The following is a 72089-nucleotide window of genomic DNA, read 5'->3' as shown; positions in this document are numbered from 1 at the left end:
AAAATGATTGCCAAGCCAGGAAAGCCTGCTCACGAGTTAAGCTCCTATAGGCCAATCAGTCTGCTATCTGGTCTCTCCAAAATCTTCGAGCTGCTGATATTTCGAAGATTAATGGATGTGCAGGCATTTAGTGAGTCAATACCTGACCATCAGTTTGGTTTCAGAAGTGAACACTCCACGGAACAGCAGCTGGGTCGTGTCACCAAATTCCTACTGGAAGCCTATGAAGACGGTAATTACTGCTCGGCGATATATCTGGATATCTCTGAGGCATTCGATCGCGTCTGGCATGCTGGGCTGCAATACAAATTAAAAAATTACTGCCCAAGGCACTTTTCAACATAATTTTCAGCTACTTATCCAATCGTTTGTTCCTCGTTGAATGCTCAGATTATGCCCAATCTAGCGTCAAACGGTTTGCCGCTGGTGTTCCTCAAGGTAGTGTACTAGCACCTATACTGTACACTATCTACACTGCTGACATCCCGCTGCCAAGGGTTAGTACATCTCGTTATGGTAGTCGTATGATGCTTGGCACTTACGCTGACGATACAGCCATATTATCGTCCAGCATCTGTCCAGTGCATTCCATTCTACTAATCAATCAATACCTTGGCTCCCTAGATGAATGGACCAAGAAGTGGTGTATATCTATAAATTACACTAAAACAATACATGTCCTGCACTCCCTGCGACGTGTCCAAGTTGACGATCGGCAGGCTGTCATCACGTGTGCAGGCAATAGAATTGCAAGTAAATCAAGTCATCGCTATTTGGGTGTGCAACTAGATGACAGGTTGCACTTACACACCCACATCACAACGCTGATTGGCAAGCTTCGAACAAGAAGCAAGCAATTAAACTGGCTGTTGAACGCAAACAGTAAACTGCCATTAAAAATTAAAATTATGTTTTACAAGCAATTAATTGCCCCAATATGGCAATATGCGTTGCCTGTCTGGGGCTCTCTGGTGACAGATCGCAGTTTCAGTCGCATTCAGGTCGCTCAAAACAAGATCCTCCGCTCCATTGCGGGAGCGCCATGGTACGTCAGTAATGACAATCTCCATTCTGATCTAAAAGTCAACTCAGTTGATTCCATATATGAAGTGATGTGTGCCAATTATGTGCGCCGGCTTCTTAACCACTCAAATTTGGCAGCACGGCAAATTGCCTCCGAGCCATTTGTGCCACAGCGTCTGCAGAGACAGCGATATACCTCAATGATCAATACTCACCTAAGCTCCATCGTTGCGAACGCAAGAAGAGAGCAAATATGGGCCAGAATCCGCTCGCAAAGAAACGCGGTTGGCTTCTCTAGAGATTGTGCGATTGCAAGTGCAAAATCTAGGGACATTGCGTTAGCCGCTGCGAAAATAAAAGCAAATGTTATCACTGAAGAAAACTTGGAAGCGAGTACTTGTATAACTATTGACTTAACTGATGACAACAGCTCTGGTTTCAGCCCTGATGCCGCCTCTCGTTGCATAGATGGTGCCACTGCTCCTACCACAACAGATGTCCATGCTGGTGCCCGTTCTGACTCAGTATCGGATGCCGTTGTTCACTGTGATGCCAACAGTGATGCTGATGTCATCATTATTGTTGATTCTGATTCCAACGCGGAAGAATCAGATGATGCTAATCCTGTGGCCTACACCGCTGCAATCAATACGTCTGCTAATGGTGCCAGCTCGATTGACGCGCTGCGCTGATTCCACCACCCCAGACGCCCCTGATGAAGATGTCGATGTCCATATCCATTGCAGTTGTGGATGCAACTGCAGTCAATGCAGCAGCTGGTGCTGGCCACCCAAGTGCCAGTGCTGTTGCTGATTACATGGCTGGTTCCACTGCCAGTCTCACTTTTAAAATTCCAGTTGATGCTGCAAGTAAACAACAGAATTAGAGTTGTACACACAATTGCTACTCTAAATATATACTCACCTGATGAATCCACTCCTACTACTTACCTGTACTCCTTGGATGTCCCGCTGGATGTCGCCACTGATCTGCTGCATCACTCCTTGAATGCCAGCCTCTGATGTTCGTGTTCGTCCCCCCTCCACCGGTCGAGCAGCCATCACATGAAAAACAACCTGTAAATATAGTACAACACATACACACACACACAAATATTAGTAGTATTATTAGTCAGTTTCTTTTCATTAGCAGTATTTTAGTATAGTTAGTATTTAGTTTAATTTAATTAATCACTATTAATGTTAATTCGCTCATTTTTTGATTGTAGCTATTAGTTTTTTGATTTTTCGCGCAACGCAATTTCTTGTAGATTTACACATTCATTCACTCACTCATACACACACACACACTTGTACATACACACTTTACATTCGCATTTATGTTAAGTAGTTTAATTAGATATGGCAGCCCTGCGCGGCTGTTAATATCATTGTTTAGCCAGTTGAGCCCTGTTAGATAACATTCTCTTAATTTTGGGCGCCAATTCATTCCATTCAAAATACTAGGTATAATAATGGGATAGATATGGATTCTAGCGACTGTCTAGCGCCTACCCATTCGGCCATCTACCGGCTGTTGCTGGTGAGATTCTCGCCATCACAGTCGGTGGACAATTGATTTGCTCAAAGCTTTTCCCCGTCTCCGGTTCCATTTCCATTTCCATTTCCAATTGGAATTGGAATTGGGATCGGGGATTGGAACTGCTTTGAGTAAATCGGCCGAATCGGTACTCAAAAATCTGGTGGAGGCGCTGGGCAGTCCAGTTTCCCTGGAGTCGTCCGAGTGAGCGGCAGCGAGTGCGCACCGAGCCGAGTGTCGATCCGACTTAGAGTTTCGTGCGTGTGCGGCAGTGGAGCCCCCGGCAGACGCCGCCATCCGGGCCGTCTAGAGATCAATCTAGACATACGGACAAAAATCTGAAAATATAAAAGTCAATAATTACATGAATAAATCGCAGCCAATAATTAAAAGTGAAAATCTAGTGTTTTTTCTTTTTGTTTTTGTGAATTATTCAAAACTGCTATTAATCCGAGACAGAGACTCCAACAACTATTACTGCTAAATTTAGTGGATATTTCTACTAGTGACATCTAACAATCTAATAACTGTCGGCGTACGTGTGTCCAGTGGCCTAATCAAACGATCATGTACAACGCACTCTCGGGCAGTCTCGCCGACCATGACGAGACTGGCGCTGACGAGGAGTTGTTTGTGGATGATCTGGATGAGGAGGAGGTGGATGATGATGATGACGACGTTGATGTTGATTCCCTTGACGATTATCTACTGGCTGGAATTGGCTTGCACGAGGCGAGTGGGCCAAATCAGGTTGGTGGCAATATCAATTGTAATAATGGTCAGGAGGCCAAAGAGAATGCTGCCACTGTGCTGGCGCGTGCGATGCACGCAATGCTGGCCCAGGAGCAGCAAATGCACAAGCAGCAGAGGCAGCAGGATGAGCAGCAGCAGCTGCTACAAAAACTCGAGATGCACAATGAGGCGCTAATCTCGAACAAGAGGCCAGCTAGTAATCAGGGAAATAGCCCTAAATCAAAGACATTAAAATCAAATTCGAAATCTAATAAGAAAATGGCGGCAAAAAAGGACGCCAACTTCGGCAATAGCTTTCAGCTACTATCGGAAGCTGATTGCTCCAACAAGCTCCACAACAACAGCAACAACAGCGTCAATAGCAGCGACATCACCACCATCGATGATGACGAGCTGCTGAAAGTTCTGCAGAGATGCGAACAATTGTCGAGTGATGGCGTTGGTGGCAATCCAACGTCATCTACTCGAGCAACTTTGTCAACTGCAAAAGCCACTTCAAATTCTGCTACAATTTCCACTGCAATTGTAGCCGATTCTTCAACCAAAAGCAAATCTAATTCCAAGTCTCAATCCAAGTCTCAATCCAAATCCAAGTTCAATTTGAAATTGAATATGGATTGCAATTCGGCTTCACAACAATCAGCAGCAGCTGATCATGATGAGATAGTCAGTCACTTATTCGCTGATGGATCCGATGAGTTTCCCTCTGCTGATGTAAATGAAATGCTGAATCATTTATTTAGCGGCAGCGAGGCTAATAAATGTATCAAGCCGCCACCTCCACTGTCTGCCTCGGCAGTGGCAACGTGCCGTAAAATGGCTGCCAGCAATGCACCAGCTAACCGAAAGCTGTCTGCAATGATTTTCAAAAAGCAACTGATTGTTGATGAAGATGCCCCGACCACATCTAAGAAAGCTGCCGCCATGGCAGCTGCGCGCAAATTGGTTGCTGCAAATCCTAACAAAGCTGCAACTGATCAGCGGCCAACAGATGGAGCCAATAATACAAACATCAACAGCAAGAGCAACAACAAGTGTCAATTGTCAATTGATGATGATGATGTTGATGCAAATGCTGTTAATGATATTGAAATGGATGAAGATCTCAATGACGATGACGATGAGGTGGATGAGGATGAGGTCATCGATGACAATGACAATGCCAATACGAATGCCAATGGCAATGTGAATGTGAATGGTAGTCGCAAGAATCGGCCAACACCATTGTACTTGCCGTTTGTGCCAGACATAATGCCAGTACTGGAGGGGATTAAGAAGGCGATCGGTACGGCAAATTTCTACACCAAACCGACAGCTGGGCAAGGTCTGCGCATTCAATGCGCCAATATTGCGGCATATCGCAAACTTGTGCATTACTTCGCTCAGGAGAGAATTGTATCGCACACCTATCAATTGGCAGCGGATCGAGGATTTAGATTTTGCATACGCTATCTGCATCGTTCGACGCCAACAGATTGGATTCGTCAACAACTGACAGATCTGGGCCATACGGTCAGATTTGTCAGTGTAATCAAGAAGCGATTCACTCGCCAGCCTCTTGACCTGTTCGAGGTTGAAGTGGTGGCCGCTCCAAACAGCACAAATGTTCTGAACATTGAGTGCTTGGGTGGCCAGAGAGTCAAAATCGAGAGGATATTGCGCAACGCCGATGCGGTGCAATGTCATCGATGTCAAAAATTCGGCCACACGAAGAACTATTGCCGCCGGCCATTCGTGTGCGTCAAGTGCAGCGGCAGCCATGCATCCACTGATTGCGGACGAGCAAAGGGCGATGTTAGCCAGTCGGCTAAATGCGCCAATTGTTTGGGAGAGCATGCGGCAAGCTATCGCGGCTGCATTGCTTTCAAAGAGGCCTGCAAGCAAAAGATGGCCAATCAACAAGGCTTCCAGCAAGCCTCAAAACTAGTCGCCGAATTGGCGCGTCAAACAAAAGCGACAGCGAATCCTCAGTCGTCAAATCGCAATAATAATAATGCTGCAACAGCGGCTATTATTAAAAGACACCTGAACAAGGCCACAAATGCTAGCAAACAGCTGCATATACTACAGCAGCAGCAGCAGCAGCAGCATCAGCAACTACTACAGCAGCAGCAGCATCAGCAACTACTACAGCAGCAGCAGCAGCAGCAGCAGCAGCCAATCAAGTCAAAGAAGAGGGCGAAGAAGAAGACTACACAACAACAGGTCAATCAGCTACAGTTCAATCAGCAGCCCAAGCAGCCCAAGCAGCCACTAAATCTGAGCAACGCTATGGTTGGCAGCTATGCCGACGCACTTAAACTTGGACTAAATGTGAAACAGCCAAGTGGTTGGCCGCAGCAGCGAATGCAGCAAAAGCAGCAAAAAGCAGCAGCAACAGCAAATTCAACGCATTCAGCCTCAAAATATGCAGCAACTACAGCTGCAACTACTACTTCAACAGCAGCAAGTGCAGCAACAAGTACAGCAGCAGCAGCAGCAGCAGCAGCAGCAGCAGCAGCAGCAGCAGCAGCAGGTGCAGCAGCAGAGGCAGCAAGTGCAGCAACTCCTCCCGACTCATCAATATCTAGGTGCCAGGGATAATACGAGCAGTATGGAAATGAAGCTAGATCAATTGATTGGCCTAATGCTGCTCGAACGCAAGCATCCAAATGCAAATGCAAATTCAAATTCAATTGAGAATGCTAATTCAGCCATCAACAAGGCTATCGTCAACAAGCTGGATCGTCTAATAGATATGATGTCCGCGCTAACAACCTGCTTGTCTGCCAGCATTAGCAGTAGCAGGCAACAAATCGCAAATGAGACCTCAAATGATTCCTACACACAACTGTAAGCTAAAAATCCTATTCTGGAATGCAGCTGGCCTGCGCAACAAAATGGACAAGCTCGCTAATCATGCTCTGCTCAACGATATTGATATTATGTTAATATCCGAGACGCACTTTACTGATACTGATTCTATTCACATAAATGGATACCAAACTCACCTAGCTAACCATCCCTCTAATAAACGAAGAGGTGGTGTAGCACTAATAATAAAAAACCATATTTGTCATAAAGCAGCCTTCTTTATATCTACGAAGATGCTTCAATGCTCGGCTGTCACAATCTACATGGACAAAGGTCGACAGCTAATTATCTCTTCAATCTACTGTCCTCCACAGTTGAAATGGCGAGATGAAGATTTCACTAATCTAATGCAACTACATGGCACAAGCTTCATCGTAGCGGGTGATTGGAACGCCAAAAGCAACTGGTGGGGCAACGTCAGGTCTTGCGTTAGAGGCAGATCACTCTTAAAAAACGTTATTCATGATAGCAACAATAATAACGTACTTGCCACCGGCTCCTCCACTCATTTCCCATATAGTTCGCGTCAATCTCCTTCAGCTATCGACTTTGCAATCTATGGTGGGATAAAAAGAGAATTGATTAATATAAAAGACTCAATCTCTAGCGAATTAATCTCAGACCACTTGCCGCTCACAATCGAGCTGATTGATAAGAAAACGTTGCCAGCGCATTCAAAATCCAAATGCTACTTGCTGCCACTAAAAGCGGACACTGCCGTATTCCAGAAATGGCTTGATGATCATATCCTGCTAAACACAGAGATCAACAGCCATGAGGATGTAAACGATGCTGTCTGCTTACTGGAGCGTAATATTACTGATGCTGCCACCTATGCATCAAACTGTATGCAGTCGTCGAGTCAAATCCATGGCCGTAATCCAAATTGCAATCGCTATAATACCAACAATAGTCATATTAGTAATCAGACACTAACTATGATTAAAGGCAGAAATCTAATCAGAAAATACTTACTTAATAACCGAAATCGGATTGCCAAGTCCGTCTACAATAGGTTATCCACAGCCATCAGGTATGCCATCAAAGATGCTAGAAATAGAAAAATGGAAAAGCTAGTTAATTCTATTGACACGAACGATAGATATAGCATGGCAAAGCTATGGCGATTAACAAACAGCATCAAGCGACAGCCAAGTGCAAATCTGCCTATTAAAAAGTTTGTTGCCTCTACAAATGCAGATGGCAATAATGGTAGTATTTGCAATTGCAACTACACCAATTGCAACCATGCAACAAGCATCTGGTGTCGAACAAGCGAGGAAAGAGCTGAAGCTTTCGCTCAGCATCTGGAGAGCCGCTTCCAGGCAATTATGACTTGCAGCAGTGATGATCGAGCACTTGTTGAATCACATTGTCAACCTGATGATGATGTTGATGTCAATTGTGTGGATATTGTCTCCAGCAACGTCAGCAGCAGCAGCAATGGTATTACCAACAATACCCATTCAAGCAGCAACTTCTGTCCAATCCGAGTCCAGGAAGTGATGTCTATTATCAAAGGCCTAAAAACAAAGAAATCTCCAGGATTAGATGCAATTGATAATAGAACCATTAAAGCCCTACCAATGAAAGCGCTTCTATACCTAACCCTCATCTTTAACAGTGCGCTCCGATTGGGTCATTTTCCCGATCGCTGGAAGTGTGCCAAGATTAAAATGATTGCCAAGCCAGGAAAGCCTGCTCACGAGTTAAGCTCCTATAGGCCAATCAGTCTGCTATCTGGTCTCTCCAAAATCTTCGAGCTGCTGATATTTCGAAGATTAATGGATGTGCAGGCATTTAGTGAGTCAATACCTGACCATCAGTTTGGTTTCAGAAGTGAACACTCCACGGAACAGCAGCTGGGTCGTGTCACCAAATTCCTACTGGAAGCCTATGAAGACGGTAATTACTGCTCGGCGATATATCTGGATATCTCTGAGGCATTCGATCGCGTCTGGCATGCTGGGCTGCAATACAAATTAAAAAAATTACTGCCCAAGGCACTTTTCAACATAATTTTCAGCTACTTATCCAATCGTTTGTTCCTCGTTGAATGCTCAGATTATGCCCAATCTAGCGTCAAACGGTTTGCCGCTGGTGTTCCTCAAGGTAGTGTACTAGCACCTATACTGTACACTATCTACACTGCTGACATCCCGCTGCCAAGGGTTAGTACATCTCGTTATGGTAGTCGTATGATGCTTGGCACTTACGCTGACGATACAGCCATATTATCGTCCAGCATCTGTCCAGTGCATTCCATTCTACTAATCAATCAATACCTTGGCTCCCTAGATGAATGGACCAAGAAGTGGTGTATATCTATAAATTACACTAAAACAATACATGTCCTGCACTCCCTGCGACGTGTCCAAGTTGACGATCGGCAGGCTGTCATCACGTGTGCAGGCAATAGAATTGCAAGTAAATCAAGTCATCGCTATTTGGGTGTGCAACTAGATGACAGGTTGCACTTACACACCCACATCACAACGCTGATTGGCAAGCTTCGAACAAGAAGCAAGCAATTAAACTGGCTGTTGAACGCAAACAGTAAACTGCCATTAAAAATTAAAATTATGTTTTACAAGCAATTAATTGCCCCAATATGGCAATATGCGTTGCCTGTCTGGGGCTCTCTGGTGACAGATCGCAGTTTCAGTCGCATTCAGGTCGCTCAAAACAAGATCCTCCGCTCCATTGCGGGAGCGCCATGGTACGTCAGTAATGACAATCTCCATTCTGATCTAAAAGTCAACTCAGTTGATTCCATATATGAAGTGATGTGTGCCAATTATGTGCGCCGGCTTCTTAACCACTCAAATTTGGCAGCACGGCAAATTGCCTCCGAGCCATTTGTGCCACAGCGTCTGCAGAGACAGCGATATACCTCAATGATCAATACTCACCTAAGCTCCATCGTTGCGAACGCAAGAAGAGAGCAAATATGGGCCAGAATCCGCTCGCAAAGAAACGCGGTTGGCTTCTCTAGAGATTGTGCGATTGCAAGTGCAAAATCTAGGGACATTGCGTTAGCCGCTGCGAAAATAAAAGCAAATGTTATCACTGAAGAAAACTTGGAAGCGAGTACTTGTATAACTATTGACTTAACTGATGACAACAGCTCTGGTTTCAGCCCTGATGCCGCCTCTCGTTGCATAGATGGTGCCACTGCTCCTACCACAACAGATGTCCATGCTGGTGCCCGTTCTGACTCAGTATCGGATGCCGTTGTTCACTGTGATGCCAACAGTGATGCTGATGTCATCATTATTGTTGATTCTGATTCCAACGCGGAAGAATCAGATGATGCTAATCCTGTGGCCTACACCGCTGCAATCAATACGTCTGCTAATGGTGCCAGCTCGATTGACGCGCTGCGCTGATTCCACCACCCCAGACGCCCCTGATGAAGATGTCGATGTCCATATCCATTGCAGTTGTGGATGCAACTGCAGTCAATGCAGCAGCTGGTGCTGGCCACCCAAGTGCCAGTGCTGTTGCTGATTACATGGCTGGTTCCACTGCCAGTCTCACTTTTAAAATTCCAGTTGATGCTGCAAGTAAACAACAGAATTAGAGTTGTACACACAATTGCTACTCTAAATATATACTCACCTGATGAATCCACTCCTACTACTTACCTGTACTCCTTGGATGTCCCGCTGGATGTCGCCACTGATCTGCTGCATCACTCCTTGAATGCCAGCCTCTGATGTTCGTGTTCGTCCCCCCTCCACCGGTCGAGCAGCCATCACATGAAAAACAACCTGTAAATATAGTACAACACATACACACACACACAATATTAGTAGTATTATTAGTCAGTTTCTTTTCATTAGCAGTATTTTAGTATAGTTAGTATTTAGTTTAATTTAATTAATCACTATTAATGTTAATTCGCTCATTTTTTGATTGTAGCTATTAGTTTTTTGATTTTTCGCGCAACGCAATTTCTTGTAGATTTACACATTCATTCACTCACTCATACACACACACACACTTGTACATACACACTTTACATTCGCATTTATGTTAAGTAGTTTAATTAGATATGGCAGCCCTGCGCGGCTGTTAATATCATTGTTTAGCCAGTTGAGCCCTGTTAGATAACATTCTCTTAATTTTGGGCGCCAATTCATTCCATTCAAAATACTAGGTATAATAATGGGATAGATATGGATTCTAGCGACTGTCTAGCGCCTACCCATTCGGCCATCTACCGGCTGTTGCTGGTGAGATTCTCGCCATCACAGTCGGTGGACAATTGATTTGCTCAAAGCTTTTCCCGTCTCCGGTTCCATTTCCATTTCCATTTCCAATTGGAATTGGAATTGGGATCGGGGATTGGAACTGCTTTGAGTAAATCGGCCGAATCGGTACTCAAAAATCTGGTGGAGGCGCTGGGCAGTCCAGTTTCCCTGGAGTCGTCCGAGTGAGCGGCAGCGAGTGCGCACCGAGCCGAGTGTCGATCCGACTTAGAGTTTCGTGCGTGTGCGGCAGTGGAGCCCCCGGCAGACGCCGCCATCCGGGCCGTCTAGAGATCAATCTAGACATACGGACAAAGAGATCTACACACAGTAGGCGTCAACAAATTCACACAAAATTAATCAAACTACTTTTGTATGTCACTTCACATCTAATGTAACACTCACATTTGAGATCTACACACAGTAGGCGTCAACAAATTTACACAAAATTAATCAAACTACTTTTGTATGTCACTTCACATTTAATGTAACACTCACATTTGAGACCTACACACAGTAGGCGTCAACAAATTTACTATATTATACAGTAGTATAGCAGTAAATAAATAAATATAGTCAGTCAGTCTACGGCACAGCCTCGAGCAGACGTGACTATTCAACAAAAAAAAAAAAAAAAAAAAAAAAAAAAACATTAAATGCAAAGTTTGATACCTTAATTGAGTTAATGCTTGATGAGCGCAAACGATCTGTTCCCATGGAAGTCAGTAGTATAGAAAATCTTAATGCGAAGATGGATCAGCTTATTACTATGTTGACTTTATTAACAAACTGCATGATGGCTAAACACGTCAATGACACATCCAATATTGCCTAGTTCTCTTGGAAGCACTTACACATTAAGGATTCTGGTTTTGAATGCAGCTGGTCTGTATAATAAACTGGAAAGATTTTGAATCCCAAACAGGATACCAGTTCCAGAAGAGATGACGTTTCCAGACAGGATGCCATTCCTAATCAAGATATCTATACATTCACTAACACATAATTAATCAAACTACTTTTGTATTTCACTTCACATTTAATGTAACACTCACATTTGAGACCTACACACAATAGGCGTCAACAAATTTACTATATTATACAGTAGTATAGCAGTAAATAAATAAATATAGTCAGTCAGTCAGCCTCATGCGGACCTGACTATTCAAATCAAAAAAAAAAAAACTGATATGTTCCTTTCGGACATTGAAGCTATTGAGGCTAGTCAGCGCTCAATAGCCGTCACTAAAGTTAAGCAGATGCTAAATCAGGCATTAGCCAGCCAACATGGTAATCAAATGAAGACAAAAGCGACCAAGCGTCCAGCAAAAAAGGGTTCTAGCCCAAAAACGACCAAAATCAGATCTAATGATGTTGCACCAAATGGAAACATTGGCAGTCCTCCAAGTAGACTTGATTCGGATGATGAAGAACACCCGGAAGCTACTTGCAAAACTAAAACTAAAATAAGTGATTCAGCTACGAATCAGTCAACAATTACCAATAAGGAAAGTTCAAGGCCACCTTCCATATATATTCCGGATGTTCCTATGATCATTCCATTCATTCAAGGGATCAATAAAGTTATTGATCATACCTCTTATTTTGTAAAGACTACCTCAGGACGTGGATTGCGCATTCAGTGCCTTAGCATTGACTCCTATAGGAAGCTTATTCATCATTTTGAAGACATAAACCTAGAATCTCATACTTTTCAAATCAAGTCTGAGCGTGGATTCAGAATTCTTATTAGACATTTACATCGAAGTACACCAATTGAGTGGATCAAAGAGGAGTTTGCTAAACTGGGGCATACAGTTCGATATGCAAATAACATCAAAAAAAGGTTCTCTGGCCAACCACTTGACTTATTTGAAGTTGAAATTGAGGCTAAACCCAACAATAGTAGTATATTAGTTACTACCTTGCTGGGTCATCAGGAGGTCAAGATAGAGAAATCACTGCATAACATAGATGCTGTGCAGTGTCACCGTTGTCAAAAGTTTGGACACACCAAAAATTATTGCCGCAGACCTTTTATCTGTGTAAAATGTGGTAATAACCATCCATCTACTGAATGTCCACGTCAGAAAGGGAGCTTAAGCCAGCCACCTAAATGTGCAAATTGCCTTGGCGAGCATGTTGCCAGCTATAAAGGCTGCAAGTCTTTTAAAGAAGCATGCAAAATCAAGGAGTCAACAAAATTGCAACAAGCAAATAGGCTTGTGGTTGATTTGATGCATCAGGGTAGCCTTAGCAATAGTGCTGCTACTGCTAAAATCATTAATCGACATATTGACAATTCTAAATCAACCAAATCTGCTCAGTCGTCAAAACATCTGACAATACAGCAAGTAATGCGGAACCATCAAGCTAAATTGCAGCAGCAAGCTCAAGAGCCTCGAGTGGTTCCCACAAATATGTCCAAGCAATCGCAGCAACAAGGTCAAAAGTCTGCTGGCCTGCTTTCAGCTAAATTGGTAGAAAAATCGAGTTATGCTGATGCAATAAAAATGGGCATAACTAATAAGCAAAAACCATCTACTGCAGTAAAAAACGCAACAAGGTCAGCAAGTACTGCAGCGTCAACAAAATGCTCAACCAGTACCTATAAATCTGAACAATCAACACCAACGGTCACTTCAGCAGTTGCGCCAAATTCGATCAAATGATGGTCATGGACATGAAGACGATCAACATGCCAGCTGGCGATTTAGAAGTCGTAGCCGTAGTAATGCTCGGCTCACTGTTAATAATGATAGCGATATCAAAACATTAAATGCAAAGTTTGATACCTTAATTGAGTTAATGCTTGATGAGCGCAAACGATCTGTTCCCATGGAAGTCAGTAGTATAGAAAATCTTAATGCGAAGATGGATCAGCTTATTACTATGTTGACTTTATTAACAAACTGCATGATGGCTAAACACGTCAATGACACATCCAATATTGCCTAGTTCTCTTGGAAGCACTTACACATTAAGGATTCTGGTTTTGAATGCAGCTGGTCTGTATAATAAACTGGAAAGATTTTGAATCCCAAACAGGATACCAGTTCCAGAAGAGATGACGTTTCCAGACAGGATGCCATTCCTAATCAAGATATCTATACATTCACTAACACATAATTAATCAAACTACTTTTGTATTTCACTTCACATTTAATGTAACACTCACATTTGAGACCTACACACAATAGGCGTCAACAAATTTACTATATTATACAGTAGTATAGCAGTAAATAAATAAATATAGTCAGTCAGTCAGCCTCATGCGGACCTGACTATTCAAATCAAAAAAAAAAAAAAAAAGCAGCAAGCTCAAGAGCCTCAGTGGTTCCCACAAATATGTCCAAGCAATCGCAGCAACAAGGTCAAAAAGTCTGCTGGCCTGCTTTCAGCTAAATTGGTAGAAAAATCGAGTTATGCTGATGCAATAAAAATGGGCATAACTAATAAGCAAAACCATCTACTGCAGTAAAAACGCAACAAGGTCAGCAAGTACTGCAGCGTCAACAAAATGCTCAACCAGTACCTATAAATCTGAACAATCAACACCAACGGTCACTTCAGCAGTTGCGCCAAATTCGATCAAATGATGGTCATGGACATGAAGACGATCAACATGCCAGCTGGCGATTTAGAAGTCGTAGCCGTAGTAATGCTCGGCTCACTGTTAATAATGATAGCGATATCAAAACATTAAATGCAAAGTTTGATACCTTAATTGAGTTAATGCTTGATGAGCGCAAACGATCTGTTCCCATGAAAGTCAGTAGTATAGAAAATCTTAATGCGAAGATGGATCAGCTTATTACTATGTTGACTTTATTAACAAACTGCATGATGGCTAAACACGTCAATGACACATCCAATATTGCCTAGTTCTCTTGGAAGCACTTACACATTAAGGATTCTGGTTTTGAATGCAGCTGGTCTGTATAATAAACTGGAAAGATTTTGAATCCCAAACAGGATACCAGTTCCAGAAGAGATGACGTTTCCAGACAGGATGCCATTCCTAATCAAGATATCTATACATTCACTAACACATAATTAATCAAACTACTTTTGTATTTCACTTCACATTTAATGTAACACTCACATTTGAGACCTACACACAATAGGCGTCAACAAATTTACTATATTATACAGTAGTATAGCAGTAAATAAATAAATATAGTCAGTCAGTCAGCCTCATGCGGACCTGACTATTCAAATCAAAAAAAAAAAAAAAGAAAAAAAGAAGACAAAAGTCCTCCAAAAAAAGACAAAATAGACTAATATGTTGCGGAAATAAGTCCAAGTAGTGATGAAGAAAGACACCCGGAAGCTACTTGCAAATCTAAAAACAAAAAAAAAAGTGATTCAGCTACGAATCAGTCAACAATTACCAATAAGGAAAGTTCAAGGCCACCTTCCATATATATTCCGGATGTTCCTATGATCATTCCATTCATTCAAGGGATCAATAAAGTTATTGATCATACCTCTTATTTTGTAAAGACTACCTCAGGACGTGGATTGCGCATTCAGTGCCTTAGCATTGACTCCTATAGGAAGCTTATTCATCATTTTGAAGACATAAACCTAGAATCTCATACTTTTCAAAATCAAGTCTGAGCGTGGATTCAGAATTCTTATTAGACATTTACATCGAAGTACACCAATTGAGTGGATCAAAGAGGAGTTTGCTAAACTGGGGCATACAGTTCGATATGCAAATAACACAAAAAAAGGTTCTCTGGCCAACCACTTGACTTATTTGAAGTTGAAATTGAGGCTAAACCCAACAATAGTAGTATATTGGTTACTACCTTGCTGGGCCATCAGGAGGTCAAGATAGAGAAATCACTGCATAAACATAGATGTGCAATGTCATTGTTGTCAAAAGTTTGGACACACTAAAAACTATTGCCGCAGACCTTTGTTTGTGTAAAGTGTGGTATGAATCATCCTTCAACGGATTGTCCACGTCAGAAAGGCAGCTTGAGCCAACCGCAAAGTGTGCGAATTGCCTTGAGAGCATGTCGCCAGCTATAAAGGCTGCAAGTCCTTTAAGGAAGCTTGTAAGATCAAAGAATCTTCAAAAACGCAGTAAAGCAAACAAACTTGTAGCTGATTTGTTACGTCAAAATATCGTTGGCAATAATGCTGCTATCGCTAAAGTGGTAAATAAGCATATTACCAAGTCGAAGCCAAGCAAATTCGCTCAATCGCCAAAGCAATCTATACAGCAAGTGCTCAGAAGTCATGAAGCTCAGTTACAGAAACAAAAGCATACTCATGAGCCATCAAAGAAAACTGGAGACCTACAAGGGCAAGAAAACAGCAGGTAAGCAAAAAAGATCACGGTTCAAGAAGGGTCGCTGCTGGTGTCCAAGAAGGGTCTGAAGCTAGCTGGGAAATGGGCGCAACGGGATCAACTGCAACGTAAGCTCCTGGTCAGCGGCTAGTGCAGCGTCAGCAAGTCAGATCAAGCCATTGCCTTTAGTTTCGGAATAATCGGAACAGCGGCTACCTCGGCGATTAAATGATAGTCAAGAAACATGCTGATGATCATCATGCCAGTCAAAGACTCAGAAATCGTAGCCGTAGTAACGTTCGGTTAACTGTCAATAATGATAATGATATCAAATCATTAAATGATAAATTGGACACATTGATCAGCTTAATGCTTGATGATCGTAAGCGGCCAAATCCTGTAGATAACAGCAACCTTGAAAAACTCAATGCAAAATTGGATAATCTAGTCACTATGCTTACCATGCTAACTAGATGCATGATGGCAAAGCATGTCAATGACACATCTATTAATGAATAGTTCTACTGTACACTGTAACTCATTAAGAATTCTGGTATGGAATGCAGCTGGCCTACATAACAAACTGGGAAATTTAATTGAATACGTCAAGCATAATGATATTGATATTATATTACTTTCAGAAACACGACTAAATAGTAATGACTTACTCAAGATAAATGGATATCATACTTACTTAGCAAATCATTTATCAAATCGACGTAAAGGAGGAGCTGCCTTAATTATTAAACATGGTATTCGACACAACCCATCTGTGAAAGTCAATACTGAGCTTGTTCAATGCGTTACAGCCACTATCTTTCTGCCAAATAATTTTCAATTTAATTTGTCCTCTTTGTATTGTCCACCTCAACTATCCTGGCAATATGACGATTTCACTAACCTTTTACAAAGTAATGGCAACAGATTCCTTACAGCTGGTGATTGGAATGCAAAAAGTAGCTGGTGGGGTAATGCTAGATCATGTACTAGAGGAAGTACTTTGCTAAAAGTTATTCAAGAGAGTAAATATAATCTACTGGCTACAGGCTCGTCAACTCATTTCCCGTATGATATGCGATCATCACCATCTGCTATTGACTTTGCCATTTATGCAGGAATTAATTCTGATTTGTTAAGTATACAAGTTGCCGGCGCAGATGAATTAATATCTGATCATCTACCGCTCTTGATAAAATTAGCTCTGGACAAGACACAGATCGTAAACAGAAGAATGGGCAGCTATCTTCTTCCGAAGAATGCTAATATTCCAACGTTTCAAAAAGATTAAATGATTGCATTCTGCTAAATACTGAAATCAAGAATAGTGAAGATGTTGAAGATGCTGCTGCAATATTTGAGCAAAATGTCATTGACGCTGCTATGCATGCAGCTAATATGATTCCCAATACTAGGCATGACCGTGGGCACATTAGCAACAACGGCACCAAATTAAGCTATTATGTCCTAGTTATGATTAAGGGAAGGAAACTTATAAAAAGATACCTGAAAAATCATCGTGATCGGGCTGCTAAACTGGTGCTCAACAGATTGACCAGAGCAATCAAAATTGCCATTAAGGAAGCTAAAAACAGAAATATAGATAGGTTAATCAATCATATTGATCCTAACGATAGATATTGCATGAAGAAGTTATGGCGAGTCACAAATTTGGTAAAAAAGCAACCGATTACTGACTTACCGCTTAAAAGATTTGTTGATGTAGATCACACAGCTGTGAACGAAAGACATGCCATTTGGTGTAAAACCTCTGAGGAGAAAGCAGAATCTTTTGCTCTTCATCTTGAAGGACGGTTCCGGCCTAACATAACCTGCAGTCAAGAGGATAAAGAGGACATTGAATCTCAATGCTTGCCAGATTTAGACAGTGGTAGCTTGCCTCCTGTGCAATTTCGACCTATACTTGTTCAGGAAGTTATGACCATAATCAATGATCTTCAAATTAAGAAGTCTCCTGGGTTAGACTTCATTGATAACTGGACACTCAAAGCACTTCCTCTAAAGGCACTGCTGTATTTAACTCTTATATTCAACAGTGCGCTCAGATTTGGACACTTTCCCAGCCGATGGAAATGCGCAAGAGTCAGAATGATAGTTAAACCTGGTAAGCCAGCCCATGAGCTGACTTCCTACAGGCCAATCAGCTTACTCTCAGGGCTATCCAAAATCCTTGAGAAGTTAATTATGAATAGGCTATTTGAGGTGGAGGCGTTTTGTAAGGCAATGCCTGATCACCAATTTGGCTTTCGTAGTCGGCATTCCACAGAACAGCAACTTGGTCGTGTCACTCAATTCATTATGGAAGCTTTTGAAGATAATTATTTCTGCTCAGCCGTCTATCTGGACATTTCTGAAGCTTTTGATCGTGTCTGGCACCCAGGGCTTCTATACAAGCTAAAGAAGTTACTACCAAATGTACTATTTAACATCCTACATAGTTATCTCAAAAATCGTACATTTATAGTGGAGTGTTTCGATGGCACACGATCAAGTGTTAAACAAATCGCTGCTGGTGTTCCACAAGGAGGCGTTTTGAGCCCAATTCTGTATAATTTCTACACTGCGGACATGCCACTACCAGCCATATCCAGCGTTCGACGTCCAACTGCACGCATGATGCTAGGAACATATGCTGATGACACTGCAATTCTCTCGAGCAATATTAGTTTGACACATGCTGTACAACACCTTAATCATTATCTCAACACATTTCACGAATGGACCAAAAAATGGTGTATCAAACTCAACTATTCCAAAACAGTTCATGTGATACATTCAATTCGACAAGTACAATATGATCATCAAAGTGTTGTCACAATTGCGGGTAATAATATTGACAACAAAACTAGCCATAGATATTTGGGCATACAGCTGGATAACAAACTGTTGTTAAAAACTCATATTAATAATATAATTGGCAAGCTTAGAACGAGAACTAAAGAGTTAAAGTGGATAATTGGAGCTAGAAGTAAGCTGCCACTAAAACTTAAAATATTACTATATAAGCTGCTTATTGCGCCGATTTGGCAATATGCTCTTCCTATATGGGGCGCGCTGATATGCGAGACCAGATTTAATAAGCTGCAAGTAGCACAAAATAAAATACTTAGAGAAATAACAGGTGCACCGTGGTATGTCAGTAATAACACACTTCATATAGATCTGCAAGTAGACACTGTTGAAAGCATCTATAATAAACTGTGTTATAAATATGTGAGCCGGCTTCTTGCTCATCCCAATCCTGAGGCAAGACGAATTGGTAACTACCCGTGCATTCCGCAACGGCTGAAGTGGAAGCGTTACTCCGTGATGCTCAACAATCACTTGCAATCAAACATATTTAAGCGGAAATGGGAACTATTACAGGCCAAGCAGAGACGGGCACATGGTTGCATATATGTTGCTACTATCCCTTCTAAAAATGCAGTTTCTACTTTTAATCATCCTGTTAACTTAAATCGGAACTTCAACTCATATCAGAATATCAGTTTTAGGCGGGACGATAGTTTCAGGCAAGATACTGGCTCCAGTCAAAATAATGGTTTCAATCAGGTCGATGGCTCCAGACAAAATTCCATTCCCAGTCGAAATATTGGCTCTTGTCGAGATGTCAATCTTATTCAAATCGACGGTTCCAGACAGGATCCTGGCTCCAGTTAAAATACTGGTTCTTCCATACAGAATCCCAAACAGGATGCCAGTCCCGGAAGAGATGACGTTTCCTGGCCGGATGCAATTCTTAATCAAGATATCTATACATTCACTAAAACATAATCAAACTACTTTTGTATTTCACTTCACATTTAATGTAACACTCACATTTGAGATCTACACACAGTAGGCGTCAACAAATTCACACAAAATTAATCAAACTACTTTTGTATGTCACTTCACATCTAATGTAACACTCACATTTGAGATCTACACACAGTAGGCGTCAACAAATTTACACAAAATTAATCAAACTACTTTTGTATGTCACTTCACATTTAATGTAACACTCACATTTGAGACCTACACACAGTAGGCGTCAACAAATTTACTATATTATACAGTAGTATAGCAGTAAATAAATAAATATAGTCAGTCAGTCTACGGCACAGCCTCGAGCAGACGTGACTATTCAACAAAAAAAAAAAAAAAAAAAAAAAAAAAAAAAAAAAAAATTAATAAATAAAACAAAATATGCAAATAACATCAAAAAAAGGTTCTCTGGCCAACCACTTGACTTATTTGAAGTTGAAATTGAGGCTAAACCCAACAATAGTAGTATATTAGTTACTACCTTGCTGGGTCATCAGGAGGTCAAGATAGAGAAATCACTGCATAACATAGATGCTGTGCAGTGTCACCGTTGTCAAAAGTTTGGACACACCAAAAATTATTGCCGCAGACCTTTTATCTGTGTAAAATGTGGTAATAACCATCCATCTACTGAATGTCCACGTCAGAAAGGGAGCTTAAGCCAGCCACCTAAATGTGCAAATTGCCTTGGCGAGCATGTTGCCAGCTATAAAGGCTGCAAGTCTTTTAAAGAAGCATGCAAAATCAAGGAGTCAACAAAATTGCAACAAGCAAATAGGCTTGTGGTTGATTTGATGCATCAGGGTAGCCTTAGCAATAGTGCTGCTACTGCTAAAATCATTAATCGACATATTGACAATTCTAAATCAACCAAATCTGCTCAGTCGTCAAAACATCTGACAATACAGCAAGTAATGCGGAACCATCAAGCTAAATTGCAGCAGCAAGCTCAAGAGCCTCGAGTGGTTCCCACAAATATGTCCAAGCAATCGCAGCAACAAGGTCAAAAAGTCTGCTGGCCTGCTTTCAGCTAAATTGGTAGAAAAATCGAGTTATGCTGATGCAATAAAAATGGGCATAACTAATAAGCAAAAACCATCTACTGCAGTAAAAACGCAACAAGGTCAGCAAGTACTGCAGCGTCAACAAAATGCTCAACCAGTACCTATAAATCTGAACAATCAACACCAACGGTCACTTCAGCAGTTGCGCCAAATTCGATCAAATGATGGTCATGGACATGAAGACGATCAACATGCCAGCTGGCGATTTAGAAGTCGTAGCCGTAGTAATGCTCGGCTCACTGTTAATAATGATAGCGATATCAAAACATTAAATGCAAAGTTTGATACCTTAATTGAGTTAATGCTTGATGAGCGCAAACGATCTGTTCCCATGGAAGTCAGTAGTATAGAAAATCTTAATGCGAAGATGGATCAGCTTATTACTATGTTGACTTTATTAACAAACTGCATGATGGCTAAACACGTCAATGACACATCCAATATTGCCTAGTTCTCTTGGAAGCACTTACACATTAAGGATTCTGGTTTTGAATGCAGCTGGTCTGTATAATAAACTGGAAAGATTTTGAATCCCAAACAGGATACCAGTTCCAGAAGAGATGACGTTTCCAGACAGGATGCCATTCCTAATCAAGATATCTATACATTCACTAACACATAATTAATCAAACTACTTTTGTATTTCACTTCACATTTAATGTAACACTCACATTTGAGACCTACACACAATAGGCGTCAACAAATTTACTATATTATACAGTAGTATAGCAGTAAATAAATAAATATAGTCAGTCAGTCAGCCTCATGCGGACCTGACTATTCAAATCAAAAAAAAAAAAAAAAAAAAAGGACGTGGATTGCGCATTCAGTGCCTTAGCATTGACTCCTATAGGAAGCTTATTCATCATTTTGAAGACATAAACCTAGAATCTCATACTTTTCAAATCAAGTCTGAGCGTGGATTCAGAATTCTTATTAGACATTTACATCGAAGTACACCAATTGAGTGGATCAAAGAGGAGTTTGCTAAACTGGGGCATACAGTTCGATATGCAAATAACATCAAAAAAAGGTTCTCTGGCCAACCACTTGACTTATTTGAAGTTGAAATTGAGGCTAAACCCAACAATAGTAGTATATTAGTTACTACCTTGCTGGGTCATCAGGAGGTCAAGATAGAGAAATCACTGCATAACATAGATGCTGTGCAGTGTCACCGTTGTCAAAAGTTTGGACACACCAAAAATTATTGCCGCAGACCTTTTATCTGTGTAAAATGTGGTAATAACCATCCATCTACTGAATGTCCACGTCAGAAAGGGAGCTTAAGCCAGCCACCTAAATGTGCAAATTGCCTTGGCGAGCATGTTGCCAGCTATAAAGGCTGCAAGTCTTTTAAAGAAGCATGCAAAATCAAGGAGTCAACAAAATTGCAACAAGCAAATAGGCTTGTGGTTGATTTGATGCATCAGGGTAGCCTTAGCAATAGTGCTGCTACTGCTAAAATCATTAATCGACATATTGACAATTCTAAATCAACCAAATCTGCTCAGTCGTCAAAACATCTGACAATACAGCAAGTAATGCGGAACCATCAAGCTAAATTGCAGCAGCAAGCTCAAGAGCCTCGAGTGGTTCCCACAAATATGTCCAAGCAATCGCAGCAACAAGGTCAAAAGTCTGCTGGCCTGCTTTCAGCTAAATTGGTAGAAAAATCGAGTTATGCTGATGCAATAAAAATGGGCATAACTAATAAGCAAAAACCATCTACTGCAGTAAAAACGCAACAAGGTCAGCAAGTACTGCAGCGTCAACAAAATGCTCAACCAGTACCTATAAATCTGAACAATCAACACCAACGGTCACTTCAGCAGTTGCGCCAAATTCGATCAAATGATGGTCATGGACATGAAGACGATCAACATGCCAGCTGGCGATTTAGAAGTCGTAGCCGTAGTAATGCTCGGCTCACTGTTAATAATGATAGCGATATCAAAACATTAAATGCAAAGTTTGATACCTTAATTGAGTTAATGCTTGATGAGCGCAAACGATCTGTTCCCATGGAAGTCAGTAGTATAGAAAATCTTAATGCGAAGATGGATCAGCTTATTACTATGTTGACTTTATTAACAAACTGCATGATGGCTAAACACGTCAATGACACATCCAATATTGCCTAGTTCTCTTGGAAGCACTTACACATTAAGGATTCTGGTTTTGAATGCAGCTGGTCTGTATAATAAACTGGAAAGATTTTGAATCCCAAACAGGATACCAGTTCCAGAAGAGATGACGTTTCCAGACAGGATGCCATTCCTAATCAAGATATCTATACATTCACTAACACATAATTAATCAAACTACTTTTGTATTTCACTTCACATTTAATGTAACACTCACATTTGAGACCTACACACAATAGGCGTCAACAAATTTACTATATTATACAGTAGTATAGCAGTAAATAAATAAATATAGTCAGTCAGTCAGCCTCATGCGGACCTGACTATTCAAATCAAAAAGGAAAGATTTTGAATCCCAAACAGGATACCAGTTCCAGAAGAGATGACGTTTCCAGACAGGATGCCATTCCTAATCAAGATATCTATACATTCACTAACACATAATTAATCAAACTACTTTTGTATTTCACTTCACATTTAATGTAACACTCACATTTGAGACCTACACACAATAGGCGTCAACAAATTTACTATATTATACAGTAGTATAGCAGTAAATAAATAAATATAGTCAGTCAGTCAGCCTCATGCGGACCTGACTATTCAAATCAAAAAAAAAAAAAAAAAAGAGCCTCGAGTGGTTCCCACAAATATGTCCAAGCAATCGCAGCAACAAGGTCAAAAGTCTGCTGGCCTGCTTTCAGCTAAATTGGTAGAAAAATCGAGTTATGCTGATGCAATAAAAATGGGCATAACTAATAAGCAAAAACCATCTACTGCAGTAAAAACGCAACAAGGTCAGCAAGTACTGCAGCGTCAACAAAATGCTCAACCAGTACCTATAAATCTGAACAATCAACACCAACGGTCACTTCAGCAGTTGCGCCAAATTCGATCAAATGATGGTCATGGACATGAAGACGATCAACATGCCAGCTGGCGATTTAGAAGTCGTAGCCGTAGTAATGCTCGGCTCACTGTTAATAATGATAGCGATATCAAAACATTAAATGCAAAGTTTGATACCTTAATTGAGTTAATGCTTGATGAGCGCAAACGATCTGTTCCCATGAAAGTCAGTAGTATAGAAAATCTTAATGCGAAGATGGATCAGCTTATTACTATGTTGACTTTATTAACAAACTGCATGATGGCTAAACACGTCAATGACACATCCAATATTGCCTAGTTCTCTTGGAAGCACTTACACATTAAGGATTCTGGTTTTGAATGCAGCTGGTCTGTATAATAAACTGGAAAGATTTTGAATCCCAAACAGGATACCAGTTCCAGAAGAGATGACGTTTCCAGACAGGATGCCATTCCTAATCAAGATATCTATACATTCACTAACACATAATTAATCAAACTACTTTTGTATTTCACTTCACATTTAATGTAACACTCACATTTGAGACCTACACACAATAGGCGTCAACAAATTTACTATATTATACAGTAGTATAGCAGTAAATAAATAAATATAGTCAGTCAGTCAGCCTCATGCGGACCTGACTATTCAAATCAAAAAAAAAAAAAAATGATCATTTGTATATACAAATATCACAATTAGCAACAGGCTATTGCACTATTTACTTAGAAGAGTAACTAAACCAACAAATAACATACAATTTAGATGTCTATTTTCAGCTCAAAAGTTTATTTTCAGCACATATATACATATGTGCAGCGAACATATATAGTGGTGCTTGCGCCTACAACATATGTACAATTTGAATGAGCCTGAAACTAACTTAAATAAATGCCCTATTGGCCGCGGAGCCCACTTGGCTAGTTCTCCTTGCTCTAGTGGTTGTACTCTGCAAAGAAAAATCAACATTAGAAATCTTTTAACACTTTTATTAAATTTTGCAAAACTCACATACCAGCCAGTCTGATCGCAATCTATGCAATTCCTCTGTCTTCAGTTTCTGAGCTCCCTTGCATTTTGCACTGCAGCAGCTATATATATAAAAAGACAGCAATTAATCAGTATACATTTTTAATATTATTAATTTCACTTACTTACTTATTAATATTTATACATATGTATCAATTAGCAGCATCAAATTTGCATTTAATGCAATTTGCAATCAGCTGACTTTGTTTTGTTTTGATTGTGCACTCCGATAGGTATTTACATATAACCAGGGATGCATCGTCACATGTACAATTGCACTTGCAATATATTGAATTAATACTTTTGAAATCAAAACTACTAAAACGAATTGAAAAGCTAATTTTTATTCAAATTATTAAATCCTATAAACTTATAACTATATATAATTAAATTAAAAACAATTATATTATAGCAGCAACTAAATTAAAATATATGTATGCATATGCGATACATTGCACTATTATTGCTATATATGCATTGTAAATATGTAAACTAAACTTAATAATAATTAAAAATACTAGTAAATTAATTAATTACACTAACTCTAGATCTTATCGCCAATAATTATTATCTATTGCTAATTCTTATTGTTCATAGTCTTTTACTTGCCATATATTCATGTTATTACATTCGATAACTCGCCGATAATTACATATGTAACAACTTTGCACTTTGTGTTGACAGTTGTGCAGATTCTTATAGCCATTGAAACTTAAATGTAAATATGTAAAGTATATTATTATTCTTATCAATTTTTATTAACTTTATGCAATTAAAACTATTTTTTAACTTATACATGTAATGGAGAAAATGACCAGACCTTGTCTCGACTTTTCTCTATAACTCCAATTGGCCACTTTGAGCTGATTTCTCACTGCATCTTGCAGATGCTTATAAATGAAATATCTGAATTATATTAAATAATGCTACTTCTTACTATTGTAAAATATTAATCTTAATTAACTACTTAGTCTACTATCAGCTATTCAAGCACTCTTTTTGTATCTTATTACCTTAAATTTGCTCTTTATCTTTATATATTGTAAAAATTAAGCTGCACTGTTATTTTTGTGCACTTATTGCTATTTAAATTAATTCATATTATGAAAAGTTACGACAAATATCGACCTTTTGTATACTTTTAAGTATCTATAGGCGCTAATCATATTCTTAAGAAATGCTATTGTAAAGTATTGTTTGAATAAAAAGTATCTCCACTCTCTCTTCCCCTCGCCATGCAGCTGCAGGACAGCTGATCATGTTTGAGATGGGAAGAAGGGGAGATCATTATTGTGTGTTCTCTGGTAACATACGAACAGAAAAAATCAACACAGGAGTCGCAGTCTAAGTATACGACGCACACCTATATTGTCTGCACATGACTTAATAACAAAGAATAAATATGACGCACAATTAGATCAAATTACAAAATTTATTAACTTAAATAACGAATCAAGGCTAGAAACTAAACTAGACAAACTAATTGAAATAACAAATTCACTTATTAAAATATTTATGACTAATAACAGCTCTAAACTGCAGCTCCATAATGCAAAGACCTGAAAAACATAAGAGTTGATCAATGTTGCTAATGAAAATATAACTAAACACTCACCAATTTAAACAAAAGATGAAACACACATACCTGAAAGTAAATTAATCATATCAATCACTGAAAATACTACGAATGAACCAATAATTACTTACCTGATATCCCGATTAATAATCTGACTTACCTGAAAATAAAAATATAAAGAAATTTAATTAAAATCCAAAAAATAACAATAAATAAAGTACTTACCAAATTAACTCAAATCTAAAAGTAAAACAATTAATTTCTATAGCATTGTGGCTGCTTGAGCGTTGACTTGCCTTGCATGTGGCAAAGGCGATCTTCACTGAAAATAAAGAAATAACTAAATTAACTAATAGTAAAATACACCTCCTACGTATGCTTATACTAAATAAATAAAATAAACTCAATATTTACCTTGATATAAACCTGCAAACCTAAAATGCAAAACTAATTAAAACATCAAATAACTTCTGTAAATAACTTACGCATAATACTCACCAAAATTAACTCAAATCTAAAAGTAAAACAATGAATTTCTATAACAATATAGCTACTTGAACATTAACTTACCTTACTTATAGCAAAAGCGATCTTCACTGAAAATAAAGAAATTACTAAATTAACTAAATAGTAAAATGCACATCTACGTATGCTTATACTAATGAAATAAAATAAACTCAATACTTACCTTGATATAAACCTGCAAACCTAAAATGCAAAACTAATTAAAACATCAAATAACTTCTGTAAATAACTTACGCATAATACTCACCAAAATAAATAAATAACTTACAATAAGAAAATAATAAAACATATAAGCATTTACTGAACACAAGTGTATGCTGATCGTAAATGCAAATCAAAACAAAACAAGTAAAATATGTGCAAAGCAAAATTGCGAAATTCTGCACTTCTTTATCTAACAAGATGTCGTTTGCACGACACAATGGAATGAAACAATAAATATAAATATTATATGTAAATAATTAAAGCTACCTCACAATCAACATAATCATTAGAATTAAATAAATGAGTAAAACTAAAAATGAAGTACAATTATAAATATATATAAAATTAATAAACACATCTCACACAATACTTACCTCATCTCCCCGATCAAACACGGCTGCTCTCTGGACCCCATGGGATGACAACGGACGGCAGCAACACACATCTGTAATGAAGAGAATTATATTAGCTACACTATAAGTTAGACTTAATCCTATATTAAACTATGTATATAAAAAAAGAAGATGATAAGACTTTGTCGCTCATCTTTCAGATATTGAAATCAATTAATTGTTCCTTATCTATGTCAATTTATGAATTTTACAAACTACTTAAAATTTCTATAGCATTTAAAATCATAGAGTTTCGGTTATTATCTGTCTTATATATCTAGATTATAAGATTATAAGATGCCATGTACATTTCGAAAAAGAGCCATATGAACGGCACTGCGGAATAAAGAGTCACCTTGCTCCCTTATCCCCTCCCCTTATAGCTGCTGGGCAGCCAATAAGAAAGAGGAGATAAAAGCATGGTGCAATTGTGTATGTGATTCCACACATGCAGGTTGAAACGGCTGAAGTCATCAGTCACATCAGCACACTAGAGAGCAAGAAAGCGGCTGGAATGGACCAAATCGATAATCACACCATCAAAGCGCTGCCATTGAAGGCTGTTTTGTATCTTGTTATGATATGCAATAACTCTCTTAGATTGAGTCATTTCCCCTCGAGCTGGAAGTTAGCAGTGGTGAAGATGGTGCATAAGCCTGGCAAGCCTACACACCATGTTGCATCATACAGGCCAATAAGTCTGCTGTCTGGCCTCTCAAAGATACTCGAGTACTTGATACTGAGCCGTATGCTGGAGCAAGATACTCTCGTAAATGCGATTCCAAACCATCAGTTTGGATTCCGCAAGGCGCATTCAGCTGAACAGCAATTGGGTCGAGTCACTCAATTTATCATTAAGGCGTTTGATGACCATAAATACTGCTCTGCTGTTTTCATTAACTATTAATAGCTATTATATTAGTATTAAGCTGAAATATGAAGCTCAAGAGAATAATTGATATGAAATCAACTGCTGAATTTATGATCGGACAATGTTAAAGGTATAAGAAATTCACAATGGTAGCCTATAACTTGCTCGGGCCTATCTTATGGAGAAAATCGACTAAAGGACAACTCGTCTACGTGGGATTTTCTATAATGCCACTTATGCTACGACGTGAACGTTGGCTTATTTGAATGTACATCTTGTAAGAATGGCTCTGAAATGTGAAACAAGCGTAAATGGATTAATTATTTTAATGGTCGATTACTTGCTTAAATTAATTCAATATACCATTTCTAATTTTGCATACTTATTAGTGTTATAGCTATCAGGCAATTAAGCATTGGCATCAATTTCATTCAATTCACTTTTTTGTTTTGGTCGTTGCTCTTTTAAACAAATCTTTTCACAACAAGGCTGCACAGTTATGTATCGATGCACTTGCGATTATCTTAAAAAAAGATTGGCTCATCAATAAAGCAAGTTAATTGACTAATATCGACAATAGTTCTCCACTTGAATACGTATTAAGGCGCCATGTTAAATTCTAAGAAAATACTCATGTACAGTATTATATGAATAAAGAATATCTCTCTGTCTCTTCTTCTCTTCATACAGCTGCTGGTCACAGCTGTCTGGCCAAAAAGTAATTGCCTAAGAACCGTTCATCAGATAACATTGGCAAGATACAGTGTTCTCTCAAGGCATACAAACATAAAAAAAACAACTACAAAGAGAAGCCGACGAAGTAGCTGAAAGCAGAGAACGATTCCTTCGCCGACGGGAGGCTCAGCAACACAACGAAGCTGCACAAGCAGCAGCCCACCAGCCGCAACGTCTACCTGTCTTCGAGGGTATTGCGCCAATGCCGCGGCCACTACCACCACCATCACCACTTGCTGCCTATAGGGTCCTATTTAGATCACATAGGGATCAGAGTTAAGTATTTACACTACTTGAACACAAATTAAACTCTCGGCTACAATACAAAAGTTTATTTTCGGCACATATATGTATATGTGCAGCGAACATATCTGACGGCGCTTGCGCCTAAAATTCAAATTTAAATCTACTTAAATCTAACTTAATTATGCGCCCTATTGGCTATGCAGCCCATATGACTAAGTCTCCTTGCTGTACTTCATGTATTCTGCAAAGAAAAAATCAACATTAATAATCTTTGAATGTTTTTATTAACTTCTGCAAAATTCACTTACCTGCTAGTCAACTTGCAATTAATGAAGTTCGGCTATTTCCAGCTTTGCGCCCCCCTGCACTTTGTATGGTAGCAGCTGTTTATATATAAAGATAATAATTAATTAATATTAATTGTTAACTTTATTAATATCACTTTTTCAATTGTTAATTTTTTATATTGCAAAACTCACCTGCTATTCAGCTTGCAATTAATGCAATCCTGCTATATTCAGTGTTGCGCCTGTCTGTATTCCGTATGACAGCAGCCACATACATATAAAAAGATAATAATTAATTAATATTAATTATTAATACCATAAATTTCAATTATTTACTTGTTAATATTTAAACTTACCAATTAGCAGCATAAAATTTGCATTTAATGCAATTTTCAATCAGCTGTTTTTGTTTTGTTTTGATTATGCACCCCGATAGGCACAACGCCAGGGGTGCATCGTCACTTACTCAATTGCACTTGCGATATATCGAATGAATGTTAATGAAATCAAAACTGCTAAAATGAATTGTTAAACTATTTTTATTTAATTATCTATATTAATTATCATTTACTTTTTGTAATTTAAGCTAATTTTAGCTTAAGCCCGTATTAGAGAAAATGACCAGACTTTGTCTCGACTTTTCTCTATTATTCCAATTGGCCACTTGGGGCTATTTTTCTCGGTGCATCTTGTAGATGCTTATAAATGAAAAAATTGAATTATATTAATTAATGCCATCTATTACTATTGTTAAACTTATATCTTACTCATCTAATTAGTCTATTGTAACCTACTCAAGCACTTTATTGTTATTTTGAATTATCTTTAATTTGCTCTTTTTATTAGTATTTTGTAACATTAAGCTGCACTGTTATTTTTGTGCACTTATGGCCATTTAAATTTAATCATTTAATGAAAAGTTTCGACAAATATAGTCCTTTTTAGCTTTTAATTATCTCATAGGCGCTATTTATATTTATAAAAAAATGCTATTGTGAAGTATTAAATAAATAAAGAGTATCCCCGTACTCTTCCGCTCATCATGCAGCTGCAGGTCAGCTGTTCATGTACGAGAATGGGAAGAGGCGGAGATCACTAATGTGTGTTCTTTGTAGACATACGAACAGGAAAAATAAAAAAAAAAATAATCTAATTAATAACAATATAAAAACTAGCAAGAATTTAAAATATACACTTACCTGCAAAACGGCCAAAAACTCGACGAGGATGACCAATGACGTTCCTATCTGCCCCTAGAGATGTTAATAAACTTTCCTGCAATGAGAAAAATTAAAAAAATCATCTAATTAATAAGAATATTAGAGCTAGCAAAAATTTAAAATATACACTTACCTGCAAAACGGCATAAAATTCGACGAGGATGATTGACGACGCTTCTATCTGCCCCTAGAGTGTTACGAAGCTTACCTGCAATGAGAAAAAATTAAAAAATGTCATCTAATTAATAACAATATAAAAACTAGCAACATTTTAAAATATACACTTACCTGCAAAACGGCCAAAAATTCGACGAAGATGATTGACGACGTTCCTATCTGCCCCTAGAGATGTTAATAGACTTACCTGCAATGAGAAAAATTAAAAAAATCATCTAATTAATGACAATATTAAAACTAGCAAAAATGTAAAATATACACTTACCTGCAAAGCGGCCAAAAATTCGACGAGGATGATTGACGACGCTTCTATCTGCCCCTAGAGATGTTAGTAAGCTTACCTGCAATGAAAAAAATTAAAAAATCATCTAATTAATAACATTATTAAAACTAGCAAAAATGTAAAATATACACTTACCTGCAAAACGGCCAAAAATTCGACGAGGATGATTGACGACGCTTCTATCTGCCCCTAGAGATGTTAATAAGCTTACCTGCAATGAGAAAAATTAAAAAAATATCATCTAATTAATAACAATATAAAAACTAGCAAAAATTTAAAATATACACTTACCTGCAAAACGGCAAAAAATTCGACGAAGATGATTGACGACGCTTCTATCTGCGCCTAGAGATGTTAATAAGCTTACCTGCAATGAGAAAAATTAAAAAAAAATCATCTAATTAATAAAAATATTAAAACTAGCAAAAATTTAAAATATACACTTACCTGCAAAACGGCCAAAAATTCGACGAGGATGATTGACGACGCTTCTATCTGCCCCTAGAGATGTTAATAAACTTACCTGCAATGAGAAAAAATTAAAAAAATCATCTAATTAATGACAATATTAAAACTAGCAAAAATTTAAAATATACACTTACCTGCAAAACGGCCAAAAATTCGACGAGGATGATTGACGACGCTTCTATCTGCCCCTAGAGATGTTAATAAGCTTACCTGCAATGAGAAAAAAAAAAAAATAATCTAATTAATAACAATATAAAAACTAGCAAGAATTTAAAATATACACTTACCTGCAAAACGGCCAAAAAATTCGACGAGGATGATTGACGACGCTTCTATCTGCCCCTAGAGATGTTAATAAGCTTACATGCAATGAGAAAAATAAAAAAAATAATCTAATTAATAACAATATAAAAACTAGCAAGAATTTAAAATATACACTTACCTGCAAAACGGCCAAAAACTCGACGAGGATGACCAATGACGTTCCTATCTGCCCCTAGAGATGTTAATAAACTTTCCTGCAATGAGAAAAATTAAAAAAATCATCTAATTAATAAGAATATTAGAGCTAGCAAAAATTTAAAATATACACTTACCTGCAAAACGGCATAAAATTCGACGAGGATGATTGACGACGCTTCTATCTGCCCCTAGAGATGTTAATAAACTTACCTGCAATGAGAAAAATTAATAAAATCATCTCATTAATGACAATATTAAAACTAGCAAAAATGTAAAATATACACTTACCTGCAAAGCGGCCAAAAATTCGACGAGGATGATTGACGACGCTTCTATCTGCCCCTAGAGATGTTAGTAAGCTTACCTGCAATGAAAAAAATTAAAAATCATCTAATTAATAACATTATTAAAACTAGCAAAAATGTAAAATATACACTTACCTGCAAAACGGCCAAAAATTCGACGAGGATGATTGACGACGCTTCTATCTGCCCCTAGAGATGTTAATAAGCTTACCTGCAATGAGAAAAATTAAAAATATCATCTAATTAATAACAATATAAAAACTAGCAAAAATTTAAAATATACACTTACCTGCAAAACGGCCAAAAACTCGACGAGGATGACCAATGACGTTCCTATCTGCCCCTAGAGATGTTAATAAACTTTCCTGCAATGAGAAAAATTAAAAAAATCATCTAATTAATAAGAATATTAGAGCTAGCAAAAATTTAAAATATACACTTACCTGCAAAACGGACAAAAAATTCGACGAGAATGATTGATTGCGACGCTTCTATCTGCCCCTAGAGTGTTAATAATAAAAAATAACGTAATATAATGTAGTTATTTAAAATAAAAATTATTTTTAATTTTTTTTTATATATATATGTGCTATGTTGTATTCTTAAAACAAAATATTGTATATTTTTTTTTTATTTTTATTTTTTTTTAATATTTTTTTTTTTTTTATTTTCTTTTAACATAATTTTTATTTTTTTTAATTTTTTTTTTAGTAATTAAAAAGAATTTTTGTTTTTAATTCTTTTTGTTTTTTTTTTATAAAAAAAAATACAATATATAAACATTTTTTTTTTCTTATTGTTTTTTCTATATAACGTATAACCACATATAAAAAACAAGTAAGAAAGCTCTAGTCGAGACTGCTCGACTACGAGATCCCCTGAACCCTTGGAGCAATAGATATTTCAATACTTTTTCGCGACTTTCAGCTTACACAAGAAACACGCACACACACACACACACACACACAGCACGTACGCACACACAGGTATACATACACACACACGCATACAGACACACATACACACACACACACACGCATACAGACACAAACGCATACACACACACACATACACACACACACATACACATACAAGCAACCACGCATAAACACGCATGGGCTGCAGTGTGCGCTTACTATGAGAACTTAATTGTTTAATAACTTTTTTTATGGACGTACGATCTTCATGAAACTTTTAGATTATGATTATAACATGAATATGCATGTAATTGCTAAAGCACAAGTCTCTAGTATTTGAAATACGCTTTTTACAAAAGTGAGGGGTGAGGGGGTGAATTTAGAGGTGGGGGGTAAATTTTAACAAAAACCGAAATTGTATAAATTGCATATAAGCATACATTAAAAATTTGGAGACTCTAGCAATAAAGGTGTAGAAGATATAATTTTATAACTGGGTTTCGATAAGGTTTTTTATCGATAAAAAAAGATCGGGATGAGTTATCGATTTTTAATGATAAACTTGATATGCGCGCTGTAATTACGGACATTTAAAAAAAAATTTGAAGTCTCTAGCTCTTATATCTTCTGAAATCGACGCGTTCATACATACGGACAGACGGACAGACGGACAGACAGACGGACAGGGCCAAATCAACTCAGCTCGTCACCCTGATCAAGAATATATATACTTTGTGGGGTCTGCCACGCCTCCTTCTCCCTGTTACATACATTTCAACAAAACCATTATACCCTGATTTCCCATTGAAAATGGGTTCAGGGTATAAAAATTCAATGCATTTTAAAAAAATTGACTCCATTGTTCAAGAAATGATGGCCTTAGTAAAATGATAATTATTATGAATTTTGTTTTTATTCATTTTGATTACCTTAAATTGGTTGATCAGACCAATTTTATGTCTTAATTTATTTTTCGAAACTGTCTGGTGGTTTTGTGCAGTAGACGTCATATCGTCTATCTTTAAGTATTCGCACAAGTCATATGTTGTTTTATACTCTGTTTCTGTGTCCATAATGAACGTCTTCATTGGACCATGTTTCAGAACAAAAGTTTTTAATATTGCTTGGCAACAGTTGTTGCACTTTTATTTGCAATTTCAGACAGTAAAATTATCATGTATTGTAAACAGTATCGCTTCTCGATCGTTATTAATTATATTTGGGTCACCGGCTTGAGTAGCGCTACTCTAAAATATATTATTGCCCATATTATTAAAAGAATCTGTTGAAACTAGTTCAAAGATCTTTTGCACGGTGCCTCTTGTGTTGCTGATTATATATACACCGGCTTGTCATGCAAGCCTTTTGGAAAATCTGACCTAAGTCGAGAATTCCATTGGAGTACAAAATCGCTAACATCAATTCTTGCTATAATTCCTTCATGTTTCTAAAAACATGTCGATTTGTTATATGCAATGCCACTACTATTCATATTTCGTCATTAAAAATGACGTTGGGCTTAGAAGCGTTTGTTAAGAGATTGCACAAGCAAATCTTCTTGAACATGTCCTGCAGGATTTTTCTGTTTACTTGCCTGGTAGTGACTTCAGGACTTTTATAAAATTTTTTGTCTTTGCCAGTTGAGAATCTTAGTCGCCTTTTACGACAAGCGTCTCTTACTGTGGTTGTATTCTAAAGTCCCGCGACCACACGGGTGTGTCTAAGCAGGTTTTAGTTACATTTTAAATTATTAAAGATTTGTATGTTGGATGTTATATATCCATTATATGTTGCCAACACAAAACAGGTAATAAGTTCAAGGCTGAAATCGACAACAGGTAATAAGTTCAAGGCTGAAATCGACAATATCGAGTCAGCAAGAACATAAAATTTTAAATGAAAAAGGGTCATAATGAAGTTGTGTAAATATAAATCAGATCAAATTTTTATTTTTTTTTTTTTGTAATTAAAAAAATATTAGTGTATACCCTTTCATTTCTTGAACAAACATAAAAAATTTATTTATATTTATATATTTATATATATATATATTTTTTTTTTTTTAGTTATTTTCTTGTTCCTACTCGACCAACGCAGTGGTCTTCCTTGCTAATATTTGCATGGCTTCACGGGCCATGCGCTATACCGAGCAACGCAATCGTCGCTCAGTAGTACAATTTTACAATGTATAATTAAAATTAAATTTTATATCTTAATATATATTATTATAGCCTATAACGTTGCGCGCTCTAAGTAGCGCTGTCGGTTCACATGATCCTGTTGATGGGCCCAGATTGTAGGGCTGGGCGTGGCCGGTGCAGGTCCTTGCACAGGCTTTTTCTGCATTACATTGGCCCAGCTTGACGCGCTGGGCGTGGCCGGTGCTGGTCTTCGCACAGGCTTTTTTTCATCCTTTTTATATATTGTATTTTGACCGATCGCAGTTGCTGGTGCGTGGCCGCTGTTGCTTTTGCTCATTCTTGTTGCTGATGTTGCTGCAGTCGCTGTTGTTGTTGTTCTTGTTGTTGTTGCTGTTGCTGTTGCTGCTTTCGTGGTTGCTGTTGCTCTTGTTGTTGTTGCTGCTGTTGCTGTTGTTGCTGTTGCTGCTTTCGTGGCTGCTGTTGTTCTTGTTGTTGTTGCTGCTGTTGCTGTTGTTGCTGTTGCTGCTTTCGTGGTTGCTGTTGTTCTTGTTGTTGTTGCTGCTGTTGCTGTTGTTGTTTTCGTACGCTTAGTACATACGAATGTTGAAGTAGGTTGGTTTATTCGAAGAGAGCGAAGCCCATGGCGTTATCTTCAGACTTGGCCTCTTACTTCTTTGTTGCGGGTGCCGCAGCAGCGGCACCTCCGGTACCAGCGGGCAGAACACACTTATTTTAGTCTTTTTGGTTTTTAACACAATATATTAAACAGGCACGAAAGTGACACTTGTCACGGTCGCCATGTAAAACAATATCTACTATAGAAAAGAAAAGAACCGTTCAATTTCAGTGTCGGGCAGCGAATGCTCTCCGTATTTTATTCAAGTAAAGTCTTAGCCTAAAGTACATAAAGTTTACATAAAGAATTCTGTCGCTTATAGCAGCGGCAGAATGGGAGTATGTAACATGCTGTATGTGTGTGTATATATGTTTGTATGCATATGCAGAAGGCATATACATTTAGCGTTTAAGCTGCGGCGTGGACAAGAGCGTAACAATGCTTACGTTGCAGATCCCACGCTGCAGGCCAGTCTATACATAAGTGACCGATCATATTACGGCGCTTATGTATAGCTGTTATAATATAAGTAAAGCAACAAAGTGTTGCTATGTTGTGAGCATGATACTCTTACTTATATTTTGGGCATATGTCAACTTCATATATTGTATACACTACAATACTGTGAGCATATGCTTATATGACATACAACATACTACATTACCTGCAATGAGAAAAATTTTAAAAATCATCTAATTAATAACAATATAAGAACTAGCAAAAATTTAAAATATACACTTACCTGCAAAACGGACAAAAATTCGACGAGGATGATCTACTATGCTTCTATCTGCCCCTGGAGATGTTAATAAGCTTACCTGCAATGAGAAAAATTAAAAATATCATCTAATTAATAACAATATAAAAACTAGCAAAAATTTAAAATATACACTTACCTGCAAAACGGCCAAAAACTCGACGAGGATGACCAATGGCGTTCCTATCTGCCCCTAGAGATGTTAATAAACTTTCCTGCAATGAGAAAAATTAAAAAAATCATCTAATTAATAACAATATTAGAACTAGCAAAAATTTAAAATATACACTTACCTGCAAAACGGACAAAAATTCGACGAGAATGATTGACGACGCTTCTATCTGCCCCTAGAGTGTTAATAAGCTTACCTGCAATGAGAAAAATTTTAAAAATCATCTAATTAATAACAATATTAAATCTAGCAAAAATTTAAAATATACACTTACCTGCAAAACGGCCAAAAATTCGACGAGGATGATTGACGACGCTTCTATCTGCCCCTAGAGATGTTAATAAGCTTACCTGCAATGAGAAAAATTTTAAAAAATCATCTAATTAATAATAATCTAAAAACTAGCAAAAATTTAAAATATACACTTACCTGCAAAACGGCCAAAAACTCAACGAGGATGACCAATGACGTTCCTATCTGCCCCTAGAGATGTTAATAAACTTTCCTGCAATTAGAAAAATTAAAAAAATCATCTAATTAATAACAATATTAAAACTAGCAAAAATTTAAAATATACACTTACCTGCAAAACGGCCAAAAATTCGACGAGGATGATTGACGACGCTTCTATCTGCCCCTAGAGATGTTAATAAGCTTACCTGCAATGAGAAAAATTAAAAATATCATCTAATTAATAACAATATAAAAACTAGCAAAAATTTAAAATATACACTTACCTGCAAAACGGCCAAAAACTCGACGAGGATGACCAATGGCGTTCCTATCTGCCCCTAGAGATGTTAATAAACTTACCTGCAATGAGAAAAATTAAAAAAATCATCTAATTAATGACAATATTAAAACTAGCAAAAATTTAAAATATACACTTACCTGCAAAACGGCCAAAAACTCGACGAGGATGACCAATGGCGTTCCTATCTGCCCCTAGAGATGTTAATAAACTTACCTGCAATGAGAAAAATTAAAAAAATCATCTAATTAATGACAATATTAAAACTAGCAAAAATTTAAAATATACACTTACCTGCAAAACGGCCAAAAATTCGACGAGGATGATTGACGACGCTTCTATCTGCCCCTAGAGATGTTAATAAGCTTACCTGCAATGAGAAAAATTAAAAATATCATCTAATTAATAACATTATTAAAACTAGCAAAAATTTAAAATATACACTTACCTGCAAAACGGCCAAAAACTCGACGAGGATGACCAATGGCGCTCCTATCTGCCCCTAGAGATGTTAATAAACTTTCCTGCAATGAGAAAAATTAAAAAAATCATCTAATTAATAACAATATTAGAACTAGCAAAAATTTAAAATATACACTTACCTGCAAAACGGACAAAAATTCGACGAGAATGATTGACGACGCTTCTATCTGCCCCTAGAGTGTTAATAAGCTTACCTGCAATGAGAAAAATTTTAAAAATCATCTAATTAATAACAATATAAGAACTAGCAAAAATTTAAAATATACACTTACCTGCAAAACGGACAAAAATTCGACGAGGATGATCTACTATGCTTCTATCTGCCTCTAGAGATGCTAATAAGCTTACCTGAAATGAGAAAAAAAAAAGAACTCACAAATTAACAAATTTAAACAACAAACAACAAAACAGAAAAAAAACACAAAATGCACTTATCTTCAAAACGGCCAAGCATCCACAGAAGACTACCAATTAACGACCCTGAAACAAGAAAAATCAAAAATGAGAAAACAAATAAAATAAAAATAACAAGTAAGAAAGCTCTAGTCGAGACTGCTCGACTACGAGATCCCCTGAACCCTTGGAGCAATAGATATTTCAATACTTTTTCGCGACTTTCAGCTTACACAAAAACACGCACACACACACACACACGCACGTACGCACACACAGGTATACATACACACACACGCATACAGACACACATACACACACACACGCATACAGACACAAACGCATACACACACACACACATAAACACACACATACACACACACATACACACACACATACACATACAAGCAACCACGCATAAACACGCATGGGCTGCAGTGTGCGCTTACTATGAGAACTTAATTGTTTAATAACTTTTTTATGGACGTACGATCTTCATGAAACTTTTAGATTATGATTATAACATGAATATGCATGTAATTGCCAAAGCACAAGTCTCTAGTATTTGAAATACGCTTTTTACAAAAGTGACGGTGAGGGGGTGAATTTAGTGGTGGGGGGTAAATTTCAACAAAAACCGAAATTGTATAAATGGCATATAAGCATACATTAAAAATTTGGAGACTCTAGCAATAAAGGTGTAGAAGATATAATTTTATAACTGGGTTTCGATAAGGTTTTTTATCGATAAAAAAAGATCGAGATGAGTTATCGATTTTTAATGATAAACTTGATATGCGCGCTGTAATTACGGACATTTTAAAAAAAATTTGAAGTCTCTAGCTCTTATATCTTCTGAAATCGACGCGTTCATACATACGTACAGACGGACAGACGGACAGACAGACGGACAGGGCCAAATCAACTCAGCTCGTCACCCTGATCAAGAATATATATACTTTGTGGGGTCTGCCACGCCTCCTTCTCCCTGTTACATACATTTCAACAAAACCATTATACCCTGATTTCCCATTGAAAATGGGTTCAGGGTATAAAAACAGCAAGTCAATAATATTGAAAAAAAAAAAAGCAAAAAATATAAAAAGGAAAAAAAATAAATAAAGCAAAAAAGAAATATATAAAAAAAAAAAAAAAAAATATATATATATATACAATTTCATTTTATTATTGCAAAAACAAACAAACAAAAACAAAGCAAAATAATATTATTTTATTATTGCACCACTAATGAAATATTTCTATTTCTTCTTCACTGCAATTCACACAAATGTACATACTTGATTCTTGATATGTATAATTGTGAGAATAGTTATGCGTATGCAAGCTAATGCATATGCTTTACTCACCCATGCCCACTGCAACAACTGGTCGGCGCCACAGACGGGAGGGGGTCAGACAGCTGAACTGGCTGTTCTTCACCCCTCTTCCACACTACACTTGACGACGATCAGCAGATGAGAACTGCAGCCCGATGCCCCATCCCAATTGGACCCTCATGGATTCCAGCGATTACCTGAAAAGAGAAGAAAAAAAGAGAGAGAATTAGTAAATAATCTATGTAAATTGTATTTATGTTAGCCGTTAAGTCTTGCAGTTTTGTCTTGTTTCGTAGTCATTTGATTTCACATATCACACTTCTGCATGGCGCCTGCGTGTGACCATTGTCGGATAGGTCAATACGCTAAAAAATGCTGAAAAAAAATACTAGAAAGCTGTAGGCAAATTAGCATAACGTAAGCAGCACAAAACACAAAGCAACTAGGGCATCCGATATGTTATCGGGCCAAGCAACATCGATATCAAAGTGCGATAAATGCAGTAATTTAAATTCAAATATGTTGCTTCGTGAAAGTAATGACTTGAATTAAGTATAAGAGAATTCTGAAAGAGAGAATTTGTAACTGCCGCTTCACGGCAGGCAATTGGCTGGCGCATACTCCACTGCTGACTGTTCGAGTGCGCAGACTTGCCGTTCTGTCCGCCTCGCTGCCGGTGGGCGCGCGCCGCGAAAAGCACTCTGTGCAATAGCTAATACTTAAAGTATATATAATTGCGCTCATGTGTGCCGGAGGAGAACACGAGAACACTGGACTGCATGATCTGCTGATCCCCACCGCGCCTGGACGACTGAAGAAATGCTGCAGCTGCTGCCCTTTATATAGGGCGACTGAGACTCAAATTCAAGATCGCACTCAAATTTTGAGCTCGTTGCATTTGAGCTTTAGTTGACCACTGGGAAGACTCTCTGCTGCTGCTTTCTAGCTTCTGACAAATGATTCAGTGGCTCAGTCACTCTGTCATTTCGTCGCTCTGTCAGTCAGTCATCCTGTTGTTCAGTGGCTCTGTCACTCTGTCATTTCGTCGCTCTGTCAGTCAGTTGTACTGTTGTTCAGTGACTCAGTCACTCTGTCATTTCGTCGCTCTGTCAGTTAGTTGTACTGTTGTTCAGTGGCTCTGTCACTCTGTCATTTCGCTGTTCTGTCAATCAGTTGTACTGTGGTTCAGTGGCTCTGTCACTCTGTAACTCGGTCATTTTTTCGCTCTGTCAGTCAGTTGTACTGTTGTTCAGTGGCTCTGTCAGTCGGTCATTTCGTTGCTCTGTCAATCAGTTGTACTGTTGTTCAGTGGCTCTGTCACTCTGTCACTCGGTCATTTTGTCGCTCTGTCGGTCAGTTGTACTGTTGTTCAGTGGCTCTGTCGTTTTGTCGATCTGTTGCTCAGTCACTTCTGTCGGTCAGTCGATCCGTTATACACTTCACTTCACTTCACTGGACTGCATGATCTGCTGATCCCCACCGTGCCTGGACGACCGAAGAAATGCTGCAGCTGCTGCCCTTTATATAGGGCGACTGAGACTCAAATTAAAGATCGCACTCAAATTTGGAGCCCGTTGCATTTGAGCTTTAGTTGACCACTGGGAAGACTCTCTGCAGCTGCTTTCTAGCTTAGTTTTACTGAAATATAACTGACAAATGACAACTACAACGACAAAGACAGACGCGACGACACCACCAACAACAGCAACCCCAAACACCAATCACAAAGCCCACCAACCGCACCACTAACACATAGCGATACTCAATAAACCACAAAGAGAAACGCCCAACAACAACAACAACCGCATCCAATGGACGTAATCCAGCAGCAAGGCACTTGGCTAGGCTACAACAGAAGCTAAAGGACGAGCAAGCCAAGTCAAGTAGCCTTGAAGAGCTACTTGAACAAAACAAGGCCATGTTCGAGAGGCTGGAGAAACAAATTGAACAAATTATAACTATAGTTATTACTTTATTGAAGTCAAACAAACAAAAACAAGTCATGGATGCAGGTGAGCCAATGCAGCAGAGGACTCCAAGGCGCGAAGAGGTTGACCTCCGAGAGCTGATGGACCTCAGCGACGAGTGCGAGGCGGTGTCAGCGATGACGTCATCAAGCTGGCGTACCAGCTCCACAACTACTAGTAAAACTACGCCAACGAGCGTAGCAATGTACTAGGTAGCTTACATCAACATTTGTGATGCCAATAAGCTTACCTGCAATGAGAAAAATTAAAAAAATCATCTAATTAAGAACAATATTAAAACTAGCAAAAATTTAAAATATAGACTTACCTGCAAAAAGGCCAAACATTTGACGAGGATGATTGACGACGCTTCTATCTGCCCCTAGAGATGTTAGTAAGCTTACCTGCAATGAAAAAATTAAAAAAATCATCTAATTAATGACAATATTAAAACTAGCAAAAATTTAAAATATACACTTACCTGCAAAACGGCCAAAAATTCGACGAGGATGATTGACGACGCTTCTATCTGCCCCTAGAGATGTTAGTAAGCTTACCTGCAATGAAAAAAATTAAAAAAATCATCTAATTAATAACAATATTAAAACTAGCAAAAATTTAAAATATACACTTACCTGCAAAATGGCCAAAAACTCGACGAGGATGACCAATGACGTTCCTATCTGCCCCTAGAGATGTTCATAAGCTTACCTGCAATGAGAAAAATTAAAAAAATCATCTAATTAATGACAATATTAAAACTAGCAAAAATGTAAAATATACACTTACCTGCAAAGCGGCCAAAAAATTCGACGAGGATGATTGACGACGCTTCTATCTGCCCCTAGAGATGTTAGTAAGCTTACCTGCAATGAAAAAAATTAAAAAATCATCTAATTAATAACATTATTAAAACTAGCAAAAATGTAAAATATACACTTACCTGCAAAACGGCCAAAAATTCGACGAGGATGATTGACGACGCTTCTATCTGCCCCTAGAGATGTTAATAAGCTTACCTGCAATGAGAAAAATTAAAAGTATCATCTAATTAATAACAATATAAAAACTAGCAAAAATTTAAAATATTCACTTACCTGCAAAACGGCCAAAAACTCGACGAGGATGACCAATGGCGTTCCTATCTGCCCCTAGAGATGTTAATAAACTTTCCTGCAATGAGAAAAATTAAAAAAATCATCTAATTAATAATAATATTAGAACTAGCAAAAATTTAAAATATACACTTACCTGCAAAACGGACAAAAATTCGACGAGGATGATCTACTATGCTTCTATCTGCCTCTAGAGATGCTAATAAGCTTACCTGAAATGAGAAAAAAAAAACTCACAAATTAACAAATTTAAACAACAAACAACAAAACAGAAAAAAAAACACAAAATGCACTTATCTTTAAAACGGCCAAGCATCCACAGAAGACTACCAATTAACGACCCTGAAACAAGAAAAATCAAAAATGAGAAAACAAATAAAATAAAAATAAAAACAGCAAGTCAATAATATTGAAAAAAAAAAGCAAAAAATATAAAAAGGAAAAAAAATAAATAAAGCAAAAAAGAAATATATAAAAAAAAGAAAAAAAATATATATATATATACAATTTCATTTTATTATTGCAAAAACAAACAAACAAAAACAAAGCAAAATAATATTATTTTATTATTGCACCACTAATGAAATATTTCTATTTCTTCTTCACTGCAATTCACACAAATGTACATACTTGATTCTTGATATGTATAATTGTGAGAATAGTTATGCGTATGCAAGCTAATGCATATGCTTTACTCACCCATGCCCACTGCAACAACTGGTCGGCGCCACAGACGGGAGGGGGTCAGACAGCTGAACTGGCTGTTCTTCACCCCTCTTCCACACTACACTTGACGACGATCAGCAGATGAGAACTGCAGCCCGATGCCCCATCCCAATTGGACCCTCATGGATTCCAGCGACTACCTGAAAAGAGAAGAAAAAAAGAGAGAATTAGTAAATAATCTATGTAAATTGTATTTATGTTAGCCGTTAAGTCTTGCAGTTTTGTCTTGTTTCGTAGTCATTTGATTTCACATATCACACTTCTGCATGGCGCCTGCGTGTGACCATTGTCGGATAGGTCAATACGCTAAAAAATGCTGAAAAAAAATACTAGAAAGCTGTAGGCAAATTAGCATAACGTAAGCAGCACAAAACACAAAGCAACTAGGGCATCCGATATGTTATCGGGCCAAGCAACATCGATATCAAAGTGCGATAAATGCAGTAATTTAAATTCAAATATGTTGCTTCGTGAAAGTAATGACTTGAATTAAGTATAAGAAAATTCTGAAAGAGAGAATTTGTAACTGCCGCTTCACGGCAGGCAATTGGCTGGCGCATACTCCACTGCTGACTGTTCGAGTGCGCAGACTTGCCGTTCTGTCCGCCTCGCTGCCGGTGGGCGCGCGCTGCGAAAAGCACTCTGTGCAATAGCTAATACTTAAACTATATATAATTGCGCTCATGTGTGCCGGAGGAGAACACGAGAACACTGGACTGCATGATCTGCTGATCCCCACCGTGCCTGGACGACTGAAGAAATGCTGCAGCTGCTGCCCTTTATATAGGGCGACTGAGACTCAAATTCAAGATCGCACTCAAATTTTGAGCTCGTTGCATTTGAGCTTTAGTTGACCACTGGGAAGACTCTCTGCTGCTGCTTTCTAGCTTCTGACAAATGATTCAGTGGCTCAGTCACTCTGTCATTTCGTCGCTCTGTCAGTCAGTCATCCTGTTGTTCAGTGGCTCTGTCACTCTGTCATTTCGTCGCTCTGTCAGTCAGTTGTACTGTTGTTCAGTGACTCAGTCACTCTGTCATTTCGTCGCTCTGTCAGTTAGTTGTACTGTTGTTCAGTGGCTCTGTCACTCTGTCATTTCGCTGTTCTGTCAATCAGTTGTACTGTGGTTCAGTGGCTCTGTCACTCTGTAACTCGGTCATTTTTTCGCTCTGTCAGTCAGTTGTACTGTTGTTCAGTGGCTCTGTCAGTCGGTCATTTCGTTGCTCTGTCAATCAGTTGTACTGTTGTTCAGTGGCTCTGTCACTCTGTCACTCGGTCATTTTGTCGCTCTGTCGGTCAGTTGTACTGTTGTTCAGTGGCTCTGTCGTTTTGTCGATCTGTTGCTCAGTCACTTCTGTCGGTCAGTCGATCCGTTATACACTTCACTTCACTTCACTGGACTGCATGATCTGCTGATCCCCACCGTGCCTGGACGACTGAAGAAATGCTGCAGCTGCTGCCCCTTATATAGGGCGACTGAGACTCAAATTAAAGATCGCACTCAAATTTGGAGCCCGTTGCATTTGAGCTTTAGTTGACCACTGGGAAGACTCTCTGCAGCTGCTTTCTAGCTTAGTTTTACTGAAATATAACTGACAAATGACAACTACAACGACAAAGACAGACGCGACGACACCACCAACAACAGCAACCCCAAACACCAATCACAAAGCACACCAACCGCACCACTAACACACAGCGATACTCAATAAACCACAAAGAGAAACGCCCAACAACAACAACAACCGCATCCAATAGACGTAATCCAGCAGCAAGGCACTTGGCTAGGCTACAACAGAAGCTAAAGGACGAGCAAGCCAAGTCAAGTAGCCTTGAAGAGCTACTTGAACAAAACAAGGCCATGTTCGAGAGGCTGGAGAAACAAATTGAACAAATTATGACTATAGTTATTACTTTATTGAAGTCAAACAAACAAAAACAAGTCATGGATGCAGGTGAGCCAATGCAGCAGAGGACTCCAAGGCGCGAAGAGGTTGACCTCCGAGAGCTGATGGACCTCAGCGACGAGTGCGAGGCGGTCTCAGCGATGATGTCATCAAGCTGGCGTACCAGCTCCACAACTACTAGTAAAACTACGCCAACGAGCGTAGCAATGTACTAGGTAGCTTACATCAACATTTGTGATGCCAATAAGCTTACCTGCAATGAGAAAAATTAAAAAAATCATCTAATTAATAACAATATTAAAACTAGCAAAAATTTAAAATATACACTTACCTGCAAAAAGGCCAAAAATTCGACGAGGATGATTGACGACGCTTCTATCTGCCCCTAGAGATGTTAGTAAGCTTACCTGCAATGAAAAAAATTAAAAAATCATCTAATTAATAACAATATAAAAACTAGCAAAAATTTAAAATATACACTTACCTGCAAAACGGACAAAAATTCGACGAGGATGATTGACGACGCTTCTATCTGCCCCTAGAGATGTTAGTAAGCTTACCTGCAATGAAAAAAATTAAAAAATCATCTAATTAATAACAATATAAAAACTAGCAAAAATTTAAAATATACACTTACCTCAAAACGGCCAAAAACTCGACGAGGATGATAATGACGTTCCTATCTGCCCCTAGAGATGTTAATAAACTTACCTGCAATGAAAAAATTAAAAAAATCATCTAATTAATGACAATATTAAAACTAGCAAAAATGTAAAATATACACTTACCTGCAAAGCGGCCAAAAATTCGACGAGGATGATTGACGACGCTTCTATCTGCCCCTAGAGATGTTAGTAAGCTTACCTGCAATGAAAAAAATTAAAAAATCATCTAATTAATAACAATATAAAAACTAGCAAAAATTTAAAATATACACTTACCTGCAAAACGGACAAAAATTCGACGAGAATGATTGACGACGCTTCTATCTGCCCCTAGAGTGTTAATAAGCTTACCTGCAATGAGAAAAATTTTTAAAATCATCTAATTAACAAGTAAGAAAGCTCTAGTCGAGACTACTCGACTACGAGATCCCCTGAACCCTTGGAGTAATAGCTATTTCAATAATTTTTCGCGTCTTTCAGCTTACACAAGAAACACGCACACACACACACACACGCACGCACGCACACACAGGCATACATACACACACATACATACACACATACACACACACACACACTACACAAACAATTACATACATATACACACACAAGCATAAACACGCATGGGCGGCAGTGAGCGCTTACTATGAGAACTTAATTGCTTAATAACTTTTTTGTGGACGTACGATCTTCATGAAACTTTTAGATTATGATTATGACATGGATATGCATGTAATTGCCAAAGCACAAGTCTCTAGTATTTGAAATACGCTTTTTACAAAAGTGATGGTGAGGGGGGTGAATTTAAGGGTGGGGGGTAAATTTTAACAAAAACCGAAATTGTATAAATTGCATATAAACATACATTAAAAATTTGGAGACTCTAGCAATAAAGGTGTAGAAGATATAATTTTATAACTGGTTTTCGATAAGGTTTTTTATCGATAAAAAAAGATCGGGATGAGTAATCGATTTTTAATGATAAACTTGATATGCGCGCTGTAATTACGAACATTTAAAAAAAAATTTGAAGTCTCTAGCTCTTATATCTTCTGAAATCGACGCGTTCATACATACGGACAGACGGACAGACGGACGGACGGACAGACGGACAGACAGACGGACAGGGCCAAATCAACTCAGCTCGTCGCCCTGATCAAGAATATATATACTTTGTGGGGTCTGCCACGCCTCCTTCTGCCTGTTACATACATTTCAACAAAACCATTATACCCTGATTTCCCATTGAAAATGGGTTCAGGGTATAATAACAATATAAGAACTAGCAAAAATTTAAAATATACACTTACCTGCAAAACGGACAAAAATTCGACGAGGAAGATCTACTATGCTTCTATCTGCCTCTAGAGATGCTAATAAGCTTACCTGAAATGAGAAAAAAAAGAACTCACAAATTAAAAAAGCTCTAGTCGAGACTGCTCGACTACGAGATCCCCTGAACCCTTGAAACAATAGATATTTCAATACTTTTTCGGAGACTTTCAGCTTACACAAGAAACACGCACACACACACACACAGTACGCAAACACAGACACACATACACACACACGCATACAGACACACATACACACACACACAGCATACATACACAAACGCATACACACACACACATACACACACACATACACAAAACATACACACACAAGCAACCACGCATAAACACGCATGGGCTGCAGTGTGCGCTTACTATGAGAACTTAATTGTTTAATAACTTTTTTTATGGACGTACGATCTTCATGAAACTTTTAGATTATGATTATAACATGAATATGCATGTAATTGCCAAAGCACAAGTCTCTAGTATTTGAAATACGCTTTTTACAAAAGTGAGGGTGAGGGGGAGAATTTAGAGGTGGGGGGTAAATTTTAACAAAAACCGAAATTGTATAAACGGCATATAAGCATACATTAAAAATTTGGAGTCTCTAGCAATAAAGGTGTAGAAGATATAATTTTATAACTGGGTTTCGATAAGGTTTTTTATCGATAAAAAAGATCGAGATGAGTTATCGATTTTTAATGATAAACTTGATATGCGCGCTGTAATTACGGACATTTTAAAAAAAATTTGAAGTCTCTAGCTCTTATATCTTCTGAAATCGACGCGTTCATACATACGGACAGACGGACAGACGGACAGACAGACGGACAGGGCCAAATCAACTCAGCTCGTCGCCCTGATCAAGAATATATATATTTTGTGGGGTCTGCCACGCCTCCTTCTGCCTGTTACATACATTTCAACAAAACCATTATACCCTGATTTCCCATTGAAAATGGGTTCAGGGTAAAAAAAGAACTCACAAATTAACAAATTTAAACAACAAAACAACAAAACAGAAAAAAACACAAAATGCACTTATCTTCAAAACGGCCAAGCATCCACAGAAGACTACCAATTAACGACCCTGAAACATGAAAAAACAAAAATGAGAAAAAATAAAATAAAAACAAGTAAGAAAGCTCTAGTCGAGACTGCTCGACTACGAGATCCCCTGAACCCTTGGAGCAATAGATATTTCAATACTTTTTCGCGACTTTCAGCTTACACAAGAAACACGCACACACACACACACACGCACGTACGCACACACAGGTAAACATACACACACACGCATATAGACACACATACACACACACACGCATACAGACACAAACGCATACACACACACACATACACACACACATACACATACAAGCAACCACGCATAAACACGCATGGGCTGCAGTGTGCGCTTACTATGAGAACTTAATTGTTTAATAACTTTTTTTATGGACGTACGATCTTCATGAAACTTTTAGATTATGATTATAACATGAATATGCATGTACTTGCCAAAGCACAAGTCTCTAGTATTTGAAATACGCTTTTTACAAAAGTGAGGGTGAGGGGGTGAATTTAGAGGTGGGGGGTAAATTTTAACAAAAACCGAAATTGTATAAATTGCATATAAGCATACATTAAAAATTTGGAGACTCTAGCAATAAAGGTGTAGATGATATAATTTTATAACTGGGTTTCGATAAGGTTTTTATCGATAAAAAAGATCGGGATGAGTTATCGATTTTTAATGATAAACTTGATATGCGCGCTGTAATTACGGACATTTAAAAAAAAATTTGAAGTCTCTAGCTCTTATATCTTCTGAAATCGACGCGTTCATACATACGGACAGACGGACAGACGGACAGACGGACAGACAGACGGACAGGGCCAAATCAACTCAGCTCGTCACCCTGATCAAGAATATATATACTTTGTGGGGTCTGCCACGCCTCCTTCTCCCTGTTACATACATTTCAACAAAACCATTATACCCTGATTTCCCATTGAAAATGGGTTCAGCGTATAAAAACAAAGTAAAAAGAACTCTAGTCGAGACTGCTCGACTACGAGATCCCCTGAACCCTTGGAGCAATAGATATTTCAATACTTTTCGCGACTTTCAGCTTACACAAGAAACACGCACACACACACACACACCACGTACACAGGTAAACATACACACACACGCATAAAGACACACATACACACACACACGCATACAGACACAAACGCATACACACACACACACACACACACACATACACATACAAGCAACCACGCATAAACACGCATGGGCTGCAGTGTGCGCTAACATATGAGAACTTAATTGTTTAATAACTTTTTTTATGGACGTACGATCTTCATGAAACTTTTAGATTATGATTATAACATGAATATGCATGTAATTGCCAAAGCACAAGTCTCTAGTATTTGAAATACGCTTTTTACAAAAGTGAGGGTGAGGGGGTGAATTTAGAGGTGGGGGGTAAATTTTAACAAAAAACCGAAATTGTATAAATTGCATATAAGCATACATTAAAAATTTGGAGACTCTAGCAATAAAGGTGTAGAAGATATAATTTTATAACTGGGTTTCGATAAGGTTTTTTATCGATAAAAAAAGATCGAGATGAGTTATCGATTTTTAATGATAAACTTGATATGCGCGCTGTAATTACGGACATTTAAAAAAAAATTTGAAGTCTCTAGCTCTTATATCTTCTGAAATCGACGCGTTCATACATACGGACAGACGGACAGACGGACAGACAGACGGACAGGGCCAAATCAACTCAGCTCGTCACCCTGATCAAGAATATATATACTTTGTGGGGTCTGCCACGCCTCCTTCTGCCTGTTACATACATTTCAACAGAACCATTATACCCTGATTTCCCATTGAAAATGGGTTCAGGGTATAAAAAGAAAAAAAAAATATATATATATATATACAATTTCATTTTATTATTGCAAAAACAAACAAACAAAAACAAAGCAAAACAAGTAAGAAAGCTCTAGTCGAGACTGCTCGACTACGAGATCCCCTGAACCCTTGGAGCAATAGATATTTCAATAATTTTTCGCGACTTTCAGTTTACATAAGAAACACGCACACACACACACACACACGCACGTACGCACACACAGGCATACACACGCATACAGACACACATACACACACACACGCATAAATACACAAACGCATACACAGACATACACACACACATACACAAACACATACACACACAAGCAACCACGCATAAACACGCATGGGCTGCAGTGTGCGCTTACTATGAGAACTTAATTGTTTAATAACTTTTTTTATGGACGTACGATCTTCATGAAACTTTCAGATTATAATTATAACATGAATATGCATGTAATTGCCAAAGCACAAGTCTCTAGTATTTGAAATACGCTTATTACAAAAGTGAGGGTGAGGGGGTGAATTTAGAGGTGGGGGGTAAATTTTAACAAAAATCGAAATTGTATAAATTGCATATAAGCATACATTAAAAATTTGGAGACTCTAGCAATAAAGGTGTAGAAGATATAATTTTATAACTGGGTTTCGATAAGGTTTTTTTATCGATAAAAAAGATCGAGATGAGTTATCGATTTTTAATGATAAACTTGATATGCGCGCTGTAATTACGGACATTTAAAAAAAAAATTTGAAGTCTCTAGCTCTTATATCTTCTGAAATCGACGCGTTCATACATACGGACAGACGGACAGACGGACAGACGGACAGACAGACGGACAGGGCCAAATCAACTCAGCTCGTCACCCTGATCAAGAATATATATACTTTGTGGGGTCTGCCACGCCTCCTTCTCCCTGTTACATACATTTCAACAAAACCATTATACCCTGATTTCCCATTGAAAATGGGTTCAGGGTATAATAATATTATTTTATTATTGCACCACTAATGAAATATTTCTATTTCTTCTTCACTGCAATTCACACAAATGTACATACTTGATTCTTGATATGTATAATTGTGAGAATAGTTATGCGTATGCAAGCTAATGCATATGCTTTACTCACCCATGCCCACTGCAACAACTGGTCGGCGCCACAGACGGGAGGGGGTCAGACAGCTGGACTGGCTGTTCTTCACCCCTCTTCCACACTACACTTGACGACGATCAGCAGATGAGAACTGCAGCCCGATGCCCCATCCCAATTGGACCCTCATGGATTCCAGCGATTACCTGAAAAGAGAAGAAAAAAAGAGAGAGAATTAGTAAATAATCTATGTAAATTGTATTTATGTTAGCCGTTAAGTCTTGCAGTTTTGTCTTGTTTCGTAGTCATTTGATTTCACATATCACACTTCTACATGGCGCCTGCGTGTGACCATTGTCGGATAGGTCAATACGCTAAAAAATGCTGAAAAAAAATACTAGAAAACTGTAGGCAAATTAGCATAACGTAAGCAGCACAAAACACAAAGCAACTAGGGCATCCGATATGTTATCGGGCCAAGCAACATCGATATCAAAGTGCGATAAATGCAGTAATTTAAATTCAAATATGTTGCTTCGTGAAAGTAATGACTTGAATTAAGTATAAGAGAATTCTGAAAGAGAGAATTTGTAACTGCCGCTTCACGGCAGGCAATTGGCTGGCGCATACTCCACTGCTGACTATTCGAGTGCGCAGACTTGCCGTTCTGTCCGCCTCGCTGCCGGTGGGCGCGCGCCGCGAAAAGCACTCTGTGCAATAGCTAATACTTAAACTATATATAATTGCGCTCATGTGTGCCGGAGGAGAACACGAGAACACTGGACTGCATGATCTGCTGATCCCCACCGTGCCTGGACGACTGAAGAAATGCTGCAGCTGCTGCCCTTTATATAGGGCGACTGAGACTCAAATTAAAGATCGCACTCAAATTTGGAGCCCGTTGCATTTGAGCTTTAGTTGACCACTGGGAAGACTCTCTGCAGCTGCTTTCTAGCTTAGTTTTACTGAAATATAACTGACAAATGACAACTACAACGACAAAGACAGACGCGACGACACCACCAACAACAGCAACCCCAAACACCAATCACAAAGCCCACCAACCGCACCACTAACACACAGCGATACTCAATAAACCACAAAGAGAAACGCCCAACAACAATAACAACCGCATCCAATGGACGTAATCCAGCAGCAAGGCACTTGGCTAGGCTACAACAGAAGCTAAAGGACGAGCAAGCCAAGTCAAGTAGCCTTGAAGAGCTACTTGAACAAAACAAGGCCATGTTCGAGAGGCTGGAGAAACAAATTGAACAAATTATGACTATAGTTATTACTTTATTGAAGTCAAACAAACAAAAACAAGTCATGGATGCAGGTGAGCCAATGCAGCAGAGGACTCCAAGGCGCGAAGAGGTTGACCTGCGAGAGCTGATGGACCTCAGCGACGAGTGCGAGGCGGTCTCAGCGATGACGTCATCAAGCTGGCGTACCAGCTCCACAACTACTAGTAAAACTACGCCAACGAGCGTAGCAATGTACTAGGTAGCTTACATCAACATTTGTGATGCCAATAAGCTTACATGCAATGAGAAAAATTAAAAAAATCATCTAATTAATAACAATATTAAATCTAGCAAAAATTTAAAATATACACTTACCTGCAAAACGGCCAAAAATTCGACGAGGATGATTGACGACGCTTCTATCTGCCCCTAGAGATGTTAATAAGCTTACCTGCAATGAGAAAAATTAAAAATATCATCTAATTAATAACAATATAAAAACTAGCAAAAATTTAAAATATACACTTACCTGCAAAACGGCCAAAAAACTCGACGAGGATGACCAATGGCGTTCCTATCTGCCCCTAGAGATGTTAATAAACTTTCCTGCAATGAGAAAATTAAAAAAATCATCTAATTAATAACAATATTAGAACTAGCAAAAATTTAAAATATACACTTACCTGCAAAACGGCCAAAAATTCGACGAGAATGATTGACGACGCTTCTATCTGCCCCTAGAGTGTTAATAAGCTTACCTGCAATGAGAAAAATTTTAAAAATCATCTAATTAATAACAATATTAAATCTAGCAAAAATTTAAAATATACACTTACCTGCAAAACGGCCAAAAATTCGACGAGGATGATTGACGACGCTTCTATCTGCCCCTAGAGATGTTAATAAGCTTACCTGCAATGAGAAAAATTTTAAAAAATCATCTAATTAATAATAATCTAAAAACTAGCAAAAATTTAAAATATACACTTACCTGCAAAACGGCCAAAAAACTCAACGAGGATGACCAATGACGTTCCTATCTGCCCCTAGAGATGTTAATAAACTTTCCTGCAATTAGAAAAATTAAAAAAATCATCTAATTAATAACAATATTAAAACTAGCAAAAATTTAAAATATACACTTACCTGCAAAACGGCCAAAAATTCGACGAGGATGATTGACGACGCTTCTATCTGCCCCTAGAGATGTTAATAAGCTTACCTGCAATGAGAAAAATTAAAAATATCATCTAATTAATAACAATATAAAAACTAGCAAAAATTTAAAATATACACTTACCTGCAAAACGGCCAAAAACTCGACGAGGATGACCAATGGCGTTCCTATCTGCCCCTAGAGATGTTAATAAACTTACCTGCAATGAGAAAAATTAAAAAAATCATCTAATTAATGACAATATTAAAACTAGCAAAAATTTAAAATATACACTTACCTGCAAAACGGCCAAAAACTCGACGAGGATGACCAATGGCGTTCCTATCTGCCCCTAGAGATGTTAATAAACTTACCTGCAATGAGAAAAATTAAAAAAATCATCTAATTAATGACAATATTAAAACTAGCAAAAATTTAAAATATACACTTACCTGCAAAACGGCCAAAAATTCGACGAGGATGATTGACGACGCTTCTATCTGCCCCTAGAGATGTTAATAAGCTTACCTGCAATGAGAAAAATTAAAAATATCATCTAATTAATAACATTATTAAAACTAGCAAAAATTTAAAATATACACTTACCTGCAAAACGGCCAAAAACTCGACGAGGATGACCAATGGCGCTCCTATCTGCCCCTAGAGATGTTAATAAACTTTCCTGCAATGAGAAAAATTAAAAAAATCATCTAATTAATAACAATATTAGAACTAGCAAAAATTTAAAATATACACTTACCTGCAAAACGGACAAAAATTCGACGAGAATGATTGACGACGCTTCTATCTGCCCCTAGAGTGTTAATAAGCTTACCTGCAATGAGAAAAATTTTAAAAATCATCTAATTAATAACAATATAAGAACTAGCAAAAATTTAAAATATACACTTACCTGCAAAACGGACAAAAATTCGACGAGGATGATCTACTATGCTTCTATCTGCCTCTAGAGATGCTAATAAGCTTACCTGAAATGAGAAAAAAAAGAACTCACAAATTAACAAATTTAAACAACAAACAACAAAACAGAAAAAAAACACAAAAATGCACTTATCTTCAAAACGGCCAAGCATCCACAGAAGACTACCAATTAACGACCCTGAAACAAGAAAAATCAAAAATGAGAAAACAAATAAAATAAAAATAACAAGTAAGAAAGCTCTAGTCGAGACTGCTCGACTACGAGATCCCCTGAACCCTTGGAGCAATAGATATTTCAATACTTTTTCGCGACTTTCAGCTTACACAAAAAACACGCACACACACACACCCACGCACGTACGCACACACAGGTATACATACACACACACGCATACAGACACACATACACACACACACACATACATACAGACACAAACGCATACACACACACACACATAAACACACACACACACACACACACACACACACACACATACACATACAAGCAACCACGCATAAACACGCATGGGCTGCAGTGTGCGCTTACTATGAGAACTTAATTGTTTAATAACTTTTTTTTATGGACGTACGATCTTCATGAAACTTTTAGATTATGATTATAACATGAATATGCATGTAATTGCCAAAGCACAAGTCTCTAGTATTTGAAATACGCTTTTTACAAAAGTGACGGTGAGGGGGTGAATTTAGTGGTGGGGGGTAAATTTCAACAAAAACCGAAATTGTATAAATGGCATATAAGCATACATTAAAAATTTGGAGACTCTAGCAATAAAGGTGTAGAAGATATAATTTTATAACTGGGTTTCGATAAGGGTTTTTTATCGATAAAAAAAGATCGAGATGAGTTATCGATTTTTAATGATAAACTTGATATGCGCGCTGTAATTACGGACATTTTAAAAAAAATTTGAAGTCTCTAGCTCTTATATCTTCTGAAATCGACGCGTTCATACATACGGACAGACGGACAGACGGACAGACAGACGGACAGGGCCAAATCAACTCAGCTCGTCACCCTGATCAAGAATATATATACTTTGTGGGGTCTGCCACGCCTCCTTCTCCCTGTTACATACATTTCAACAAAACCATTATACCCTGATTTCCCATTGAAAATGGGTTCAGGGTATAAAAACAGCAAGTCAATAATATTGAAAAAAAAAAAAAAAAATATAAAAAGGAAAACAAAATAAATAAAGCAAAAAAGAAATATATAAAAAAAAGAAAAAAAAATATATATATATATACAATTTCATTTTATTATTGCAAAAACAAACAAACAAAAACAAAGCAAAATAATATTATTTTATTATTGCACCACTAATGAAATATTTCTATTTCTTCTTCACTGCAATTCACACAAATGTACATACTTGATTCTTGATATGTATAATTGTGAGAATAGTTATGCGTATGCAAGCTAATGCATATGCTTTACTCACCCATGCCCACTGCAACAACTGGTCGGCGCCACAGACGGGAGGGGGTCAGACAGCTGAACTGGCTGTTCTTCACCCCTCTTCCACACTACACTTGACGACGATCAGCAGATGAGAACTGCAGCCCGATGCCCCATCCCAATTGGACCCTCATGGATTCCAGCGACTACCTGAAAAGAGAAGAAAAAAAGAGAGAGAATTAGTAAATAATCTATGTAAATTGTATTTATGTTAGCCGTTAAGTCTTGCAGTTTTGTCTTGTTTCGTAGTCATTTGATTTCACATATCACACTTCTGCATGGCGCCTGCGTGTGACCATTGTCGGATAGGTCAATACGCTAAAAAATGCTGGAAAAAATACTAGAAAGCTGTAGGCAAATTAGCATAACGTAAGCAGCACAAAACACAAAGCAACTAGGGCATCCGATATGTTATCGGGCCAAGCAACATCGATATCAAAGTGCGATAAATGCAGTAATTTAAATTCAAATATGTTGCTTCGTGAAAGTAATGACTTGAATTAAGTATAAGAGAATTCTGAAAGAGAGAATTTGTAACTGCCGCTTCACGGCAGGCAATTGGCTGGCGCATACTCCACTGCTGACTGTTCGAGTGCGCAGACTTGCCGTTCTGTCCGCCTCGCTGCCGGTGGGCGCGCGCCGCGAAAAGCACTCTGTGCAATAGCTAATACTTAAACTATATATAATTGCGCTCATGTGTGCCGGAGGAGAACACGAGAACACTGGACTGCATGATCTGCTGATCCCCACCGCGCCTGGACGACTGAAGAAATGCTGCAGCTGCTGCCCTTTATATAGGGCGACTGAGACTCAAATTCAAGATCGCACTCAAATTTTGAGCTCGTTGCATTTGAGCTTTAGTTGACCACTGGGAAGACTCTCTGCTGCTGCTTTCTAGCTTCTGACAAATGATTCAGTGGCTCAGTCACTCTGTCATTTCGTCGCTCTGTCAGTCAGTCATCCTGTTGTTCAGTGGCTCTGTCACTCTGTCATTTCGTCGCTCTGTCAGTCAGTTGTACTGTTGTTCAGTGACTCAGTCACTCTGTCATTTCGTCGCTCTGTCAGTTAGTTGTACTGTTGTTCAGTGGCTCTGTCACTCTGTCATTTCGCTGTTCTGTCAATCAGTTGTACTGTGGTTCAGTGGCTCTGTCACTCTGTAACTCGGTCATTTTTTCGCTCTGTCAGTCAGTTGTACTGTTGTTCAGTGGCTCTGTCAGTCGGTCATTTCGTTGCTCTGTCAATCAGTTGTACTGTTGTTCAGTGGCTCTGTCACTCTGTCACTCGGTCATTTTGTCGCTCTGTCGGTCAGTTGTACTGTTGTTCAGTGGCTCTGTCGTTTTGTCGATCTGTTGCTCAGTCACTTCTGTCGGTCAGTCGATCCGTTATACACTTCACTTCACTTCACTGGACTGCATGATCTGCTGATCCCCACCGTGCCTGGACGACCGAAGAAATGCTGCAGCTGCTGCCCTTTATATAGGGCGACTGAGACTCAAATTAAAGATCGCACTCAAATTTGGAGCCCGTTGCATTTGAGCTTTAGTTGACCACTGGGAAGACTCTCTGCAGCTGCTTTCTAGCTTAGTTTTACTGAAATATAACTGACAAATGACAACTACAACGACAAAGACAGACGCGACGACACCACCAACAACAGCAACCCCAAACACCAATCACAAAGCCCACCAACCGCACCACTAACACATAGCGATACTCAATAAACCACAAAGAGAAACGCCCAACAACAACAACAACCGCATCCAATGGACGTAATCCAGCAGCAAGGCACTTGGCTAGGCTACAACAGAAGCTAAAGGACGAGCAAGCCAAGTCAAGTAGCCTTGAAGAGCTACTTGAACAAAACAAGGCCATGTTCGAGAGGCTGGAGAAACAAATTGAACAAATTATGACTATAGTTATTACTTTATTGAAGTCAAACAAACAAAAACAAGTCATGGATGCAGGTGAGCCAATGCAGCAGAGGACTCCAAGGCGCGAAGAGGTTGACATCCGAGAGCTGATGGACCTCAGCGACGAGTGCGAGGCGGTGTCAGCGATGACGTCATCAAGCTGGCGTACCAGCTCCACAACTACTAGTAAAACTACGCCAACGAGCGTAGCAATGTACTAGGTAGCTTACATCAACATTTGTGATGCCAATAAGCTTACCTGCAATGAGAAAAATTAAAAAAATCATCTAATTAATAACAATATTAAAACTAGCAAAAATTTAAAATATAGACTTACCTGCAAAAAGGCCAAAAATTCGACGAGGATGATTGACGACGCTTCTATCTGCCCCTAGAGATGTTAGTAAGCTTACCTGCAATGAAAAAAATTAAAAAAATCATCTAATTAATGACAATATTAAAACTAGCAAAAATTTAAAATATACACTTACCTGCAAAACGGCCAAAAATTCGACGAGGATGATTGACGACGCTTCTATCTGCCCCTAGAGATGTTAGTAAGCTTACCTGCAATGAAAAAAATTAAAAAAATCATCTAATTAATAACAATATTAAAACTAGCAAAAATTTAAAATATACACTTACCTGCAAAATGGCCAAAAACTCGACGAGGATGACCAATGACGTTCCTATCTGCCCCTAGAGATGTTCATAAGCTTACCTGCAATGAGAAAAATTAAAAAAATCATCTAATTAATGACAATATTAAAACTAGCAAAAATGTAAAATATACACTTACCTGCAAAGCGGCCAAAAATTCGACGAGGATGATTGACGACGCTTCTATCTGCCCCTAGAGATGTTAGTAAGCTTACCTGCAATGAAAAAAATTAAAAAATCATCTAATTAATAACATTATTAAAACTAGCAAAAATGTAAAATATACACTTACCTGCAAAACGGCCAAAAATTCGACGAGGATGATTGACGACGCTTCTATCTGCCCCTAGAGATGTTAATAAGCTTACCTGCAATGAGAAAAATTAAAAATATCATCTAATTAATAACAATATAAAAACTAGCAAAAATTTAAAATATTCACTTACCTGCAAAACGGCCAAAAACTCGACGAGGATGACCAATGGCGTTCCTATCTGCCCCTAGAGATGTTAATAAACTTTCCTGCAATGAGAAAAATTAAAAAAAATCATCTAATTAATAATAATATTAGAACTAGCAAAAATTTAAAATATACACTTACCTGCAAAACGGACAAAAATTCGACGAGGATGATCTACTATGCTTCTATCTGCCTCTAGAGATGCTAATAAGCTTACCTGAAATGAGAAAAAAAAAACTCACAAATTAACAAATTTAAACAACAAACAACAAAACAGAAAAAAAAAACACAAAATGCACTTATCTTCAAAACGGCCAAGCATCCACAGAAGACTACCAATTAACGACCCTGAAACAAGAAAAATCAAAAATGAGAAAACAAATAAAATAAAAATAAAAACAGCAAGTCAATAATATTGAAAAAAAAAAAAAAAAAAATATAAAAAGGAAAAAAAATAAATAAAGCAAAAAAGAAATATATAAAAAAAAAAAAAAAATATATATATATATACAATTTCATTTTATTATTGCAAAAACAAACAAACAAAAACAAAAGCAAAATAATATTATTTTATTATTGCACCACTAATGAAATATTTCTATTTCTTCTTCACTGCAATTCACACAAATGTACATACTTGATTCTTGATATGTATAATTGTGAGAATAGTTATGCGTATGCAAGCTAATGCATATGCTTTACTCACCCATGCCCACTGCAACAACTGGTCGGCGCCACAGACGGGAGGGGGTCAGACAGCTGAACTGGCTGTTCTTCACCCCCTCTTCCACACTACACTTGACGACGATCAGCAGATGAGAACTGCAGCCCGATGCCCCATCCCAATTGGACCCTCATGGATTCCAGCGACTACCTGAAAAGAGAAGAAAAAAAGAGAGAGAATTAGTAAATAATCTATGTAAATTGTATTTATGTTAGCCGTTAAGTCTTGCAGTTTTGTCTTGTTTCGTAGTCATTTGATTTCACATATCACACTTCTGCATGGCGCCTGCGTGTGACCATTGTCGGATAGGTCAATACGCTAAAAAATGCTGGAAAAAATACTAGAAAGCTGTAGGCAAATTAGCATAACGTAAGCAGCACAAAACACAAAGCAACTAGGGCATCCGATATGTTATCGGGCCAAGCAACATCGATATCAAAGTGCGATAAATGCAGTAATTTAAATTCAAATATGTTGCTTCGTGAAAGTAATGACTTGAATTAAGTATAAGAAAATTCTGAAAGAGAGAATTTGTAACTGCCGCTTCACGGCAGGCAATTGGCTGGCGCATACTCCACTGCTGACTGTTCGAGTGCGCAGACTTGCCGTTCTGTCCGCCTCGCTGCCGGTGGGCGCGCGCTGCGAAAAGCACTCTGTGCAATAGCTAATACTTAAACTATATATAATTGCGCTCATGTGTGCCGGAGGAGAACACGAGAACACTGGACTGCATGATCTGCTGATCCCCACCGTGCCTGGACGACTGAAGAAATGCTGCAGCTGCTGCCCTTTATATAGGGCGACTGAGACTCAAATTCAAGATCGCACTCAAATTTTGAGCTCGTTGCATTTGAGCTTTAGTTGACCACTGGGAAGACTCTCTGCTGCTGCTTTCTAGCTTCTGACAAATGATTCAGTGGCTCAGTCACTCTGTCATTTCGTCGCTCTGTCAGTCAGTCATCCTGTTGTTCAGTGGCTCTGTCACTCTGTCATTTCGTCGCTCTGTCAGTCAGTTGTACTGTTGTTCAGTGACTCAGTCACTCTGTCATTTCGTCGCTCTGTCAGTTAGTTGTACTGTTGTTCAGTGGCTCTGTCACTCTGTCATTTCGCTGTTCTGTCAATCAGTTGTACTGTGGTTCAGTGGCTCTGTCACTCTGTAACTCGGTCATTTTTTCGCTCTGTCAGTCAGTTGTACTGTTGTTCAGTGGCTCTGTCAGTCGGTCATTTCGTTGCTCTGTCAATCAGTTGTACTGTTGTTCAGTGGCTCTGTCACTCTGTCACTCGGTCATTTTGTCGCTCTGTCGGTCAGTTGTACTGTTGTTCAGTGGCTCTGTCGTTTTGTCGATCTGTTGCTCAGTCACTTCTGTCGGTCAGTCGATCCGTTATACACTTCACTTCACTTCACTGGACTGCATGATCTGCTGATCCCCACCGTGCCTGGACGACTGAAGAAATGCTGCAGCTGCTGCCCCTTATATAGGGCGACTGAGACTCAAATTAAAGATCGCACTCAAATTTGGAGCCCGTTGCATTTGAGCTTTAGTTGACCACTGGGAAGACTCTCTGCAGCTGCTTTCTAGCTTAGTTTTACTGAAATATAACTGACAAATGACAACTACAACGACAAAGACAGACGCGACGACACCACCAACAACAGCAACCCCAAACACCAATCACAAAGCACACCAACCGCACCACTAACACACAGCGATACTCAATAAACCACAAAGAGAAACGCCCAACAACAACAACAACCGCATCCAATAGACGTAATCCAGCAGCAAGGCACTTGGCTAGGCTACAACAGAAGCTAAAGGACGAGCAAGCCAAGTCAAGTAGCCTTGAAGAGCTACTTGAACAAAACAAGGCCATGTTCGAGAGGCTGGAGAAACAAATTGAACAAATTATGACTATAGTTATTACTTTATTGAAGTCAAACAAACAAAAACAAGTCATGGATGCAGGTGAGCCAATGCAGCAGAGGACTCCAAGGCGCGAAGAGGTTGACCTCCGAGAGCTGATGGACCTCAGCGACGAGTGCGAGGCGGTCTCAGCGATGATGTCATCAAGCTGGCGTACCAGCTCCACAACTACTAGTAAAACTACGCCAACGAGCGTAGCAATGTACTAGGTAGCTTACATCAACATTTGTGATGCCAATAAGCTTACCTGCAATGAGAAAAATTAAAAAAATCATCTAATTAATAACAATATTAAAACTAGCAAAAATTTAAAATATACACTTACCTGCAAAAAGGCCAAAAATTCGACGAGGATGATTGACGACGCTTCTATCTGCCCCTAGAGATGTTAGTAAGCTTACCTGCAATGAAAAAAATTAAAAAAATCATCTAATTAATAACAATATTAAAACTAGCAAAAATGTAAAATATACACTTACCTGCAAAACGGCCAAAAATTCGACGAGGATGATTGACGGCGCTTCTATCTGCCCCTAGAGATGTTAGTAAGCTTACCTGCAATGAAAAAAATTAAAAAAATCATCTAATTAATAACAATATTAAAACTAGCAAAAATTTAAAATATACACTTACCTGCAAAACGGCCAAAAACTCGACGAGGATGACTAATGACGTTCCTATCTGCCCCTAGAGATGTTAATAAACTTACCTGCAATGAGAAAAATTAAAAAAATCATCTAATTAATGACAATATTAAAACTAGCAAAAATGTAAAATATACACTTACCTGCAAAGCGGCCAAAAAATTCGACGAGGATGATTGACGACGCTTCTATCTGCCCCTAGAGATGTTAGTAAGCTTACCTGCAATGAAAAAAATTAAAAAATCATCTAATTAATAACAATATAAAAACTAGCAAAAATTTAAAATATACACTTACCTGCAAAACGGACAAAAATTCGACGAGAATGATTGACGACGCTTCTATCTGCCCCTAGAGTGTTAATAAGCTTACCTGCAATGAGAAAAATTTTTAAAATCATCTAATTAACAAGTAAGAAAGCTCTAGTCGAGACTACTCGACTACGAGATCCCCTGAACCCTTGGAGTAATAGCTATTTCAATAATTTTTCGCGTCTTTCAGCTTACACAAGAAACACGCACACACACACACACACACACACGCACACACAGGCATACATACACACACATACATACACACATACACACACACACACATACACAAACAATTACATACATATACACACACAAGCATAAACACGCATGGGCGGCAGTGAGCGCTTACTATGAGAACTTAATTGCTTAATAACTTTTTGTTGGACGTACGATCTTCATGAAACTTTTAGATTATGATTATGACATGGATATGCATGTAATTGCCAAAGCACAAGTCTCTAGTATTTGAAATACGCTTTTTACAAAAGTGATGGTGAGGGGGTGAATTTAAGGGTGGGGGGTAAATTTTAACAAAAACCGAAATTGTATAAATTGCATATAAACATACATTAAAAATTTGGAGACTCTAGCAATAAAGGTGTAGAAGATATAATTTTATAACTGGTTTTCGATAAGGTTTTTTATCGATAAAAAAAGATCGGGATGAGTAATCGATTTTTAATGATAAACTTGATATGCGCGCTGTAATTACGAACATTTAAAAAAAAATTTGAAGTCTCTAGCTCTTATATCTTCTGAAATCGACGCGTTCATACATACGGACAGACGGACAGACGGACGGACGGACGGACGGACAGACGGACAGACAGACGGACAGGGCCAAATCAACTCAGCTCGTCGCCCTGATCAAGAATATATATACTTTGTGGGGTCTGCCACGCCTCCTTCTGCCTGTTACATACATTTCAACAAAACCATTATACCCTGATTTCCCATTGAAAATGGGTTCAGGGTATAATAACAATATAAGAACTAGCAAAAATTTAAAATATACACTTACCTGCAAAACGGACAAAAATTCGACGAGGAAGATCTACTATGCTTCTATCTGCCTCTAGAGATGCTAATAAGCTTACCTGAAATGAGAAAAAACAAGTAAGAAAGCTCTAGTCGAGACTGCTCGACTACGAGATCCCCTGAACCCTTGGAGCAATAGATATTTCAATACTTTTTCGCGACTTTCAGCTTACACAAGAAACACACACACACACACACACACGTACGCAAACACAGACACACATACACACACACGCATACAGACACACATACACACACACACGCATACATACACAAACGCATACACACACACACATACACACACACATACACAAACACATACACACACAAGCAACCACGCATAAACACGCATGGGCTGCAGTGTGCGCTTACTATGAGAACTTAATTGTTTAATAACTTTTTTTATGGACGTACGATCTTCATGAAACTTTTAGATTATGATTATAACATGAATATGCATGTAATTGCCAAAGCACAAGTCTCTAGTATTTGAAATACGCTTTTTACAAAAGTGAGGGTGAGGGGGAGAATTTAGAGGTGGGGGGGTAAATTTTAACAAAAACCGAAATTGTATAAACGGCATATAAGCATACATTAAAAATTTGGAGTCTCTAGCAATAAAGGTGTAGAAGATATAATTTTATAACAGGGTTTCGATAAGGTTTTTTATCGATAAAAAAAGATCGAGATGAGTTATCGATTTTTAATGATAAACTTGATATGCGCGCTGTAATTACGGACATTTTAAAAAAAATTTGAAGTCTCTAGCTCTTATATCTTCTGAAATCGACGCGTTCATACATACGGACAGACGGACAGACGGACAGACAGACGGACAGGGCCAAATCAACTCAGCTCGTCGCCCTGATCAAGAATATATATATTTTGTGGGGTCTGCCACGCCTCCTTCTGCCTGTTACATACATTTCAACAAAACCATTATACCCTGATTTCCCATTGAAAATGGGTTCAGGGTATAAAAAGAACTCACAAATTAACAAATTTAAACAACAAACAACAAAACAGAAAAAAAACACAAAATGCACTTATCTTCAAAACGGCCAAGCATCCACAGAAGACTACCAATTAACGACCCTGAAACATGAAAAAACAAAAATGAGAAAAAAAATAAAATAAAAACAAGTAAGAAAGCTCTAGTCGAGACTGCTCGACTACGAGATCCCCTGAACCCTTGGAGCAATAGATATTTCAATACTTTTTCGCGACTTTCAGCTTACACAAGAAACACGCACACACACACACACACACACGCACGTACACAGGTAAACATACACACACACGCATAAAGACACACATACACACACACACGCATACAGACACAAACGCATACACACACACACATACACACACACATACACATACAAGCAACCACGCATAAACACGCATGGGCTGCAGTGTGCGCTTACTATGAGAACTTAATTGTTTAATAACTTTTTTATGGACGTACGATCTTCATGAAACTTTTAGATTATGATTATAACATGAATATGCATGTAATTGCCAAAGCACAAGTCTCTAGTATTTGAAATACGCTTTTTACAAAAGTGAGGGTGAGGGGGTGAATTTAGAGGTGGGGGGTAAATTTTAACAAAAACCGAAATTGTATAAATTGCATATAAGCATACATTAAAAATTTGGAGACTCTAGCAATAAAGGTGTAGAAGATATAATTTTATAACTGGGTTTCGATAAGGTTTTTTATCGATAAAAAAGATCGGGATGAGTTATCGATTTTTAATGATAAACTTGATATGCGCGCTGTAATTACGGACATTTTAAAAAAATTTGAAGTCTCTAGCTCTTATATCTTCTGAAATCGACGCGTTCATACATACGGACAGACGGACAGACGGACAGACAGACGGACAGGGCCAAATCAACTCAGCTCGTCACCCTGATCAAGAATATATATACTTTGTGGGGTCTGCCACGCCTCCTTCTGCCTGTTACATACATTTCAACAGAACCATTATACCCTGATTTCCCATTGAAAATGGGTTCAGGGTATAAAAAGAAAAAAAAAATATATATATATATACAATTTCATTTTATTATTGCAAAAACAAACAAACAAAAACAAAGCAAAACAAGTAAGAAAGCTCTAGTCGAGACTGCTCGACTACGAGATCCCCTGAACCCTTGGAGCAATAGATATTTCAATAATTTTTCGCGACTTTCAGTTTACATAAGAAACACGCACACACACACACACACACGCACGTACGCACACACAGGCATACACACGCATACAGACACACATACACACACACACGCATAAATACACAAACGCATACACAGACATACACACACACATACACAAACACATACACACACAAGCAACCACGCATAAACACGCATGGGCTGCAGTGTGCGCTTACTATGAGAACTTAATTGTTTAATAACTTTTTTTATGGACGTACGATCTTCATGAAACTTTCAGATTATAATTATAACATGAATATGCATGTAATTGCCAAAGCACAAGTCTCTAGTATTTGAAATACGCTTATTACAAAAGTGAGGGTGAGGGGGTGAATTTAGAGGTGGGGGGTAAATTTTAACAAAAATCGAAATTGTATAAATTGCATATAAGCATACATTAAAAATTTGGAGACTCTAGCAATAAAGGTGTAGAAGATATAATTTTATAACTGGGTTTCGATAAGGTTTTTTATCGATAAAAAAGATCGAGATGAGTTATCGATTTTTAATGATAAACTTGATATGCGCGCTGTAATTACGGACATTTAAAAAAAAATTTGAAGTCTCTAGCTCTTATATCTTCTGAAATCGACGCGTTCATACATACGGACAGACGGACAGACGGACAGACGGACAGACAGACGGACAGGGCCAAATCAACTCAGCTCGTCACCCTGATCAAGAATATATATACTTTGTGGGGTCTGCCACGCCTCCTTCTCCCTGTTACATACATTTCAACAAAACCATTATACCCCTGATTTCCCATTGAAAATGGGTTCAGGGTATAATAATATTATTTTATTATTGCACCACTAATGAAATATTTCTATTTCTTCTTCACTGCAATTCACACAAATGTACATACTTGATTCTTGATATGTATAATTGTGAGAATAGTTATGCGTATGCAAGCTAATGCATATGCTTTACTCACCCATGCCCACTGCAACAACTGGTCGGCGCCACAGACGGGAGGGGGTCAGACAGCTGGACTGGCTGTTCTTCACCCCCTCTTCCACACTACACTTGACGACGATCAGCAGATGAGAACTGCAGCCCGATGCCCCATCCCAATTGGACCCTCATGGTTCCAGCGATTACCTGAAAAGAGAAGAAAAAAAGAGAGAAATTAGTAAATAATCTATGTAAATTGTATTTATGTTAGCCGTTAAGTCTTGCAGTTTTGTCTTGTTTCGTAGTCATTTGATTTCACATATCACACTTCTACATGGCGCCTGCGTGTGACCATTGTCGGATAGGTCAATACGCTAAAAAATGCTGAAAAAAATACTAGAAAACTGTAGGCAAATTAGCATAACGTAAGCAGCACAAAACACAAAGCAACTAGGGCATCCGATATGTTATCGGGCCAAGCAACATCGATATCAAAGTGCGATAAATGCAGTAATTTAAATTCAAATATGTTGCTTCGTGAAAGTAATGACTTGAATTAAGTATAAGAGAATTCTGAAAGAGAGAATTTGTAACTGCCGCTTCACGGCGAGGCAATTGGCTGGCGCATACTCCACTGCTGACTATTCGAGTGCGCAGACTTGCCGTTCTGTCCGCCTCGCTGCCGGTGGGCGCGCGCCGCGAAAAGCACTCTGTGCAATAGCTAATACTTAAACTATATATAATTGCGCTCATGTGTGCCGGAGGAGAACACGAGAACACTGGACTGCATGATCTGCTGATCCCCACCGTGCCTGGACGACTGAAGAAATGCTGCAGCTGCTGCCCTTTATATAGGGCGACTGAGACTCAAATTAAAGATCGCACTCAAATTTGGAGCCCGTTGCATTTGAGCTTTAGTTGACCACTGGGAAGACTCTCTGCAGCTGCTTTCTAGCTTAGTTTTACTGAAATATAACTGACAAATGACAACTACAACGACAAAGACAGACGCGACGACACCACCAACAACAGCAACCCCAAACACCAATCACAAAGCCCACCAACCGCACCACTAACACACAGCGATACTCAATAAACCACAAAGAGAAACGCCCAACAACAATAACAACCGCATCCAATGGACGTAATCCAGCAGCAAGGCACTTGGCTAGGCTACAACAGAAGCTAAAGGACGAGCAAGCCAAGTCAAGTAGCCTTGAAGAGCTACTTGAACAAAACAAGGCCATGTTCGAGAGGCTGGAGAAACAAATTGAACAAATTATGACTATAGTTATTACTTTATTGAAGTCAAACAAACAAAAACAAGTCATGGATGCAGGTGAGCCAATGCAGCAGAGGACTCCAAGGCGCGAAGAGGTTGACCTGCGAGAGCTGATGGACCTCAGCGACGAGTGCGAGGCGGTCTCAGCGATGACGTCATCAAGCTGGCGTACCAGCTCCACAACTACTAGTAAAACTACGCCAACGAGCGTAGCAATGTACTAGGTAGCTTACATCAACATTTGTGATGCCAATAAGCTTACATGCAATGAGAAAAATTAAAAAAATCATCTAATTAATAACAATATTAAATCTAGCAAAAATTTAAAATATACACTTACCTGCAAAACGGCCAAAAATTCGACGAGGATGATTGACGACGCTTCTATCTGCCCCTAGAGATGTTAATAAGCTTACCTGCAATGAGAAAAATTAAAAAAAATAATCTAATTAATAACAATATAAAAACTAGCAAGAATTTAAAATATACACTTACCTGCAAAACGGCCAAAAATTCGACGAGGATGATTGACGACGCTTCTATCTGCCCCTAGAGATGTTAATAAGCTTACATGCAATGAGAAAAATAAAAAAAAATAATCTAATTAATAACAATATAAAAACTAGCAAGAATTTAAAATATACACTTACCTGCAAAACGGCCAAAAAACTCGACGAGGATGAACAATGACGTTCCTATCTGCCCCTAGAGATGTTAATAAACTTTCCTGCAATGAGAAAAATTAAAAAAATCATCTAATTAATAAGAATATTAGAGCTAGCAAAAATTTAAAATATACACTTACCTGCAAAACGGCATAAAATTCGACGAGGATGATTGACGACGCTTCTATCTGCCCCTAGAGATGTTAATAAACTTACCTGCAATGAGAAAAATTAATAAAATCATCTCATTAATGACAATATTAAAACTAGCAAAAATGTAAAATATACACTTACCTGCAAAGCGGCCAAAAATTCGACGAGGATGATTGACGACGCTTCTATCTGCCCCTAGAGATGTTAGTAAGCTTACCTGCAATGAAAAAATTAAAAAAATCATCTAATTAATAACATTATTAAAACTAGCAAAAATGTAAAATATACACTTACCTGCAAAACGGCCAAAAATTCGACGAGGATGATTGACGACGCTTCTATCTGCCCCTAGAGTGTTAATAAGCTTACCTGCAATGAGAAAAATTAAAAATATCATCTAATTAATAACAATATAAAAACTAGCAAAAATTTAAAATATACACTTACCTGCAAAACGGCCAAAAAATCGACGAGGATGACCGATGGCGTTCCTATCTGCCCCTAGAGATGTTAATAAACTTTCCTGCAATGAGAAAAATTAAAAAAATCATCTAATTAATAACAATATTAGAACTAGCAAAAATTTAAAATATACACTTACCTGCAAAACGGACAAAAATTCGACGAGAATGATTGACGACGCTTCTATCTGCCCCTAGAGTGTTAATAATAAAAAATAACGTAATATAATGTAGTTATTTAAAATAAAAATTATTTTTAATTTTTTTTTTATATATATGTGCTATGTTGTATTCTTAAAACAAAATATTGTATATTTTTTTTTTTTATTTTAATTTTTTTTTAATATTTTTTTTTATTTTTTATTTTCTTTTAACATAATTTTTATTTTTTTTTATTTTTTTTTTAGTAATTAAAAAGAATTTTTGTTTTTAATTCTTTTTGTTTCTTTTTTTATAAAAAAAAATACAATATATAAACATTTTTTTTCTTATTGTTTTTTCTATATAACGTATAACCACATATAAAAAAAAATTCAATGCATTTTAAAAAAATTGACTCCATTGTTCAAGAAATGATGGCCTTAGTAAAATGATAATTATTATGAATTTTGTTTTTATTCATTTTGATTACCTTAAATTGGTTGATCAGACCAATTTTATGTCTTAATTTATTTTTCGAAACTGTCTGGTGGTTTTGTGCAGTAGACGTCATATCGTCTATCTTTTTAAGTATTCGCACAAGTCATATGTTGTTTTATACTCTGTTTCTGTGTCCATAATGAACGTCTTCATTGGACCATGTTTCAGAACAAAAGTTTTTAATATTGCTTGGCAACAGTTGTTGCACTTTTTATTTGCAATTTCAGACAGTAAAATTATCATGTATTGTAAACAGTATCGCTTCTCGATCGTTATTAATTATATTTGGGTCACCGGCTTGAGTAGCGCTACTCTAAAATATATTATTGCCCATATTATTAAAAGAATCTGTTGAAACTAGTTCAAAGATCTTTTGCACGGTGCCCTCTTGTGTTGCTGATTATATATACACCGGCTTGTCATGCAAGCCTTTGGAAAATCTGACCTAAGTCGAGAATTCCATTGGAGTACAAAATCGCTAACATCAATTCTTGCTATAATTCCTTCATGTTTCTAAAAAACATGTCGATTTGTTATATGCAAGGCCACTACTATTCATATTTCGTCATTAAAAATGACGTTGGGCTTAGAAGCGTTTGTTAAGAGATTGCACAAGCAAATCTTCTTGAACATGTCCTGCAGGATTTTTTCTGTTTACTTGCCTGGTAGTGACTTCAGGACTTTTATAAAATTTTTTGTCTTTGCCAGTTGAGAATCTTAGTCGCCTTTTACGACAAGCGTCTCTTACTGTGGTTGTATTCTAAAGTCCCGCGACCACACGGGTGTGTCTAAGCAGGTTTTAGTTACATTTTAAATTATTAAAGATTTGTATGTTGGATGTTATATATCCATTATATGTTGCCAACACAAAACAGGTAATAAGTTCAAGGCTGAAATCGACAACAGGTAATAAGTTCAAGGCTGAAATCGACAATATCGAGTCAGCAAGAACATAAAATTTTAAATGAAAAAAGGGTCATAATGAAGTTGTGTAAATATAAATCAGATCAAATTTTTATTTTTTTTTTTTGTAATTAAAAAAATATTAGTGTATACCCTTTCATTTCTTGAACAAACATAAAAAATTTATTTATATTTATATATTTATATATATATATATATTTTTTTTTTTAGTTATTTTCTTGTTCCTACTCGACCAACGCAGTGGTCTTCCTTGCTAATATTTGCATGGCTTCACGGGCCATGCGCTATACCGAGCAACGCAATCGTCGCTCAGTAGTACAATTTTACAATGTATAATTAAAATTAAATTTTATATCTTAATATATATTATTATAGCCTATAACGTTGCGCGCTCTAAGTAGCGCTGTCGGTTCACATGATCCTGTTGATGGGCCCAGATTGTAGGGCTGGGCGTGGCCGGTGCAGGTCCTTGCACAGGCTTTTTCTGCATTACATTGGCCCAGCTTGACGCGCTGGGCGTGGCCGGTGCTGGTCTTCGCACAGGCTTTTTTTTCATCCTTTTTATATATTTTGACCGATCGCAGTTGCTGGTGCGTGGCCGCTGTTGCTTTTGCTCATTCTTGTTGC

General features: G+C 38.0%; 1 protein-coding gene and 6 long non-coding RNA genes across 11 annotated transcripts; all 7 read right to left on the bottom strand.

Moving 5' to 3' along the window:
* Positions 1-317: 317 nt before the first annotated feature.
* On the bottom strand, positions 318-2127 carry LOC122756854. 2 transcript variants are annotated; one of them, XM_044007562.1, is made up of 2 exons: positions 1948-2127; positions 318-1886 (listed from the first exon to the last, which is right to left on the bottom strand). In XM_044007562.1, the coding sequence occupies exons 1-2, from the start codon at positions 2082-2084 to the stop codon at positions 1655-1657; spliced, it is 369 nt and encodes a 122-aa protein (XP_043863497.1). In that variant the 5' UTR covers positions 2085-2127; the 3' UTR covers positions 318-1654. The 2 variants fall into 2 exon arrangements, with proteins under 2 accessions (XP_043863497.1, XP_043863498.1); XM_044007563.1 differs by having other exon boundaries at positions 318-1853; positions 1974-2127.
* A 22271-nt stretch (positions 2128-24398) lies between these two features.
* LOC26527570 lies at positions 24399-24834 on the bottom strand. 3 transcript variants are annotated; one of them, XR_001448660.3, is made up of 3 exons: positions 24789-24834; positions 24642-24721; positions 24399-24579 (listed from the first exon to the last, which is right to left on the bottom strand). It is a non-coding gene; the product is annotated as an uncharacterized LOC26527570 (long non-coding RNA). The 3 variants fall into 3 exon arrangements; XR_001448819.3 differs by having other exon boundaries at positions 24646-24721; XR_004364759.1 differs by having other exon boundaries at positions 24646-24721; positions 24785-24822.
* A 1238-nt stretch (positions 24835-26072) lies between these two features.
* Positions 26073-26589, bottom strand: LOC26527869. Of its 2 annotated transcripts, XR_001448821.3 has the most exons (4): positions 26461-26589; positions 26367-26395; positions 26275-26304; positions 26073-26218 (listed from the first exon to the last, which is right to left on the bottom strand). It is a non-coding gene; the product is annotated as an uncharacterized LOC26527869 (long non-coding RNA). The 2 variants fall into 2 exon arrangements; XR_006356712.1 differs by having other exon boundaries at positions 26275-26589.
* A 2690-nt stretch (positions 26590-29279) lies between these two features.
* Positions 29280-30371, bottom strand: LOC26527788. Its single transcript, XR_001449624.3, has 4 exons — positions 29852-30371; positions 29688-29741; positions 29517-29591; positions 29280-29449 (listed from the first exon to the last, which is right to left on the bottom strand). It is a non-coding gene; the product is annotated as an uncharacterized LOC26527788 (long non-coding RNA).
* Positions 30372-45678: 15307 nt separating this feature from the next.
* Positions 45679-46064, bottom strand: LOC122756856. Its single transcript, XR_006356710.1, has 2 exons — positions 46022-46064; positions 45679-45943 (listed from the first exon to the last, which is right to left on the bottom strand). It is a non-coding gene; the product is annotated as an uncharacterized LOC122756856 (long non-coding RNA).
* Positions 46065-58450: 12386 nt separating this feature from the next.
* On the bottom strand, positions 58451-58836 carry LOC122756857. Its single transcript, XR_006356711.1, has 2 exons — positions 58794-58836; positions 58451-58715 (listed from the first exon to the last, which is right to left on the bottom strand). It is a non-coding gene; the product is annotated as an uncharacterized LOC122756857 (long non-coding RNA).
* A 3368-nt stretch (positions 58837-62204) lies between these two features.
* Positions 62205-62590, bottom strand: LOC122756855. Its single transcript, XR_006356709.1, has 2 exons — positions 62548-62590; positions 62205-62469 (listed from the first exon to the last, which is right to left on the bottom strand). It is a non-coding gene; the product is annotated as an uncharacterized LOC122756855 (long non-coding RNA).
* Between the last annotated feature and the right edge of the window lie 9499 nt (positions 62591-72089).

The sequence above is a fragment of the Drosophila mojavensis genome, unplaced genomic scaffold (genome assembly GCF_018153725.1).
Source record: "Drosophila mojavensis isolate 15081-1352.22 unplaced genomic scaffold, ASM1815372v1 contig_183, whole genome shotgun sequence".
NCBI classification, from domain to species: domain Eukaryota; kingdom Metazoa; phylum Arthropoda; class Insecta; order Diptera; family Drosophilidae; genus Drosophila; species Drosophila mojavensis.
Note: the sequence above shows the minus strand (reverse complement) of the source record. Positions and strands in the feature narration are given on the sequence as shown.

Bases quoted from the DNA above. Each gene is read 5' to 3' on its own strand.
- LOC122756854 (XM_044007562.1), bottom strand. From the start codon at position 2,084: ATGGCTGCTCGACCGGTGGAGGGGGGACGAACACGAACATCAGAGGCT. The intron at 1,887-1,947 runs GTGAGTATATAT...GTTTACTTGCAG, and splicing joins AGTAGGAGTGGATTCATCAG to CATCAACTGGAATTTTAAAA.